General features: G+C 50.7%; 2 protein-coding genes across 9 annotated transcripts in view; one reads left to right on the forward strand and one right to left on the reverse strand.

The window, feature by feature from the left end:
* Positions 1-8,859: 8,859 nt before the first annotated feature.
* On the forward strand, positions 8,860-46,820 carry LOC116862815 (SPARC-related modular calcium-binding protein 1). Of its 4 annotated transcripts, none has more exons than XM_032850232.1 (8): positions 8,860-9,042; positions 11,016-11,096; positions 27,895-28,087; positions 28,623-28,705; positions 30,442-30,547; positions 39,981-40,225; positions 45,207-45,260; positions 45,740-46,820. In XM_032850232.1, exons 1-7 carry the CDS (start codon positions 8,946-8,948, stop codon positions 45,239-45,241), a joined length of 840 nt encoding a protein of 279 aa, XP_032706123.1. In that variant the 5' UTR covers positions 8,860-8,945; the 3' UTR covers positions 45,242-45,260; positions 45,740-46,820. The 4 variants fall into 4 exon arrangements, with proteins under 4 accessions (XP_032706123.1, XP_032706124.1, XP_032706126.1 ...); XM_032850233.1 differs by having other exon boundaries at positions 45,743-46,820; XM_032850235.1 differs by lacking the exon at positions 45,207-45,260 and having other exon boundaries at positions 45,743-46,820.
* A 17,793-nt stretch (positions 46,821-64,613) lies between these two features.
* Positions 64,614-70,181, reverse strand: part of LOC116862816 (sodium/calcium exchanger 3-like) — a 17,348-nt gene continuing 11,780 nt past the window's right edge. For 4 of the 5 annotated variants that reach the window (XM_032850236.1, XM_032850239.1, XM_032850237.1 and 1 more), the window contains 3 exons: positions 69,719-69,818; positions 67,784-68,059; positions 64,614-65,408 (listed from right to left, as the gene is read on the reverse strand). In XM_032850236.1, the coding sequence (XP_032706127.1) occupies positions 65,032-65,408; positions 67,784-68,059; positions 69,719-69,818 (753 nt within the window). In that variant the 3' untranslated portion in view covers positions 64,614-65,031. The remainder of the gene's footprint in view (positions 65,409-67,783; positions 68,060-69,718; positions 69,819-70,181) is intronic. The other variant, XM_032850238.1, reaches the window with a different exon arrangement.

The following is a 70,181-nucleotide window of genomic DNA, read 5'->3' on the forward strand; positions in this document are numbered from 1 at the left end:
ATCTGAGCCCCTGTCTCCAGCTCAGAGCACCACGCAGCTCCTGGGGGAGAGACTAACGAATCACCACTCTCGGGTCCTGCTGTACCAATTCTGTGCCAGCTGAAAGAAAACAGAGATCCAGAAGTTGCTTATTTGAAAGTCTACATGGAAAGGCAATTGAGATAGAAGAGCTAAAACATTTTTAAAATGAAAAATTAAGTGGGAGGTATCACTCTGATTTCTTTTAAAAACAAAGAGATCTTTCATGCTTTATTCCCCCATGACCCTTGATAAAGTTTCAATTCATGCTTCCCTGTATTCTTCTGAACAAATGCTGTGACCTCTCCCTTTTTAAAAATGTTTGTCTCATTTCCTTTTTCTTAAAAAAAAGACTTCTTTTTTTTTTTAAAGAGTAGTTTTAGCTTCACAGCAGAAAAGAGGAAAGTACACAGATTTCCCATACAGCCCCTGCCCCCACACAGGCAGAGGCGCCCCACTATCAACGTGTACGCCAGAGTGACACATTCGTTATAATCAGTGAATCTTCACTGACCCATTATTATCATCCAGGACCCATGGTTTACATTAGTGCCCACTCTCGGTGTTGTCATTTCTGTGGAAATGGACAGGTGTATAATGGCACGTGTCCACCATTTCAATATCACACAGAATATTTTCGCTGTCCTAAAAATCCTCCGTGCTCTCCAGTCCTGGCAACCCCTGCTCTTTTTACTGTCTCCATAATTTTGCCTTTTCCAGAATGTGATGAAGTTGAAATCATAATACCCTGGTGAAGACCTACAGTGCTCTAGTAATCAGTACAGTGTGGTGTCGACCAAGGGATAGACACATAGATCAGTGGAGCAGAGCAAGGAACACAGAGAAAGGCCTGCACAAGGCTGGCAAACTGATGGGACAGAGACAGAAAGCAGTTCTGAGGAGGATGGCGCTGTAGCTACTGGACATCTGTAGGCAGAAACAAAAATAAGAAACCCCAAGCCCTCAACCCAAACCCATTTTCTTACACAAAAATGAATTCAAAGTGGATCTTGGACTTAAATGTAAAATGTAAAACTATTAAAACTTTTAAAAGAAAACATAGGAGGAGATTCTCAGAAACCATAGGTAGATGAGTCTAGAGCTTTTTTGTCTTAGAACTATAATCACATGATCCCCCAAATTTAAAATTTGTGAAATCTGACCTCATCAAAATTAAGAACTTGCTCTGAAAGATCTTGTTAAGAGAACAAAAAAAGTACAGACTGGGAGGAAATACTTACCAACCACATATCCAGTGTAGGACTTCTATCTGGAACATGTAATGAGCTCTCAGAAACTCAACCTGTTGAAAAGCAGTTTCATTTAAAAATGGACAAAATCCATGAATAGACATTTTACCAGAGCTCAGATGCAGAAGGCAAATACACACATCAAAAAGATGTTCCACATCATTAGCCATAAAGAAATGCCAATTAAGATCATGAGAGGATATCACTACACACCTACTAGAATAGCTAAAATTAAGGAAAAAAAATAGTGACAATACCAAATGGTGGTAAGGCTGTGGAGAAACTGGATGTTTCACACATCGTTGGTAAAAATGTAAAATGATACACACTCTGGGAGATATACTTTGGAAGTTTGTTTACAGCGTGAACAACAAAACAAACTCTTATCCTATAATCTAGCAATGGCACTCCCGAGCCTTTATTCCAGACAAATGAAAACTTGTGCGTACTCAAGAACCCAAATGTGGATGATCATGGTAGCCTTATCTGTGGTAGCCAAAGAGGAAAACCACTCAGATGTCCTTCTGTGGGTGAAACTCAGCTCAGTGCCTCCACCCCGTGGAACATGATCTAGCGGTAAGAGGGCACAACCCGTCTGTGTGTGCAAACCACGACTTGGATAGACCTCAAAGGCATTATGCAGAGTGAGAGAAGCTGGTTTCAAAAGGTCACTTCCTGCATGATTCCATTTAAATAACATTCTAGAAAAGACAAGATTGTAAAGATGGGGAAAGGATCAGTGCTGGCCAGGGGTGAGAGATGGGGTGGAGGAGGGCACGTGTGATGATCAAGGGGCCGTAGAGGGAGATCTTCATGGTGATGGAATAGTTCTGTCTTTTAATTGTGGCACACGAATTAGCACGTGGATAAAATTGCATAGAAATACCCCCCTCCCCGACACACATACACACATGAGTACACGTAAAACTGGCGGAATGTGGATGAGGTCCATGGATGACCCCCCCGTCAATGTTCTGACTCTGATATTGTCCAATGAGGTCACCTACATATTTGTAGGTTGCCTATATATTTAGGTTCGCTATGACGATGTTACCATCGAGGGAGACTGGGCAAGACGTGCATGGAACTTCCCTGTATTATTTTTGCAGTTTCCTGGGAATCTATCATTTTTTTCAAAATAAAGAGTTAAAAAAAAACTAGCCCAGTTCTCTTTGTGAACCCAGCTCGGAACTGACTCTGCTGCTGGTGGTTCCTCCTCTCCCTTCCTCCCCCCTTGTCTCCCCTCCTCTCCCTCCTCCTCCTCTTTCTTCTCTTCTTCTTCCATGTCTGGTCTATTTTTTTTCACCAGCATCATGTTTTTGCTCTTATTCAGGGGAATGTGGAGCTTGAGGATGTAGGGAATTGTTTGCAAAAAAAACAGCTTTGAGCTTGTTTCTACTTCTTTTGGGAGGGAGTGTGTAGGTGGGTAGACAGAATGTAAAACACTGATCTCTTGCTCTGGAAAGGACCCAGGGTGCCCAGATAGCCCCTGTTCTCAAAGGTCAGGATTAGGAAATCTCATAGTACATTTCTGAGCCTCATTGTTCCTGGGACATGCATCTCAGGAAATGTTGACTAAAATTCCATCCTCCTCCTCACATGATTTGGGCCAGGGTCTTTTTTTTTTTTTTTTTTTTTTAGGTTTTTATTTATTTATCCGACAGACAGAGATCACAAGTAGGCAGAGAGGCAGGCAGAGAGAGGAGGAAGCAGGCTCCCTACTGAGCAGAGAGCCCGAAGCGGGGCTCGATCCCAGGACCCTGGGATCATGACCTGGGCCGAATGGGCCAGGGTCTTAAGGGACTTTTGCAAAAGGCACCGGTGTCTCCCTGTGATGCCCAGAATACATCATTCCGATTTCCACACTGGGTCCCTGAGTCACAAGCTGAGGCGGCTGGTGGCTCTGGCATAAATGTGGTCCCGTCAAAAGCAAGAACCTTCCAGTACTTCCGCCAGGCTGAAGTTTCTCTCCATGTCTTTGTAAAAGACGACCAATGGCGGTCTAAAAGAATTCACGAGGGAGGGTGGCCGGTGATGGACATGGCTTGGGCAGAGCCCAAGATTCGAAGGGGGCTTGGGATCGTGGAGAGACCTTCCGAATCTCGGAGGCGGGGGGCAATTTCTTTTTTCCTTATTCTCCAAGGCTCCTCAGTCTCAGAGACCCCAAGAGCTGCCATTAATACAGATTCCAACTCTGGCCCCTTTGACACATTTGCTTTTGAAGGACCTGGAAGAGAAAGCTCTTTGTATGTGGTCAGAATAAACTCATTGTACACCCGAACAATTAACTCCTCGGCGGACTCGCCAGCCCCTTGAAAGGCCGGGCCCTGCTTCCCTGGACCTCTTGGGCTCTATTCAGTCCCTTAAGCACACCAATGTTTTAGAGTTTTTGTTTTGTTTTGTTTGTTATTCTGAAAAGTCTTTCGCTGAGAATAGTCAGAGCAGATCAACATTTGTCCTCAGCCTGCATTTATCTCTACTTGCCAGAGAATGTCAATCAGGAATCAAAAAGCCAAACAGAGGAGGCTTTGAACGGTGTCATCGGGGGTCGAAGTGACTTCCAGCTGTCTGTGCGTGGGCCAGACCTTCTTGCAGGGCAAGGAATTGTGCTGTCACACAAACCCACTGTCCAGACAGGCTCGCGGAACCCGTGCGGGGGGTGCGGCTTTGTGGTGCTGCACCTTAAGGAAGAGACAGGGTTGGGGGTTGGAGAAACTGGAAGGCCAAACTCCAGGACCCTGAGCCTGGGCAGTTTCCAGAGCTGCTCCCTGCCTCTGGGCCCGGAACAAATCACTTTCTTCCTCTGTGACGCCATCTCTTTTTATCTGCCCAGTGACCTCCTCTGTGCTGGCCATTGGTGAGAATAGATGAGGAAAGCCACCTGCCAGAAATGGAGTGTTGCAAAACGTGGTCTCATTATTACAGATCTTGACATCATCCTTGAGAAATTCTGTCAGCTTTGCCTCATTCATTTAATCATAAATGTAAGCTTGCCTTTTTAAAAAAATTTTTTTTTGTTTTATTTTTTATTTTGCTTTTTATCACCCCCCCCCGCAACTGTTTCCGAATTTACATTTTTCTCCCTGTAAGAAAAATGATAATCTTCGAATTGGCATTTGCAGTGTCCTCTCCTCTTCTTGTTCTGGAAGAGTGTACTGGTGTTAAAGAGGACTAACGTCCTACTATGTGAGGTCCAAAAGCACCACCAACGATGAGCACAAGATATCACATCACCATGAACTTATGTGTCAACTGAGATTGAGATACATTTTTCTTTAAAATATGTGGGAGTCTCCCTGCCAATTAAGGATCACTGAAATAATTGAGCGGCTGCTGCCTGAGGTTGAATCTGAGATGACATTGGTACTCTAACAGCTTTACTGAAGCATGATTATATGCCATAAAATTCACCCATCATAAACATACAGTTCAATGAGTTCAGCACATTTAGAGCATCGTGTAGCCATTACCAGCAAACATTTCCATCACTCCAAAAGGAAACATTGGACCGGCTTCTGGTTACACCCACTGCCTCCTCCAGCGCTGAGCACCTGCAGATCTGGACTCTATAGACTTATCTTTACTAAGCTTTTCATCTAAGTGGAATCCTACAATATGAGCATTTGTACATGGCTTCTTTCATTTAGTCTAATGTTTTTGAAGTTTATCGATAGCGTCACTTGTATTCAGAATTCATTCTTTTTCATCACTGTGTAGTATTCCATGATAGGGCCCTATCACCATCTGTGGCCTGTTCACCAGTTGACAAACATTTGGGTTGTTTCCAGTTTGAGGCTCTCGTAAGTGGTGGTGCTATGGATCTCTGCACACATGTCTCTGGGTGGACATGTTTTTCTTTTTCTTGGGCAGATTCCCAAGAGCAGAATTTCTGGGTCGGCTGGTAAGTTTATGTTTCACATTTCAAACAAATTGCCAAACTGTTCTCCAGCATGGCTACTCCATTTTCTATTCCCACAGCAAGGAATGAGGGTTTTCGTCTCTCCACACCCTGGCCAACATTTGGTATTAACTACTTTTAAAATCTTAGCTATTCTAGTAGGTACATAGTGGTTTTAATCTGTATTTTCTTAATAACTAATCGTGTTGAGCATCTTTTCAGGCATCCTTCAGCTGTCCGTGCATCTTCTTTGGTGAAATGTCTACTGCAGTATTTTGTTCATTTTAAAATCAGGTTGTTCATTTTCTTACTGAGTTGGAAGGTTTACTTTTTTTTTTTTAATTTAAAAACTTTGATAGGATTTTAATTTTGTAAATCCAATTTGAAAAGTAAGCAGTTGGTTAAGATGGTTCATACTCATAGCATTCATACCTTTAAAGTCCTTGCTCCTGAGCCTTTAAATCTTTAGTCCTGCACATTGTCCGAAGACTGGGGAGGCAGGCACCCTTCATTTCAGAAGAAGCTATCACTACCCAGAGAAGAAAGGTGAGGGGCTCAGGTTACCCATTTTTTGGATGTAAAGCCAAGATATGGAGTGTGCCCCTTCTGGAGACGGGGAGACTAAGGGGAAGATTTCTCTCTCCCCAGGGCTCAGTGTGGGGCCTGGTATTGTCCCAAGGCCTGCCAGGAAGCCGAACTGATGTGGACCTTGGACCCAGGCCTTGGACCTGTGTTTGGTCGAAGGGTGTGCTTGTTTGCTGGGTTGGGAGCCAGGGGCCCAGGTGCCCGGAGATGATGGTCAGAGGGTCCTGTTGGCTTTGGCTTGGCTTCTCATCCTTTGGGCAGCTGAAATTCACAGGTGGTTCTCCTGGCAGCGGGGCACCTTGTCTTTTCTCACTTCATAAAGATTTCTGTCTAGGGCCTCCACTGTGGCGGTCCAGCTGTACCTCCTCACCCTTGGTGATCCCGCCCGGCAGGAAGATTCACTGCCCACACGTGCCTTCAGGCGCTTTGGGCTCTGGGCCTGCGTCTGGGCAATGGTGGAGGTCCTGGGCCTGCACAAGTGCCAAACTTTCCTGGGAGACTGGAAACACTCCTTCCTCCCCTGGAGCAATGGACCTTTGCTGATCGCTACACCAGATGGGCAGCCCCAGACTCTCATCGGATTGGTGGGAGGAAGCTGCAGGATGTTCTCTGTTACCCTGCTCCAGAGAGAGCTACGGCTCTTGGAATATGGGGGGATTTTTAGTTGAATATTAAAATCTCGCAGGAGCCATTTTTCCCTTGGGTTCTCACCATTGTCCCTCAGGGACTGTTTGATTTCTCCCTTTCCCTTTGTGGCCCTGGAGGCCCCTAAAGTGAAGCCACCCCGGGTGGAGGGCCTGAGCCCGTGGGGCAGGGCTCCTTAGACTGTGAACTCTGCATCCAGAGGAGCAACCAAATGTGCCTTGCAGCTGCCACAAGCCTTCATTCAGTGGCTCATTGAATTCAGTGGAAAGAGGTGTTAATAGAGTTAGGGGAAGTGATGCTATTAAAAAAAGCGACATTGTGTGATTCTGCTCTGTGTTTATTCTCCTTCAATGACTTCCAGATCAAACTTACACGGTTGTGCATCAAAAGATGCCTGTTCTGGACTCCGGTTGGAGGCAAACGAGCTATCCAGCAAGTTCACTCCTCTCCCCCTGCCCGTATCTTGTTCCTAGGGATGATTGCCAGCTGGTGCAGGGTCGCCTCAGCCCCGGTAGGAGCTGGGTCTTGGTGTCAGCAGAGGAGAATAATAGCAGGGTCATGTGTCACCCGACGGTGGGGCTGCCAGCCTCAGCCTCCGGCCATGATTAGGGTTTCTCTAGAGCTCCAGTCTGAAGATCCCAAGGGTGGGGAGTGAGTCTGATGCTCAAGAAAGGGATCAGAACTCTGTGTTTTTCCTCCCTCCCTGATAAGATGCAGGGAAGTCGGCCAAAGGTTTTGGGAGCTCCAAATGGCGGCGGGTGGTGGGGGGTTTGTTATTAAGGCTGATCTGACTGGCGTCGCAGAGACTCTCTGAGAACTTGCTTTCTCCATAGTTAATGAACTCGGTGGAGGGGATTAAGAGGTATAACCTTCCAGTTATAAAACAAATAAGACATGGGGATGTAGTGTGCAACACAGGGACTATATCCAGTAATACTGTGACACCTTGGTGCGGTGAGAGAGGGAACTAGACTTACTGGGGTGATCGTTTTGTAACGAACATGAACACCAACTCACTGTGTTGTACACCTGAAACCAATACAATGTATTAGTGTATGTTGATTATTCTTCCATTAAAATAAATAAATAACCGTTATTATACCAGCTATAATAACGGGTATTTATTCTTCTTAAAAATAAGAACTGTTGGCAAAACAAACAAATAAATATAAATAAATACATAGCAGTTAAATGAATAAAATGACCAAAAAATAGTTAGTGCTTGGAGTATGTAGTGTTCAGTTGTATAAGATCTCTGGGGGATGGTGTAATCATCCCACTGCCTGAGACCACCAGGGCTCTTCTTCCCCCACCCCACCCCACCCCACCCCCGCCCCTGTCCAGGGAGAACACAGAGAAATCTCTAAACTATGCATTCTCAATGGAGGCAGAGATATCAAGAAGGGGAAGTTGATTGGGGGTGGGGGGAGGCAGGGGGACAAAAGAACTCTTGTTCTTTTTTCATCTAAAGCATAGATACACATATAGTACAGAAGCAGATACACATGCAGTGTCTGTGTTATGAATATTTCATTAGGAAGGCGATTAGGAAGAAAAAGTCTAAAAATGCTCTTTAGCTGGGCAGTAATGAAAACAAGTTGAGAGACACTGACCTGCACTGAGGCTTTGGGGGATCTTGATGGAAGTAACCCAGAGTCCTGAAGGGCGGCAATGTCTACACTCACTCCTGCCCTGTAGACATTCTTGCTCTGCAGAGAGCGGCCGACTCTGCTGGGACCCGGTGCGTTAGGACTTTGTTCCCAGGAACTTTGTGCTCCCGTCATCTACTGTAGAAATTTCAAAGCCAGCCGAGGCTTCAGTTTCTCACATCCCCTTCTATCTTGCTTGCCCCCCTCCTCTCCCTGGGAATGGGCGGGCACGGTGTTTCATACTTAGAAGTATTCTAGGGATTCCTGATTCCAGTTCAGCATACTGGAGAGAGGATGGTCCTTCCTGCCTTTTCTTCCTTTTTAGGGGAGGATAGAGAAATAGCTAGGTGTTTGGGAGGGAATACAGCAGCTAGGTGTTTGGGAGGGAATACAGCACAGCCTCTTGTTTTCCTGAAGCTCTTCAATGAGGGCCACTAGGTAGTCGGCTGGTACCTTTCACAAAAGGGCAGGAAGGAACTGGGGACACCAGGATTTGAGGCCACAAAGTATGCCAGCCTTACCCTAACATGCCTGGCCCAAAGCTCAGGACTGCTGGGGAAGGTACACACCCACCCCCACACTCCAGCTTTCCTGCGGGGAGGACCATGGCTGATAGTCATCATGCTGGGTCATGCGGGTTGATGAGGAAGGGCCTTCCAAGACCATGACAGTTGAGTTCCCTTTTGTCCCACCCCTGGGATGGTGAACATACACCTGGATTTGTCTTACTGTTGGTGTCTCTCTGTGGTTCTTTTTTTTCTTCCTGTTCTTTCTTTCTTTCTTTCTTTCTTTCTTTCTTTCTTTCCTTTCTCTTTGGTCTCTTCACTGGGACTTGGCCGGGCCATGTGCAAACCCCAACCATTCAACAGTGCTGGAGAGTAGATAGTATTTACCTCAATAATGGTAGTCTCTTTTCGATTCTTTTTAACCCTCAATTCAGATGACGGGTCGAAGCCGACACCCACGGTGGAGACTCAGCCCGTGTTCGACGGAGATGGTAAGCTCTTGTGTCACTTCTGACTCGTATACTCCCACCCATTTTTAGATTTGAGGAACATCTTTTCTTTGGATGTTTGTATAAACTTTATTATTGGTTTTTTTTTCTTTTTTAATTTCAGTTTTTCCCAGGTTAGGCTGGGTTGTTTTAACCTTTAAAAAAAAATGCAGATCCTCCCAGGAACTGGTACACTCTCTACTTCTGGAAAGGCCCTCTGTTCTAGCCAGGCTTCCTGCCTGGCTGCTGATGTCCAACAATAACACAGCCTGGATGGACCCTTTGAGCTGCCAAGACCAAAGAGCCATGGCTAAGAAAGACAGGCCAACACTGTCCCTTCAGTAGATGAACCAACACTTACAAGTCCCTTCTCTGTGCCCATCATTGTGGAAGGCCTCTGGGGGACCAAGAAGGAGTAGTTGAGATGAAGTCTTTGCTCTCAAGACAATAGCAACTACTGGAGAGCTTTAGATGTTAAATTATGTGGTCTTAATTTTTATTGTAGTGGACGTTTTTGGGAGAAAGGAGATCACAGTGGTCTGGGGGAAGACTATGTGAAGAGATGGGACCCAGGCTGGATCGTGAAAGGGGAAGGGAAGAATCAGGGCAGTGGGGGAACTGGTATGGACAGAGCGGGGGAGTATGGTGAGGCTGGGGTATAGTAGGAAAGTAGGAGGAAAGAGATTGGTTAGTGGACCTGTAGTGACAAAGTTGGACCTTGAGAGCATTTGAGAGGGAATTCTAGGGCAAGAGACATAGTATTGCTGGTAGGAAGATAGAGGCTGAATGTCCCTGGGGGTATGAGGGCTAGATAGGAGGAGTGTGGGGTGCAGAAGGCTGGCCTCTATTTGAGTTTGAGCTGCTCATGGCCTACATTCTTCAGTGCACTTTGCCATATACTCCAGGCTCCCATGAGGGGAAGTAGGAAGCTTGGCAAAATGCAGTTTCTAGAAAGTCTGACACCGGGGTTCGGCTGTCAGTGCAATACACAGCAAACTTTGAGCAGCTTTCAGCTGAGTGTATCCAGACCTGGATCACGAGACTGGACTGGGAAACAGGAATAAAAAGAAATTATGCCACTGGTCAGTACTGTGCCTACGGATGTCCCGAGCAGAGGCCCACCTCTAGGTAGAAGGACTGACATGTGAGCTCTCCTTTACAACTGGTCATTTAGTGGAACATACATACGTGTGTTTATGCCTAGAAATTCACATGTTTCTGTGATCCACAAATCTCCTGGATTTTTGGCAAGTCGGGGATCTCGAGGGATCAGATGGGAAATGGAGACCATGTTACTTTGGGAGATCACCCCAGCAATCTCACTGAAGGACTCATCACTCTTGAGTTTGGGGTCCTCCCGATTCTCATACCACTTGTCCATCGTGTGACCAAAGCCCCAAAGGGCCTAGAGATCTCCCCCAAGCTCTCTGGATGGAGGAGTCAGTCTGTGTCCCTGAGAAACCATTAGGAAGGATATTGACGCACACATTGGACTCACCACTTTCCTTCCCATGTGGAACAGAGTCTCAGCAAGCTGAAATCTGCTGTGGCTCAGCCGTTTCCTCCAAAATGGTCTCTGTGGTTTGCTTGGCATTCATTTGTTGATTTATCCCCTTTAAATCTTCTTCCAGGGAAGCAGCTGAGAGAGACTTGGCTTGGCCCATGCTCCTCACCTCCTGGGATAATATTTTTATTCCTGGATGGAGCAGCTCAGCGCCTCTGGACTTAGACCACTCTACCTCTGAGCAGGGGAGGCCCTGGTTGGCTCCCATGAGCTGGCGGGGAGAGGAGCTTCCGTAGTGAGAAGGGAGAAGTGTTGGGACAAAGTGGATGTGAAATGAGGAAGAAAGCTCAAAGCCTTGATTACTCAGGCTTTAGAAAAAGTTCCTGAAGCCTGGGGGCTACCCTCCAAGTTAACCACTCCCTTTGCCCAGATTTTCTCACTTCTTCTTCTTCTTCTTTTTTTCCTGCCCCAGAAATTACAGCTCCTACTCTGTGGATTAAGCACCTGGTAATCAAGGACTCCAAACTGAACAACACCAATGTGAGGAATTCAGGTAAATAATCTGCCTGGGATTGTGTATGTGCCCGAATCACTTGCAGTTGCCCCATGGTTGCTCCGTGACTACCCGCGGTATGGGCTTGGGCAAGTCATCTAATGTGTCTTGTCTTCAGCTTCTATAGCTATAAAGTGAGATTAGATGAGTGAATCCCTTCCAACTTTAATTTTCTTCAATTAGTAGCTCAGGTATCATCTTTCATGAGGAGCTGATCTTTTAGCAAAAAATCTTTTAACTATATGTTTTTCTGTTTTAATTGACTCTCTACATGCCATGCAGAAGAATTTGAAAAAAAAAAAAAAAATGACCTGGCATGGAAATGTTGGACCTCAAGGCTTAGGAGACTTGGTTCTATGTATTTTTTTTTAAAGATTTTCTTTTTAAAGTTTTATTTATTTATTTGAGAGAGAGAGAGCATGAGAGGAGAGGTCAGTGGGAAGAGCAGACTCCCTGCTGAGCAGGGAACCTGATGTGGGACTCTATCCCAGGACTCCAGGATCATGACCTGAGCCGAAGGCAGTTGCTTAACCAACTGAGCCACCCAGGAGCCCCAGTTCTATGTATTTTTTAAGGCTCCAAATAATTGCTTACAATCATGTCGTTTCTGGTCTCATCCTTTGAGGGTCTTGTGAGTGGTCAGGTTTGGTACTGGCTGAGCTCCTTGTAGAAGGGTGATGAGTTTTGGAGGGTGACGAGTTTTGGAGGGTGATCAGATTCATAGGACTCTTTCATAGAGTTCGTTTATCATCAATGAAGACCAAAGACAATAAAGTTCATTTCACCATCAGTAAAGACCGGATGTCCACCGACAGGAAAGTGTGTTAACAAAGCCAATCTGTATCTCCATTGTGGGGAAATCACCCTTCTTTTCGCCTAGGACTTCATTGTGAGAAATGCCCCTCTGCATAATTTATGCCTGCATAAATTTGGTGAATTTCATTTCAGCCATATCATTTTTTCCCTATCGATATCAAGGTCTATAAATAAAAGATCCATCCCTTTGGACTGATGGGTAGTTTTAGAAGACCTTTAATTAGTGAGTGGGCTATCATTGAGCCCCTTTAGGTGTATCCGTCTGTCAGCTCTAGCCTAAAGGTGGGAGTGGGGGAACTCAAGTGTACGAAGGAAGTTACCCATTTTGGTGACCCCATACAGCATCGCTGGATTTTCTCTGTGATGTGGGCAGGTCAGTACCTCCGCATGTGTCTGGTTCCCTGATTGACAAAAGGTGGAAGTAGGGGATGATGGGGTGGGAAGAAGACCAGGTGAGTCCCGTGGGCCAGGGTCTTGGACAGAACAGTGCCGTGATTAAAGCACTGGTGTTGGAATCAGCAAACCTGCATTTGCTTTCAGGCTCCTGTATTTAGTGAGAGATCCAGGCAAGTGAAATAATCCTTCCAGCGCCTCAGTTCTCATCTGGGGTCATGATCTTTCCCTTGAAGGACTTTGGGTAAAGGTTAACTGAGATACTGTCTATCTGGTACTTAACCAGTGCCTGGCTAAGTGGTAAACAGTAAGGACAAGAGAAGCTGAAAGTACATTAGTTATTGCGATCATTATTGCAATAGGAAAAATGGGAATGTTAATGATACCACTTACAGTGAGAATTCTTTAATTCAAGCTTCTTTGTAGAACCTTCTTCCACCTCCCCTCTTGCTGTTAGACAAATGTGATAAGTCAAAGCGACATGGTTTTGGTGCCAATGGTCCCCCTATCCCTGGTCCCCACCTCCTCCCAGCAGGTCTGCAAAGCCTTTATTTAGAGGCGTTATTGTCACTCTGTGACCAGAGGCAGCTATGACAGTCAGCACTCTCTGAAATCCTGCAGCACCGTTTGCCTGGAACACTCACTCGACATTTAGCAGTTGCTTCCAGAAATTGCTTTCATCTACCAGTGGTTAATTTCTCTACCAAGGCTCTAAACTCTGTGAGGGCAAGGGCTTTGTTGCCTGCCTATTATATCTATTATAGAATCTAGCTCACTGTATTTGAATGCTCTGGGGGAGGACAGAAAAGACCATCATCACCATCATCATCATCATCATCAAAATCGGAATCATCTTTTCGGATCCTGCACACCTTACGTGTGTTATCTCCTTGAAGCTTCACCACAACCCAATGAGATAAGTGTTGTTATCACCTCCATCTGACAGGTGAAGAAATGGAGTCTGAGAGAGAGGAAGTAACTTATCCTGGGTCCCAGCTAGTAAGGGGTGGGGCTGGGGAAAGTGATTGATCTTTGGGAACAGAGTGCTTGTGTTCTTGGGCTCTTTTCTCGGAGTCAAGTAAAGTGGTGATGTGAAGCTATTTGATGTTTACTTCTGCTCGAGTTCTTCAGCTTTCCATTCCTACCTGCCCTGGATAGTTGCCAACTGGATGACTACTGGGTCTTCATGGAGTCATGGTATCCAGGCAGGTACAACCGCCTTCCTTTTATTGGTGTGACCCAGCCATCTTCATTTTTTCCTAGTTGGCTCCAGTTATGTCTGGAAGGTTAGTGTGTAGAACAGGAAAGTTCAGGGAGAGCTAAAGCTTCCCTGGGAGAAATTGAGGCCAGCAATAATTATCAGAGATCGAGACCTTAGGCATTTTCTGGTAAACTGAGGACTTTCCCCATCATGATCGAGTGGTAATAATGAGTACCTGTCGATCCTTTGGACAGAATTATGTATAAAAAAGCATGGTGTCACAAAGGCATTTAGGCAGGGACTGGCAAATGGCCAGCTGCCTTTTCATGCAAATAAAGTTTTATTGGAATACAGCCACACCCACTTGTTTACATATCACCTATGGCTGTTTGGGGGCTGCAACAGCAGAGCTAAATAGTTGTGACAGAGCCTGTCTGGCCTGCAAAACCTAAAATGCTTTCTATCTGACCCCTTCCAGAAAGCAGTTTGTTGGCCCCTGGTCTGTGGGTCGGAATTAGAAGCATCTGGACGGGAATGTGTGCATGGGGGTGTCTTTCTCCTGGTGCCTGGCCCCTCTCATAGACCAGGCAGAAGTAGGGGCCGTGCCTCGGGAGATGTTTCCCGACATGCCCAGGGAAGCCTGCATCGTCAGCTCAGGGACTTGGGGCAGCTCACGTGGCCCTGCCCCGTCCAACGTGAACCTTTGCTGAGCTTCAGCATTCTGTCCTGGTGCATTCTCTCACAAATGGGATGCCGGGGAGGCTTCCTGACGTTTGGCTTTTGTGGGCAGAGCTAGGGGTCATTTTTATACAGAAGTGGTAAACCTCGTAATGGCATCAGCATGGGCTTCGGTATCAGACAAACCAGCAGACCTGGCTTCCCGTGCTGGCTTCCCGTGAGAGGCTGAGTGACCTTAAGAAAGTTCATTAGCTGTGAAACAAGGTTCTGAGTGCATTGCAGGGTTCTTCTGAGGATTCAACGATATATGTGAAATGCCTGACACAGAGTTAGGTATATCATGAATGATTTAAAAAATAATGGCTACTCTTGACGGAATATCTTTAAATCTTGTGCCAAGCGCTCTTCATGTTATCTCGTTTGGGTTGATGAGAAGTCAGATAACACGTTAGTGATACTCATGTCTGGGCAGCTGGCTCTGGTACAGAGTGGAGCCTCTGGGTCAAGCCCCCGAGGCAGTTTCCCATTGGAGTTTGCCAGAAGATTCTGGGTTAGAAGGGCATCAGCCCCCACCCATGGAAAGGGTGAAGCAGGACTCAGAAGCCAGTCTAGGTGAGCGCTCTTCCCACTCTCTCTTAGAGGCAAGAAGGCCATCCTATTCCCTTCTACCACCCCAAACATCCTTCTTTCACACTCAGACCCTGTGACGCCAGGTTTGTTTTCTGGCCTGGGGACTGTTGATGTTGGAAAGGTTCCACTGGGCAGCTGAAGCTTTCCAATAACATGACACATATGCCTGCAGACTTATCCTGTCTCCTTCTCTCCTCCCGGGGGTGTCGATCCTTGTTTTAAGGCTTTGTCTTGTGTTCCCCATGGTCAGTATTGCCTTTTGAGGACTTAGCAGCCTCAGCGTCGATGGGTTTGCCCCTCTGGGCTCCTGTCTCTGATTCTGGTCTCTGTTGCACCAAGAGCTCTTGGGAAGACAGCATACCTGGCCAGCCAACACCCTAGAACTTGACACCAGCCATCCTCTCACATACGAGTGTTGGCCAGAGACTGTGTTCTGCTTTTAGGACCAAAGATGAACTCTTGCTGAGCTTTTGGTATCAGAAGCTGGCTACCAAAGCATTTCTTAATATAACTAGAGTATAATAATCTTTTTAATCATCTGCATTTTATAGAAGAGAGCAAAGAGATTAAAGAAATGATGAAAACTAGGCTTTGTCTCATTCTTCATCCCATATTTCATGTCCCACTGCTTCTAATTTTACTATGTGCAGACACTTTCCTACAGCTATGATTTATAAAAGTCTCTCTCTCTCTTTCTGTATGACAGAATTCTGTGCTTTCTTGTCTGGGAAATACTCTCAGGAAATATGGTCGTGTGAGCCTTACCTCTTCTCTTGGAGCAGCACAGTGATGCCCTCATGGCACACAGGCCCTTTCCCTCTGCTCCCTCGTGGCTGGCTACCTCTTGGAGCCACTGGTGGGGTCCTTCGACTTCTCTTCTTCCTTCCCCATCCCTTTCCTTTCCTTTCCTTTCCTGCCACCTTTCCTCATTAACTTCTTTCATGATCTGATCTGGGATTTTGAGAAGGCCCTAGAACTTGATCCTGGGGTGAAATCCAAAAGCACTTGCTTTTCCTCCCTTGCCTCTTTGCCCGGCAGAGCTTCCTTCCAGACATCCCTGAATGTGGGAGCGTGTGGGAACTCTGCTTCCCTGAGACAGAGCCATCAGCAGGGTTACAAGGTGAAAATCATTTCTTGTAAGTTTTGCCACGAACACAGCCCCGTCTCCTCACACGTGGGAGCGTTTGCCTACCTCACCGTCCGCATGGCCGGTCAGAGGTTCACAGCACCCCTGCTCCTTCCTACCTGCTGGTGTCCGAGCCCTGCTCCTCTCGGCCCGCTGTGGGCCCCTGGGCTGGATTTGGACCTCTCCTTCCTCACCAGGGAAGCTCCTGCCGGGACAGCTGCGATGAATGGGATGCGGGGTCACTGAGGCAACAACACCTCCTGGCCGGATCCCCCATCCCCCAAACCAGCACTCTTGGCCTGCCCAGAAACCACGGGGTGATGTAATGACCTGAGGCCTGGAAAAATAAACAGCTCTCAGGGAAACCAGCGGTAGCCGTTGTAAGCAAATACCCCGCAGCCACCTGGAACCTCACACATGACGTGATTGGAAGGAAGAATGAGTAATCCGCTAACGTTAGCAGCCGAGGACGGGTCTGGGCTTGTGAGCATTTAAAATATCTGTATAAAAACAAACCCTTGATGTTTATTTCTATAACTGGCCTTCTGGACGCCTGCCCATCTATCTGCTGCAGGTGTCTTGGTCTGTCATGGCCAGAGAATAGAGGTGGGGACAGGGAAGGGTGGTCATGCCTTTGTCCCTCTCCATAGCAGCAAAGGCCTTTCTCAAGTTCTCCCTCTGCAGACAGGACCCATACACACATTTGGAGGCCCCAGAGAGCCTAGCCCCACATCCATTTTTCCTCATTTTTTTTTTAAGATTTTACTTCTTTATTTGACAGAGAGAGATCACAGTAGACAGAGAGGCAGACAGAGAGAGAGAGAGAGAGAGAGAGCGAGGGAAGCAGGCTCCCCGCTGAGCAGAGAGCCCGATGCGGGACTCTTGATCCCAAGACCATGAGATCATGACCTGAGCCGAAGGCAGAGGCTTAACCCACTGAGCCACGCAGGCGCCCCTTCCTCGTTTTTTAAAATGAGTTTTCCCAGTTGTCTTGTCCTTCGCCGCTCTGCATCTGCTTTGGACACAGGGGTGCGGTGATGGGCCAAGGTGAGGTGAGAGTGTGATCGGCCTTTGGGCCTTGCTTGAACAGCAAAAGTTTTGTTTTGTTTTAGTAGGTGAGTTTGTGCGGTTTTTGGTGCTGATAGCAAAACCATGTGCCCTAGCATTTTCTTTTGGCCTCTGCTACTAAAAACCTGAAACTGCAGATCCCTCTAAGGTATTGTAATTGGCTCCTTCCCATTTGCTAGAAGTCAACTATGGTCTCCGCTCTGAGGATCCTCATTCTGTGTTTATTTGTAAAATGGCTTTGCGAGAAGGCGGAGTATATGTCCTATAAACACACTCCCATGTAGGTGTTTTTGGGAGATGAAGAGTGAAGTTAGACACTTTTTATGACAAATTAAAAACTCTCTCTTCCTCCCACAGACCCCTGCCCCAGCATGTGCCCCCTCCTTCCTTCTGGCCTAAATGTGTATTTGCTAGCTCTTGTCCTTAAAGGACAGAGCTTGTCAGATCAAGGTCAATGAAGTTACTGAGCAAAACTAGAAAGAAGACTGCTTGCCACTTCTCAGTACTTGTCATTGCAAAACCACTGGGAAACATTTCACATGCTTGTTGGTGGAAGGGTCACATGAGCTCACTTAATAGCATGAGGCAGGAGAGATGGAGCCTTTTCTAAAATTTGAGAGGATGTGAGTCAGTGATGCTTTGGGGGAAAAGTTAAAAAAAAGTGCCTATATTCTATATTGGGATGATCCATCCTCCAAGAACTATCTGCTGTAGAATTTATATCTTGTTTTCCTCCACTCCTCAGTTTCTTCTGTGTGGGAAGGCAGAGGTCGGTGTGTCCAACAATGGTGAACCATGCCTGGTCATTTTAGGTTCCACAGAGAGAAATCATTTAGACAGGCTGGTTGGTTTGTAATTTTCCCTTCCACGTCCTCACCCACGACGTTTTGTCCCAGCAGCATGCCCTATTTACAGAGCCGACTGCAAACACTCCTGTGAGTAGGTGCCCTGAGCCAGCATCAGGGATGTGGGGTGGGCATGGTGACTTTTGTTCTGGGGATGTGGCCTCTGAGCCACAGGATGCCTCTGAAGGGGTTGAGAGGATCAAGGGAGAACCCGGAACCAATGCAATAGCCTTGCTTAACCCCTTCCTAGTGCTTGGGTTCCGAGGGGGACGTGGGAGGCGGAGTTTGGGTCGTGGAGGCGGAGTTTGGGCCGTGGAGGCGGTGTTTGGGGCGTGGAGGCGGAGTTTGGGTCCGGCCCCAGAGCGGTGGGGAAGCGCTCCCAAAGCTCCCTAATTGTAAGGCTGTGGGCCTTGAGAGCGCCTCTTACCGTACCACCACTTCATTTTCAGTGACAGAATAGAGCCCAGGCTAGTCAAGGGCCTTGTCCAGGGTCACAGGCCCATCCACCTGGTGCAAAAGGGAAGAAACGCAAGGCATGTCTAAGCAAGGAGCCGGCTGTTGGGCCGGGGCATGCCAAAGGGAGGGGGCAGTGGTGCCGTCCACTCCAGTGCAGAGAGATGTTCTATCACTGATCTTGTTTGGTGTTGCCTGCACGGCGGTCATAAAGATCTTAGTTCCATTATTATCTGTTTAGTTGGCCTACTTCCAGCGTGCCCCTGTATCACCTGAACCTGCGTGGACTGTGGCCACTGCCCACCTGTGGTCCATCCCTGCAGTCCAACCGAGGAGACTAGTTATTCACAGGGATGGGTCAGGAAGCCCAGGTTCTTTCCACATTTGCTGAGAACACTGCCACCTTAGACTGGCTAAGACTCTGGGGCCAGGGGAAATGTTTGGCCTCTACTTCTTCATTTAATCCCCCAGGGACCCTAAAGTGTGTGTGCTGTCATTACCCTGCTTTCACAGGTAAGGAGCCTGGGACTTAGAGAGCTAAAGGAGACTGCCAAAGGTCACAGAGCTAACACATGGTGGAGGAGGATCCATCTGACCCCATGTTCTTGGCCACCACCCTGTGTGGCCTCCAGCTGTTGTTGACTTCCATGAAACAGCCACAGAGCCTTCCCTGTGCTAGGCCCGGGGGTGGAGTGTGCAAACTGGGAGTGCTAGGATCTTACTCTTGCTTTCAGCCTTGCCGAGGAAGCCCAGGTGTCCCCATGCCACACCCACTCCTGCTCCTCTGACTGCCCTAAGTTCCCTCTGGTGTTTGGGACCAGCCAGGGACCTGTTCTGGGCTGGAGGGAAGAGCATCTTTTGGCCAGTTCGCCCATCAGAATGGGTCACCTCCTCCAGAGACCAACCTCCTCCAATGGCCCAAAGTCCATCTGTAGGTTAAGATTGGGTGATGGTACCATTTTCACTTCATTTGGCTGCCCAAATGAATGAAATGCCCTTTAGATTAAAGAGACGGGAGAACCCATCCCAGTGGAAGGGCGACCGTTTTAAAGGTGTGCATTTTCTGTCTCTGTTCGCCCTCCCTCCCCCCCACCTCCCCACTACCTGCTGCACCCCTGAGCACATTTTCAGGGCTTGACTCTGTTCTCTTTGTCGGTGAGGCTGCTTCTCCTCTGACCCGGAAGGGCCTCTCCTCTGGGCCTTTCCTTTTCTAGGCCTGTTGTCTGTCCTCAGATCTGAAGGGAGGCCTGAGCAATGGTTCTGTGCATTCCCCTCTTCTCTCAGGGGCTCTTGAAGCCCTAGAAGTGTATGCCTCGGGAGTCGGCACTGGCCTAGGGGCTGCTCAGTGCTGGATATGACAGAGGGCCCACGGTGGCGGGGCAGAGCCAGCCCAGCACATGGTGCTTGGAACCATCCTCCGGGGGCCACTTGGTCCATCCTGTGAAAAAGTGCAAAGTCCACAAGTGAGAAAAATAATCTCTTCACACAGTTGGCTTGAAACCATAGGTGCTAAAACCCTGTGTGGCCAAGTAAACAAAAAGGGCCTGCTTGGCAACGTTCTGTTAATCATTCCTGAAGACGGTGGGTTCCAGCAGCTTGTTCTACCCTGGAGACTGCACCTCCCGCCCTTCAAAACCCGGAAAGTCACTGCCTTCCGACTTGGTCCTACCTGTCCCTCCTCCTGCCTCTGCTGTGCCTCTGCGGCTGGATTCTCCACCCCGAGCCTGCGGCCCGCAGTGTAGGTGACTGCCACCCTCGCTCGCTGACTCAGGGAACCCGGAGGCAGGGGCCGCGGGAGTTCTTCCGCCTCTGGAATTTCAAGTTGTGATTTAGGAAAGGTTGTTTTTAACACACGGTTTGTTATTTTGGGTTATTGGGCAGCATTGCATTCATTTTTGATAAGAGGCAAGGTGGGCGTGTGGTATTGGAAGAGGTTTCGGGCGAATTGTGGGCCATACAACACTAGTGTTTTCCTTAATGTTCTTGGCCTGCTGGACAATTCCATTCACAGCGAAACATAAATAAGCTCCTCTCGCTTTCCAGGCGGGTCACCTTTTATGGGCTTTTTCCCCCTAAGAAAATCCAGTGGTTGATAGTCTGAGGGTGGAGTATAGCATTTTCCAGGATGAGTCAAGGGGATAGATATTCTTATCTTGGTCTCTGCAGTCTCAGCCCCCCGTTGGGCATTTACTCCACAGTGCGGAGCCCCATGTATGAAATGCCAGGCTAGAACAGAATTCTGCCGTGGGAGATGGCACATAGCAGGGGTTCAAGCAATAGAGGGGTTCTTGGGCTAAACACTCTTTCTATATCCTTTAAATAGAGACTCCATGGTTGTGTTATGAATAAGGAGCTGGGGGCTAGGGGTGGGGGTGGGGAGGATAAGGAAGGGAGCCATAGAGTCTTCGCTCTCGGGAACCTCCAGTCCAGACAAGTCATGGTCCCCAGTCTCCTCGAGGGGAGCAGATCCTCAGTCCTAGACTCAGGAGAGGGAGGCTCACTAAGATTGCGGCCCTCAGGGAAAGCTTCAAGGACGGAGGAAGGCCTGACGTGAGGATAGGTTAAGACCTCAGGGCTAGTTCTTTCATCTTACTATGTCTCCCAGAACTTCCGTGACCTCTCCAGAGGCCGACTCGGTGCCAACCCATGCCCAGTACCAGACCGTGTGATAACATGTGTCCACCAAGGCCCCTGACCTCCTCTGCATCCTGTGAGCCCTAATCTCGTGGGTCACTTAGGATCCATGTCAGGTCCAACGCTCTGGGAACACCCTCCTCTCTTGGCCCACTGTCCTCCATTCCATCATCTTCCCACTTCCTTTCCTCTCATGGAAGCAACTCTTGGTCAGGATGGCCTGGGCAGCTGCCCTTCGTTACCAACCGTGCCTCCACTGGGAGGCGAGCCTCTGGTTCTTTCTCCAGGAATATTGCCTCAGTCATCAAGACACCTTCCCAGTGAACATTTCTATGGCCCGTGACTCTTCTTGCTTCTTCTGAGTATGGTTTTCTGTAAGACTGGGGTTTTTTTTTTTTTTGCTCTCATTTTTCATATAGACCTTGTGACGGTTCATTTGGTGTGTGAACTTGGCTAGGGTACAGTGCCCAGTTTCTAGACCAATAGACTGTTTCTGCACTAGTCTAGACATTACTGCAAAGGTTTTTTTTTTTTTTTTTTTTTTTTAGAAAAGATCAACATTTGTAATCAGTTGACTTTAAGTAAAGCAGATGACCCTCCATAACGTGGGAAGGCGTCATCCAATCCATTGAAAGTCTTCAAAGCAAAATCTGAGATTTCCTGAAGAAGGAATTCTGCCTCCAGCCTGCAGCATAGAAATCCTGCCTGAGTTTCCAGCCTGCTGGCCTGACATATTGATTTTGGACTCAGGATTGCAGGATCATTCCTACTTGAATTTCTAGCCTGCTGGCCTACCCGGCAAACTTCCCACTTGCCAGCCCCATGATCATGTGAGCCAATTCCTTAAAATAAATACCTCTCTCTCTCTCCCTCTCTCTGTCTCTCTCTCTCTCTATATATATAGATTGATAGATAATATATTCATATATATATATTATCTCTATATATAAATCCATATATATGTGAACTTGGCTAGGCTATAGTGCCTATATACATACACACACACATATGCATATATGTATGTATATGGATCTATATAGAAAGATAATACATATATGAATATATATATATAGAGAGAGAGGAATCTAGATACAGACAGATCTAGATATCTGGGTATAGATGTAGATGTAGGTCTTTTATTGGTTCTCTTACTCTGGAGAACCCTGATTGCTACTGCCCTGCCCCGACTAACTGCCTTCTTCCCCCCTGCCTCCATCTCTATGAGGCTCCCCTGCTCTTTCTCCAAAGAGTTCACGACGTGACTGGCTCTCGAATACCTGCAGGCCTGGGTTACGCAGTGTCTCAGCTTTTCTCTCTGCTCCTTCCTTTACCAGCTCCTCTTCTGGAAGGCAGCAGCCAGAAAGAAAGAGCAGCCCAAGGACCTGAAACTCGAATCCTCTAATGTTTATGTTTGTTGGCTATTTTTGTTTAAAAAAGAAAGTAAAGAAGAAAAAAAAGGAAAAAAATGATAAAGGAGAAAAAGTTCCCAGGACAAAAGGATAAACTCTGGGCTAAAATCAGGATTGGGGATTAACTGAGGATTTAGGTTGTCCACGCTCTCCTTTGCTCCTAATTACCACAAGTAATTGAGAGGCGCGGAGGCAGGGGCTAGCCACAGCAGACAGAGCTGTTCTCCATGCTTATCCTGTCTTGGCGGGACACGCGAGAACCCATGCCCTGGGCCTGCAGACGGGGTTTAGGTTTGTCTGGTTCAGCCTCGTCTTTCCCTCCCCGTCCCCCTCCCTGCCCCTCCCGCCCCGCTTCAGGCCTGCTTTGCCCTGGTGCTAGAGTAAGTGATGGCAGAGAAGGCCGTGTTTTCTGGGGACCAGGGCTGGGCCGTGTCCTCATTTCTTCCACGGGACAGTGTTCTGTCATATTTCTTCTCTCAGGCAGACAGATGTGTGTTGATGGAACTCAAAGACCCCACTGCCGGGTGAGGAGTGACGTGGCTCTCGTCTCTCTTCCGTACCATCCTGGCACTGGATCGTGGGGCGGGGGGGGGGGGGGGCGGTGCGTGAGTATGTGAGAATGTGTCTTCCTGTCTCCGCTCGCCCCCTGGCCGGCCCCGACTGCTCCCCTCTCTGTCAAGCGTTTGCAGATGGGCCTGGCCCTTCTCCTCACCATCAGGCCAAACCTTCTGATGTTGTCATCCTTCCCTGAAGTTTCTGAAGCAGGGACAGAATGTTATAAAGCAGGGACATCCCCTTCTGGGCAACTCCCTCTCTGAACCAGAGGTCAGGAAGAGACCCGTGAAGGAGACCACTTGTCTCGCGTGACTGCAAGGTGACTTCTTGGTACTTGGGAAAATGGATAGTTGTGAATTTTAAGGTTCCTTTGGGAGGTGACCCAGAAGGGCAGAGGGTGACAGCAGCCCTGCGGAGGGGACTGGCTTCTGTCTCCTCAGATACAGAATGAGTTTTGCCCCTTGGTACATTCTGATTTATATTTGCATGACCTCTGAGGAAGCACTGGAGGAATAACCCATTGATTGAGCTACTATTGATCAATTGAAAAGGGTGTGAGAGGCTCTAAAAGTCCTTGTATAAGGAGTAAATTGATCAATGTGGAGTTGAGCAAGTCAAGTTGTTTCACATGCTACTGCTGTGTAACAATCCACCCTAAAACTTAAATGGCAGACGGCAAAAATAATTTATCCTTTAATTTATCATGTTTCTGTGGATTGGCTGCGTGTTTCCCTGACTGGCTCTGTCTGAACTCACTCCTGGACTCATCCAGCTGGAGGGTCCATGGGATTGGGTGGCCAAGATGGCCAAGGGCACGCCTCTGGCGGTTGGGCTGGCTGCAGACCGAGTGACTCCTGTTTTCTTCTGTGCCTTTCATCTTCCGGTGGGCTGGCCTGGCTTCCTTCTGTGCTGTTCTCAGGGCAGCTTCTAAGAAGGTGGAAGGTGAGGCTGCAAGGCCCCTAAAGGCCTAGGCCTGGAAGGGACACGCTATACCCCCCGCCTCCCCTTTCTCTTGGTCCAGGCCAGTCAGCGTCTGGTTGAAGGGGTCTGAGGTGCGATTCCCCGGAGCCCCTTTCTAACTATTTGCCACACCAAGGAAAAGAAGAATTGGGAATCGAATGAAGATCAGGCTAGCATCTGGCAGTGAGAGATGGTGTTGAAGAGGGGTGGTAGGGAGCAAAGCCAGGGAGCAGACTCCGGTGGGGCGGGGGCCGCTCTGCTACTCCCTAGTTGTATGACCTTGAGGAAACCCTGCAGCCAGCTTGCGTTCCTGGGTCCTTCTCTGCTCCCTGAGGGTAATAATAGCACCTATCTTGAGGCTTGTGGTAAGCTTGAAGTGAGTTCATACAAACCAAGTGCCTAGTTCCAAGCTTGGCCCACGGTAAACCCTGAAACAGGTGTGAGCTCTTCGTCTTCGTTTTGTGTTCTCTGATGGCAGGTGAGTGACAAATGTGGCTTTAGGTTTTCAGTTCCACAGCCAAGAGGCAAAAATACTCGGGTACAAGATGTGTGGTGTGTTCAGGCTGAGAAAAATCATTGGTTCAGAAGAAGCTGTGCCGTGTTAATGGGCAAACACGTGCGTTTACACACTTGGTTTGGAATGTGGCAGATTTGGGGAGTCTGCAGAGTGACTGACCCAAGAGAACATCACGCCAAAGATAAATTCATTTTTCTCCCAGAGCAAATGATTAGAAGCAGCAACCTGTGTCTAAAATTTAGCAAGACAGGCTCAACTGTCAGAAGCCCTTGACTGGGGTCCCAGCTCTCTCCTCAATCCTCTCTGGCTGAGTGCACTTGGGAAAATTCATGAATCCCCCCAAAGCTCAGCTCAGTCTACAAAATGGACATAGTCCTAGTGCCCCCCTCAGATGGACAAAGAGAGTAAGCAAGCAAAGCCCTTTGTCTATCACCAGGCACGTACTACTCAACGAATATTTGCTTTGACTGTTATTCATATAAAGATGGTCTTGGGGCACCTGGGTGGCTCAGTGGGTTAAAGCCTCTGCCTTCAGCTCAGGTCATGATCCCAGGGTCCTGGAATCGAGCCCCGCATCGGGCTCTCTGTGTGGTGGGGAGCCTGCTTGCCCCACCCCCTGCCTGCCTCTCTGCGTACTTGTGATCTCTGTCTGTCAAATAAATAAATAAAATCTTTAAAAAAAAAAAAAAGATGGTCTTAAAGGAGATCTCTTTTGGAAGATAAATTTTCTGGGTACTCTTCAGAAATGGTTAGGTGATTATTATTATAAACTTCTCCTATCTCTTTCTTAGAGAGGCATCTGGAATTTTCAGGGCCTGTCCTAAAGTAGCAAGCGAATGTGCCAACAGGCCATCACCCCTAGACATAGCCTTCTCTCTAATTCCACGCCAGGCCCATGTTTCCAAATTAGCAAGATGTGTCCCTTGTGTGGTTTTTAATTCTCTATCGAACTCCATGCAGCTTCTGTGGAGGCTGGCAGCACACAGTTCAGGGCAGCCTTCAAGGACTTCCAGAAGTCTGTCGACAGCCCCCAAATCATGGGATGCTGCCTCCTCTTAGATGGCTTCTCTCCTCATTTCTGCAGTTTCGGGATCCCTAATGTTGTGAAGTCAGGTGATCGTTCTCCCTGCCTCTCGGGAAGCTTCCCCCCCAACCCCCACTCTCTCTGCCTCTCGCTTTTGGGCTGATTTATGGCTTTAGAATGTTGGCCCAGAGGATCTTAATTTAAAGCCTCTGTCGGGGTTGTTGCATGAACATGGTGCCAGTAAAAAGCTGTTTTCCTTTGGTTTTGCTCCTCCGTCGCCTTTCTCAGGGCATGAAATATGAGGTCGGGAAGTAAGGTAACCAAACTGGGATTGTGGGAGCTCTTGAAAAACTCTTGCATCATCCAAGGCAGGGGCCCAAGGCAGGATTCTGGGCCGTTAAGCCAACTTTATGTCTCCAGTAAACCCATCAATTTCTGTCTCTTACTCATCAATTTCTGTCTCTTATTTGAGCTGCCTCTAGAGTCAAATAAATAAATAAAATCTTTTTTTTTTAGGTTTTCCGCTGGTAGTTCTAATTAGGTTCAGGATCCCTCCTCTGGAGTCTGTCCACTCTTGCAGAATCCTGTTCCTCTAGCCATGGGAGTTCTGTTTAGTTGTGCTGTATTTACTTTATAAGAACAGTAGTAGTTTTTTTTTTTTCATTTTCCAAATTCAAAATTATATTTTAATTGTGAATGTGTTCTGCTCACCTGCTTCCTCACCCTGAGATGTCTTTATGGCACTAAGCAGACATTCCCTCCCCCACCCCCACAACAACGAGAATCATGGGGCTGTCGCTTTTCCATGTTTTTTCTGGGAGCGGAATCTTTTGCCCATTGTGTGACTTTTCCCGGAGACCGCGTGGGACTGCTTCGCGGTGCCGCGTGCACCTGCTTTGTTGAAACACCTGCGCCGCTCATCCATGGGTTACTGATGGAGCTGCGGTTCAAAGGTTGGGCTCCTGTTGAGTTCAGCGGCTGTGACTTGGACGGTTTGGGTTCTTCATGAGTTCCGTGAGCCTCCAGGCTGCTGATACCGGCTTCCTGGCTCGAAGAACTGTATTTTTTTTATTTTTATTTTTATTAACACACTGTTAACATTTCATGGGATGCCCAAGACTATTCCTGTCATCTTCAAGAGGAAAGCTGTGGCATCACGTTCGTGAAAGAAAGAAAGATATAATAAAGAAATAGACAAAAGAGAGTAATAGTTCAGGTTTATGATGTGACCCCTTTTATAATTTTAAAAAAACCAAGTGGATGTGGGCATATGTATTTTTTCATGTCGTAGGTGCATGACAGAGGTCTAGGGCAGGCAGTGTTTAATTTCCGTGGGATTCTGGGGTTTTCACAATTTTTTTTTATACCAAGAAAAGAAACCCAATGCTATTTATTTTTTAATAACAACAAGACAAATGAAAATACAAGAACCACCCAACAGGAAAAGGACATCAGGCAGGTCATAGACTGGTGGGTGGGGTTTTCAGGCCAGGGACCTGGCTCGAGGCACCACACACAGCCTGGGCCGGGCTCGGGGAATCCGGGTTTGGCTGTACAGACGTGTTCACGGGCTGCCTGCAGCCGCTGAGCACAGACACTTCCTGTGGGCGGCTTTCTTTCCCACTGGATAGAGCAGCACCGTGTCATGGCCTCGGGCCTGTGGAGCCTACTTTGCCCAGCCCTGTTGGAACCTGGGAAGGAGTGGGCTTGGGCTATACTTCTTTTTTATAAAGATTTTTTTTTTTTTTTTAAGATTTTATTTATTTATTTGACAGAGAGAGATCGCAAGCAGGCAGAGAGGCAGGCAGAGAGAGAGGAGGAAGCAGGCTCCCTGCTGAGCAGAGAGCCCGATGCGGGGCTCGATCCCAGGACCCTGAGATCATGACCTGAGCCGAAGACAGTGGCTTAACCCACTGAGCCACCCAGGCGTCCCTTGGGCTATACTTCTAATCCTGTTGGGCGCTGAGCGTCGCTCCCCTGAGGCTGGCGGCCGTGGCTCAGTCCTGCTGGGTCTGGGCTTGGGAGAGTGTCCGCACACACAGGCATTCCTGCGTCCGCTCCTCAGCTCTCAGGGGTTAGGCTTCTGCACCTCCGCCTCTCCCAGAGCCAGGGGAGGAGCCTCCGCGGGAACCACTCTGAAAACAGTCAGGAATTCCACCCCCAGGGCAAACTGCTGTTCAGATAAGGAGTGGCCTTACAGCCCCCAGCGGGCTTGTGGCCCTGCTGGAAGCAGCTTCTCCAACTTCGTGTGAGCGCTGACGAACCCTGGCAGTGGAGAGGCTTTGGGGAGGTTCTGGGCCTCCAAAGCCCCACTCCCATCCCCACCCCCACCGTGGGGGCCGGTGCAAGGCCCACGCGGGAGCCACAGCTCTCTGCCGGGTGATTCCCCAGCCATTTGTTGCTTGGGGCCAGGCCGGATACTTGCTGGGAAAGCAGCGATGATAAGCTCCAAGAGTGCGAGTCACCACAGGCTGCCTCTTCTCTTGCAGAGAGAGTCCATTCATGTGACCAGGAGAGGCAGAGCGCCCTGGAAGAGGCCAGGCAGAATCCCCGGGAGGGCATTGTCATCCCCGAGTGCGCCCCCGGGGGGCTCTACAAGCCTGTGCAATGCCACCAGTCCACTGGCTACTGCTGGTGTGTGTTGGTGGACACGGGGCGCCCGCTGCCCGGGACCTCCACGCGGTAAGCCCTCCCCACCCCACACACCCGGAGCCTGTCCAGTCCCTGAGATGGACCCCGGGGGGAGGAGCAGCAGCTTGCTGTTAGGCTAGCTTCACATTTCCCTGCTTGCCTGACCCGGTGGGAATCAAGGCACTAGGAGAATGTTTCTGCACTGTGTCCTGGGTTCTGGTCACAGTTCTATTCCTTCCTAGCTGGGTGACCTTGGAAAAGCAGGTTGGAACCTCAGGGCACTGGGGAGGAGGTTAAGGACCTGCCTAAGTCCCCAGGTTCTGCAGATCCCAAAAGTCCTGCATGCAGACACAAGGTGACATCGCTCTGCTTGAGTGACAACTGGGGACAGGCCCCAACATGTCTCTGTGGGAACATGGCTACCGGGATTGGGCAGCTGCTGGACAGCACAGGAGATAATCCGCAGCCTGCCCTGGGAGTTTTAGGCTTAGTGGCAGCAGGATGGTTGCGGCTAGCGGTGGCTCCAGCGGGCTCCGTTCGGGGCCCCTCCTCACCCCTCCCCCCACTCCCGTGTCTCTCTTCCCAGCTACGTGATGCCCAGTTGTGAGAGCGATGCCAGGGCCAAGAGTGCGGAGGTGGACGATCCCTTCAAGGACAGGGAGCTGCCAGGTGGGAGACACGGCTGCCCCTTGCTGATGCCCTCCCCTCTTCCTATTCCTCCACCTCCCATCATGCCCAAGCATCTCCTTCCTCTGCTCTGGCTCTGTCTCCCCTTTTGTAGGATGGCATGGGGAGAGGGGTGTGGGGCAAAGCCTCCCAGGAGCCCTGGGACCTGCATCCAGGCTGGGATTTGTCGCTAAGGACACCGGTGCCCTTGAGCAATTTGCTCCTCCTCCTTGCTCTTAGCTTTTATCTTCATAACGTAGCCATTGGGTTAAAATCGTGTCCTTGCGATCCTGTAATTCTTTGTCCATCCGGGGGTGATTGGGACAGTGTTCCAGGGGCTGAGAGGAGAACTTTCAGGGAGGGGCTGTCCTGAGGGGCATGGGCAGTGTCCGTGGCCAGCCCAGTACTGTGCTTTCACAATCATCCCAGTGGCACAGGACTGTCACTGGCATGTGACACAAGACGCGCGGGAAGGGGGCCCAGAGCCTCCAGCTGGCTGCTGTGAGGGGTTTTTCATATTTAACAGTGTGCTCTGCCAGCGGGTGACAGGAAGGTCACTAAATATTGGTGGCTTGGAACAGGGTAGTCTTTAGCAAGCACAGACTCGGACCTGCGCTGAGGGGAGCTGGGCCCCCTCCCCGTGAGGACTCCACCTTGAAAACTGAAAGCAGAAGCTCCTGAAAGTCCTGTTGTGAAAACCAGCCTGTCCCGAGAGATTGGAGTCATAGAGGCCAGAGTACCCGCTTCGGGTACCCCCTCAACAGTGTGAACTGAGATTCCACCATGTGCCGGGCATGAGGGTGAGATCAAGGGCTCTGAACAGCACGGGGCTCCCACAGCCGAGGAAACAGATACAAATAAATGAATACAAGCTGGTATAAAGAGCCGTGGCAGGTGCTCTGAAGGGGAAGAGCAGCGAGCCGTGAGACATGAAGGGAGACTGTGGTTCTGGGCCCGGGGCTTCTTGGTAGAGGTTCACCAGAGACCGGGTGGGTTGCTGGAGGGAAGACAGAGCTGTCACCGCAGAGAGGAGGGTTGTGGGAATGATCGTAGGGCCCAGTGGGGGCCAGCAGTCGTGAATATACAAGGACGCCCACCTATCTGGTTGTTCACACCAGCGGAGCTAATGCATGGGGGAGAGACTGGGGTTTTGCTGAAACCAAGCAATGGAACAAACAAGAAACAAAGGAAGGGAGGTTTTATCATCATCTAAGCTGGATGAGACAGAAGTGAAGAAAGGAGATGGTTCTTGGACAGATAAACTGATAGGGCTACTTGAGTCACCTCCGACCACTGGGGGATGTCTCCGTCCCTTGTGTCCCCTCAGCACCTGCTCGTTCTCGGGAGAGCAGTGTTTCTGACGCTCTCGCGTGACCACCTGGTCAGACTCTCCCCGAGCTAGCTGGCGTTCCCAGCAGACTCTGAACTTGGGCGGATAGGGACCTTGTGTACCCAATCCCTAACATTTGACATAGCGCCTCAGCTGATACTCAGCAAAAATTTGTGGAATGGAAGAAAAGTGAAAGCATGGTTTTCCATTTGTTCTGCCGGTCCCTTGTGGGTGGTGGGTGGAGGAACTCTGGGGGTTTATGAGACTCATCTGAGCCTTAAATAGCTCCCAGAGTGGATTTGGCCGGGCAAGAAGACCTGGAGAGGTTTGGGAAATGGTGGCAGTTGAAGAAACTGTTTGCTTGATTACTCACCTGGCAGCTGCCTTCACATCTCACTCAATCTTTCAGGCTGTCCAGAAGGGAAGAAGATGGAATTTATCACCAGCCTCCTGGATGCTCTCACCACTGACATGGTGCAGGCCATTAACTCAGCAGCGCCTACTGGAGGTGGGAGGTGAGAATGTGAGCAGGACTCAGGCCCCGCCGGGGAGGTGTGTCCCTGACTTTTCAGAAGCGGGGAGGGGCTAGGCAGGGCAGGGGCCTGTCCCACCTTCTGCCAAAGATCTTGGGATCCTCTCTCCTCCCGGTTCTTTGGGACTTGCTTGCTTCTGCCTTTTAGTTACCTGATGACAGGCAAGCTCAGGGTGTCTGGAGACTTCCAGCACCTTAGTCTCAGGAGTGGATGCATTGGGGTGAGAGTGCTCAGTCGCAGGAAGGAGGAGGGTATGTAACGGGAGCAGAAAGGACGGACAGAGCACTTAGTGAGTTTCTTCTCTTCCGAGAAGGCAGGAATCATGAGGTTTTTTGACTTCCTGAAAATCCCAAGGGCTCCAGCTGGGAGGTTGGACATTGCATACCCAAATCCATCCTAGTTCAGAAGACGATATGTAGGCGGAGGCAGTCCTAAATGAGGCTGAAATGCACACATGCACCGTGACCAGCATCCCAGCACTCACTCATTAGCCCATTAGGCCAGTGGTTGGAGTACACATCCATCCATCCATCCATCCATCCTTCCATCCAACCACCCATCCATCCACACACCGACCCACCCTCCCACCCATCATCCATCCATATCCACCCATCCATCCACCCATGCATCCACCCACCCATCCATCCATCCATCCATCATCCCCCCACCCACCCATCCATCCACCCATCCATCCATCCACCCATCTATCACCCATCCATCCATCCACCTATCCATCCATCCATCCACCCATCCATCCATCCATCCATCCATCCATCTATTTTTCCATCATCCACCCACCCACCCATCCATCCACCCATCCATCCACTCACCCATCCATCCACCTATCCATCCATCCATCCATCTATCCACCCACCCATCTATCCATCTATCCACCCATCCACCTATCCATCCATCCATCCACCCATCTATCCATCCATCCATCCATCCACCTATCCATCCATCCATCCATCCATCCACCCACCCATCCATCCATCCACCCACCCACCCATCCATCCATCCATCCACCCACCCATCCATCCATCCACCCACCCATCTGTCCATTCAGCACCTGGTGAACGTACACAGCATGCCAAGCACTGGTCTAAGGCCTGAGAATGCAGGATGTGAGGCATGTTTCTGTCTTTAAAGTTTGCAGCTTGGTGGGCACCCTAGGCTATAGATAGATATTTGCAAATTGCATCCTAAGTATGAGAAATGAGGTGGAAGAACAGAGAAGGATTTGCCAACTCAGTCTGGAAGAATCAGAAAGGCTTCCTGGAGGTGATAGCTGGGCTGAATCTTGATGGACAAGTAGGACTGAGCCAGCAAAAGAAGGAGAGTCATCCCAGGAAAAAGGAAAGAATAATGGGGCTCCAAGAAAGAGAGTATCCATAGTCCAGGAGGCCTGGGCCAGGGAGGACAGGGTGAGGAGGAGAGGAGAGTGGCAACAGATGAGACAGAAGGGACAGTCAGGAGCTAGGAAGCCAGAGAGGAGGCACAACAGGGGATGAATGTGGAGGGGGTTCAGCAGTGGAAGAAGTAGCCAGACTCGGCAGGGATGGGCAGCCTGCCTCTGGGCTCCGAGGCTCACCGAGGGAGGGCGGGGCAAGTCCCTCCACATCTGCCCAGAGGCAGAGCTGTCGTCAGCAAGGCAAGGAGTGCCCGCATGGTGACAGGCCCAGGCCCATAAGAGGCCCTGGCATGGCTGCCTGGCCAGCGAGCCACAGAACCACAGGGCATGTGTCCGGCGCAGGGGAACAGGGCTGTCCGTGATGCTGCCATCTGAGGCAGGTGTGGACAGCTGACCAGGAAGCGCAAGGTTAGGTCATGTCCAAATGAATGCAGAGCTTGCCGCCTCCTGGGTGCCTCTCTGAAGCTGCCAGCCCAGCACACTCACTCTCAGCAGCCGCACGGGCCTGTGAGCTCTCGGGTTGGTTTCTGGTTTAACACACCCTGTGGATGGGATCAGCCTCCCCAGGAGGCCCAGCCCTATGTCTGAGACGATGGAGAGGGGCTGACAGGCTGGCGGATGGGGGCTTCTTGGGGGCAGCTGCAGGCGCTCGACCATTGAGCAGCTATGGTGGAGAGAACTGTATAGCCAGACTTCCGAGAAGGGTCGGTGGGAGGAGATGGTGAAAGCTTATTTAGTAGTCCATGCCGTGGTGATTTATGCTTGGAATACCTGTTGTTTCAGGCAAGAATGGGGATGAGATACTTGTGTTTATTAGAAGAGAGTGGAAAAAGTACCCAGGAGGGGGCATGGGCTTCAGAAGTCCAGGTCTAGGTGCTTTGCCCCCACAGCCCCCTGGAGCTGGCGATCCTGACCGGCCACTTGGGGAGCCTGCCTGTGTTTCCACAGCGCTCCTGAGGAGGCAAGATTTCTTCAAGTGCATCCCACTTGCTTCTTGGGAGCCCGCCCCTTGAGCATGGTCTGGCCTGGGCTCCAGGCGGACTGAGGGCACTAGGGAAGTGCCAGAACTGAATGGGTCCTGGGCCAGCGGGTAAGGGACCCACAAGGGGCTGAGGCCACAGGCAGGGGCCCCTGGCCAGGGGACATCAGGACTTGATGCCTTGCCCTCAAATTGCAGGCCAAAGGGATCTTTGCAGAAAATAAAAACTAAGAAGTGTATGATGTTTTTAATCACAGTTTTTAATATCCATGTGTCTTTAGGGAAGAGATTTTCTTTTTTCTTTGGAAAAACCCTCTCTTTAAGGTGTAATACAGATACAGACTTGGGAAAAGATTAAAAAACATTCTTTCCTAAACATGTTTTCCATTTTAAGCTCCTATTACGCCAGACCGTGTTTGGTTTTGATGGGTTTTGAAAAGTTTGAACCACATGGGGAATTGTGTTACTTAGAGGCTGTATTCATAATCAAAATACGGGCAAGGGGAACCAAGAAATCGTCTAGAAATCTAGGCGGGGGCAGGGGGACGCAGGATGAAGGAGAGAGAAGCACTTGTACAGGAGGCCACTTCCTGGGTTTCAAGTCCTCCATGGTCTCTCACTATATTTTGGGCAAGTTTGAGCTCTGACCTGAACTGGCCCTGCAGGAGGGTCTCACTGGCCATGTCCTCCCTCCCTTCATTGTGCTCCAGCCGCTGTCCTTCTCAGTACCTCCAATAGACCTTGAACCTGAACCCTCCGGGTTCCTGCCTGCCCCCCGGGCCGCCATGCCAACTACTGCTTCAGCCTGGAGTATCAGGCCCCATCTTTCTGTGACCAGCCCCGACTATCCATTTAAATGTCACCCTCTTAGCAAACAGCCAGTCTAAAGGGGCTGTCGGTCACCTTCTATCTCCACACCCATTTAATTTCTCAGCCGAGCACGTACACTAGCTGACATTTTGCTGGTTTATTTATTGTCTGTCTCACCCCTACTGAATGAAAATCTAAGTTCTGTGGAGAAGGAACATGGGCTGCATTCTTCCCTGCTGTGTTCCTAGCACTTGGAATAGTCCTTGGCACATAGTAGATGCCCAATAAAATATCTGTTGAACGAATAAGCAGCTGAAGGTACCCTTTTTATCCTACATATCAGAGGGTTCACCACCTGCTGCAAGACTCATCATGAGGCCAACCGTAGCCATCATTCACCATGGCCCTCCTTTGTCACCAGGGCCCTATGGCACCCTGCGCAGGCCCCAGAGACTTGGGGCACTGTGTGGATGGACCCTAGATAGGCACCCTTGTATGAAGAAAGCACCAAGGCACAGAGCAGCTGAAGGTTGGGCAGCACATCTGGAATAGGACTATGGAAGAGAAGCTGGGAATCCAGGCTGCCTGGGTTCTGGCCTTGGCCCTGGGTTTGGGCAACATTGGGACTATAGGCATAGGAGACTGAAGTCAAGGAAGACACATCTGATCCCTCCTCCCTCCTCTCAGGGTCTGGTAATTAAGGCTGGACATTTGCTGGGGCCAGTGGAAAGAGGGGACAGAGAAGTCCTATCTTCTCCCCAACCTACCACCTGTTGGGTCTAGAGATTCGGGCTTTGTACGAACCATTACATCTCTGCCCTTCCCTGGTGTAAGCTCTGTGTGGGATTCTATGGGCAAACAGGGACAGAGGCAAAGTCCGTGGCCTGAGGAGCTTCGGTCTTGTTGAGAGAAGAGGTATGCAATCCCGTCACTGCACTATGAACTCAGCGGGGCAACAGAGGACGGGAAAGTGCCTCAGGGACTTGGGGGTGGGAGGGCCTGTGAGGGGAGGCTTCAGAGAGATGACATTTGAGCCACATCCTCAGTGTGAAGGGGAAATGCCCAACCTAGAGGGACTGGGGCAGAGGGGCCCTAAGAGCCGTGAGGTGGGGCCTGTGCAGGGAGCCGTGAGAAGTATGGCTTACATCTGGGAGGCAGGCAAAAGGTGAGGCTGTAGATTTGGGCAGAGGCCAGATCATGCCGGGCCTTGGGATTCATGCCAAGGGCAGCACGACGCCCATGATTTAGGTGAGCATGTTGGAAGAATCATCCTGAAGGCTCTGGGGATGCTGGATGGGAAGGGAGCAAGATGGAGTGGGGAAGGTTACAGCCGTCATCGGGAGGGACAGGTGAGGAGAGGCCGCACTACAGCTCTGGGGGAGGGGATGGTTCGCTGAAGCTTTAGCAGCGAAATTAATCCGATTTCAAGATGATTTGTTAGTTATAGGACACGGCAGGGAGGGGAGATAGCTGCTTCCTTTTCTGGCCTTCCAGACCGACTTTGGGTGGGGGAGTGGTACTGCCCAAATCTGAGAATAAGCAGAGTGGAATGGGGTGTCCACGGAACCATCTGCGGTCAGTGCCGGGAGGGGTGGCCGGCAAGTGTCATTGAAGGCTGGCAGTTCTCAGTGAAGGTTTGGGGATGATTGAATTATCCTCGTGGTCCTTCCCACTGGGGCTCCAGAGGGAGAGCTGCCCCTTAGATCTGCCCTCCCCGTGGTGCCCATTAACATTTACCAGACCCCAAGGAAGAGTTCTGAGATCCCAGCTGGCAGACTCTTCTCGAGCAGGGAAACCCTCCCCTTTCTCCATCACGCCCTAGAGAAAGTCAACTTTGAGGGGAGGTGGGATGGGCTGTGTGAGCCTTCTGGTGGTCCCCTAAGGTGAGACCCTGCGCACAGTGGCTCCCTCCTTCCTGCCCAGCGCAGCTACTTGTCAATGGCCTTGCAAGGAAGAGGCTGGAATGTGGCTGACTTGGCATTTCCCAGCCCCACCCGCCCACACAGCTGGCAGGGTCCAGACCCCTCTCCAGATGGGGCTCAGTTGGTCTGCTTGGCTTGGCTAGTGCTTCCAAGCCGTCCCGCCTCACCTTCTTTAAAACTGCTTGGGACAGCAGAGCAAGGCCTGAGATGTTGGCCAAAGCAAGTTTTCTTGGGGCGAATGGGTCTGGCTCTCCAGCTGTGCGTTGCTGCCAAGGCAGGCCTGGCAGGGTGAGGCTGCAGAAGCAAAACTGAAAGCATTGCAGGACAAGGGCAGCACCTGTCCCCTCTCCATTCGGGAGACAACTCAATGGGGCCAGACCAGGGAGGCGCCTGGCTCGAGTGGGTTCCCTCATCCATGGAGGTGGGAGTCAACAGGACAGCCACCCAAACAGCTCAGAGACAGAGCTGCCACCAGTCTTAGGATTTGTTTTTCCAAAATCTGGAATTTGGTATCCTGTGGGTGTGACTTTCCATACCATATCCAAGGAAGCTTGGATAACTCTACACACGCAATGAACCCTTTCAGTAAAGTAGAGCCTCCCCTGCAGGGAGGCCGGTGGCACGGACCACCAACGTGGAGTGATGTAAGGAACCGTCTCGGCCTCTGGTGCAGGGTCCCCAGCCGTCACCTGATGAGCAGATTTGAAATCCAGCAACTCTGATCTCTAGGGGCAGCTGTGTGCACATATGGGAGAGAACGGTTGGAGGTTTGGTGCCAGTGTAAGTCAGCCTGGAGCTAGGAGTGCAAGCTGCCAGTGTTTTCAGAGGATATTTCTGGAAGGCTGCAAGAGCTGGAGGGATCAGTGGGGTATGGCTTTGAGGTCAACGATAAGTTTGGGGGAATCTTAACTGTGATGGAAGGGACTCTAATAAGACTGAGACGTTTCTGGAAACTCTAGGGGAGGCCCTTTTGCCCCACCCAGCCACAACTCCCCTGGGAAATTCTCAGCTTCTCCTTAGCTAACTGAGGCCTCTCTTTGGCTCTTTTGCACATGCATGCCCACTGCCGGTTTGACCAAACCCGGACTCCTGACCCATCTCAGTCTTGACTTGATTTTGTATGATGCATGGTATGGACTTAAAGCTGTTGTAAACCCAGGAACCTGGTTTTCAGAGTTTTAGACTAAATACCTTCAGTAGTTTTCCATTATGTTTTGTTGGAAATATTTGTTGGAAACAGCTTCCAAGCCCGTCCAGCCACTGTCCTTTGTCTCGCCCCCTCTTCTTCCAGAAGACTTATGGTTAAACATTCTTCCAGGGCCATGGCTGCAGTCTCCTTCCCTCTAGATCAAGGGTTCTTCAGCTGAGTCCATGAGCTTGGATGAGGTTTAGGGAGTCCAGTCAGCAGAGTGCTACGTGCATATTCATTTTTCCAGAGAAGACCATAGCTTTGTTTAGGTTCTCAAAAGGGTCCGTGATCCCTCAAAGCTAAGAAATTCTTGTTTTAAATACACTTAGAGTTTGGCCAGGGTAAAGCACTGGGTTCCAAAGTAGGACCCTAGAGCTGTCAGTGTCACACGTAGAGCTGGGCTCTGTGATCAGCAGTGGGGATGGGATGTGGGTTTCTGGAAGTCAGAGGAGTTCAGAAGCAGGGAGCCCTAGGCAAGCTGGAATGAGGAATGAGGAAGAGGGGTGCCCCTCAGGGCCCACAGGACAGGCTGAGGGTGTGACAGGGTCAAGGGACCCAGAGGCACTGCTTGAAGGGGCCTCAAAGGACTTCCTCCTGGGAAGCGAGCATCCTCAGAGCCTCCAGGGCCAGGTCAAGCCAGGGGTCATGGCTACAAGATGCTGGGGGAGTGAGGAGGGCAGGACCAAGCCGACAAGGGTGACAGGGCAGGGAGAGAGAGTCAGAAGAAAAGGAAAGAAGGGGGAGCAGGAGCCCAAGGATTATCACTCCGTGTGGGAGGAAACTCCCAGAGGTTGTAAAGTGGGGCAAAGAGCTGCTTCTTGCGTGGACCGGCCCAAAGGAAGGTGGGGGAGCTCCCTCGGTGCAGTCCTTGAGAAGCAGACAGGCGGGAGCCCCAGCAGCATGTGTTGGAGGCAGCGGGCCTCTCCTGGCAGGGCGGCTGGGCGGGATGACCTCATCCCTTCCCGGCTCAGCGACTGAGGCTTTATTATTCCAGCCTCTAGGTAGACATGACGCTATGTGCTATGCGGAGCCTAAAGGTTAAAGAAAGAGCTGCCTTTGCCGCCACAGGGCTCCCATGATCCCTGGCTGGAGGGGCCCACAGAGAGCGCTCCGTGGGAATGCAGGAGTGCCTCCCTTAGGGTTCGTCCTGGCTCTCCTCCGCAGCCCGGGTGCCTCCCTCACATTTCGGGGAACACAGGCAGGCAGGGTGCTCAAGATGGAGCTAGCCACCCTCCTTCCTGTGCCTTGAACATCTTGAGAGAGAATTTTCCGCTGCTCACCTGGTCTGCCCTGCAGGCTTGAGAGTGAATATGGTGGGTAAAGTAAAGGAAGTTTTAAAACGCCAAAATACCACGTGCCAACAGAAACAAAAATCTGAGTTCCACAACGAGTAACTCCATGTCTGTTTTGAAGACCTTCTGAGCCATGACAGACCAGGTAGATCCCCAAAGAGCCAGGGGAGGATAGTGCCTTGCACCTTGCCAGGTACTCCCTGCATTAAACCCATGGGGCTGACATTCCTCTGGCAGATGCGATAATTGTGCTGTCTGGGAATCAGCCCAGGATGCCCAGGGGTGCCGGCCTGGGACTGCAATCCAGTTAATTAGCAACGGGCATTTAGCAGGAATGCCTGGCTTTTTGTGGTAATGAAACTTTTTTTCCCCTAAATGTTGAGGTCACCTGGGGGTGGGAAAGGGAAAGAGTTTGCTGGCTTGTCTGTAAGGGTGGGGTCAGAGATGGTCTCCTCCCTTCTGGAAAACTCAGGAAACCCCAGGGAAGAACCCCAAGGTATTGGCAAGTGCCTAGGATATTTTTCTTGCCAGATACGGTTTCAGAATGTGCTGGCAGCCCAGAGCCCCTGGTCTGGGATCCCTGTGTGACATTGACCCCCGCCGCCTCCATTTCTGATCCACGGCAGAGCTGTAGTTCCGCTCAGGGCTCTGCAGACAACTTGAAGGTATTGGCCTCCCAACCTGATCCTTCCTCCCTGCTACAAAGGGAAAGGTGCCCAGGATTTTGAACACAAGGGCCTGAGCCATATTTACTCAGTGCCAAGCCCTGGGAGCAGAAGCTACAGTCATCCCCTCTGGAACAGGCTTGTCATTGGCTCTAAAAGTTTTAAATATTAGCTAGCATCCTGAATGGCATAAGTAAATCAAATGGATGGGTAGGGCGTGTGAACTGTTACACATAAAAACACTGATCTTTCCACTTTATGTGCTGTGTAGACAGGACGGTGTTAGATGTGTGGTCATTACTGTGCACCTTGACCTCAGGAAGCCTTCTTGGTTCCTATAGTCTAGTACTCCTAAGCAAAATCTCCAGGGGTTCTAGTATACCTTTGGTTTCCCAGGTCCATCCCAGACCTCCAGTCTTAAAACCTCTGCGTGGAGAGACACACCCCTAGCAGGTCTGGGACTTGCCATGTTCAGAACCTCTGTCTGTGTCCATCACAACTGCCTTCTCTCCAGTTCCTACCGTACTTGGTGCCTGACAGGATCGGGCCCTGGGAGCTTTACACCGAGTCGTCACTGCCTGGTGTCAGCATATTGGGTTCTGTCCCAACAAGATGCTGAGGAGTTTGAGGCCAGGGTCGTTTGTCCCAGAACCTGGCCTGGTGTTGGGTATGTGCACGTGCTCAATCATAGTCCCGATTACTGAGTGTTCATGTTCCTATGGGAACAGCAGCTTGTCCTGCAGAGAACCCCAGGCCAGGAGGACATCTTGGATGCCAAATGCATTTTACTTGGGTGAATTAAATCTAACCAGTGTATCCGGAGCCCCCATCTTGTACAGGAACACTCCTGGCTATGGTAGAGGGTGAGACAGGCTGATGTAATAAGAGGGACGTGCTTGGGTACCCTGGAAAAATAAAGTGTCCAGTCTTGAGAGTCAAGCAGGAGAGGACAGCTCCATCCTGCTGCTGGCTGAGTGGGGCTGGGGGGTCTTTGGCTCGGGGGAGCCATTTCTCCCTGGCCACAGGCAGTGCAGCACAAGGACCCTGGCATCTGACCTTGTGGGAGACACCTGCGGCAGGGCGGGTGGCTCCAGCAGGATGCTGAGCGGGGATCTCGGGGTGGGGCGGGGGTCTGCCTGTGGCCCAGGTTTGCAGAACCGGACCCCAGCCACACCCTGGAGGAGCGAGTGGTGCACTGGTACTTCAGCCGACTGGACAGCAACAGCAGCAACGACATCAACAAGCGCGAGATGAAGCCCTTCAAGCGCTACGTGAAGAAGAAAGCCAAGCCCAAGAAGTGCGCCCGGCGCTTCACTGACTACTGCGACCTGAACAAGGACAAGGTCATCTCGCTGCCCGAGCTGAAGGGCTGCCTGGGTGTTAGCAAAGAAGGTGAGTGCTCGCTCCCAGGCTTCTGGCCTTCCAGAACTTGGCCCATGGGGGCAAAGGGACCGGGGGCTCCCCCCATAGAGGGGGCTCTGGGGAGATGCCTGGGGCAGTGAGGGAGTCCACAGGCAAAATCCTTGTCCTCCCACGGTCTACCAAGGAGATAGATAGGAACGTATTTACAGACATTGTGCTGAGTGCCGGGAGAGTGCGTTCGATTAAGCCAGGCTGCGTAACAAGCAGACCCACGCATGTAATGGTTCAACACAGGAGAAACTTGTTCATCTTGCCCATGCGATAGTTCAGCATGTGATTCTGGGTCATGGGGTGTGTGTGTGTGTGTGTTTCCAGGAGGACAGATAGGAATGGAGACTGTTCTGTGCACTCGCTCTGAGATCTTGGCCGAGAATGATTCGTCATTTTTATTATGGGCTTCCAGGTCACCGTGGGGGGTCATTTCCATTCCCAGTTGGTCAGAGGGAGTCAAGCACAGAGCAGCGCACGTGCCCGTGGGGGAGTTTTATGGGCCAGTCCTGAAGTGACACATCCCCTCTCCTATCCCCGGGGTTGGAACGGCTACCAGGCCACACCCCACAGTAAGGAAGGCTGGGAGCCCAGGAAGAGGAGGAGAACACGGATTTGGGTGGAAACCTAATCATCTCTGTCATGATAGAACAAGTGTGGAGTATTGTAGGAACACGTGTAGGAGCACTTAAATTAGCTCAGGGGCGGACAGCCTTGGAAAACCTGGTGCAGGAAGTGATGTCCAAACCAGCCATGGCCCTGGGGCCCCATCTAGTCCGTGGCCTATTTTTATATGGCCTGCGAGCTAAGGGTGGTTTTTATATTTTTAAAGGGATGTAATTTTCAACAAAGTAGAACAAATGACAGCCTCCACTTGGCCCACAAAGCCTAAAATATCTACTACCTAGTCCTTGACAGATAAGTTTGCTGAGCCCTGGTCTAGACCGATACCCGAGCCACGGGTACAAGATGGCCGAGCCAGCGCATCAGTGGGGGGCAGGGGTTCTCAGCTATGGCAATTGAAGGGTGCAGGCGTGGAGGCAAGGACTGGTTGTAGAGGAAGATGTTAGTGGGGCTGAAATGAGTATTTGAACGTGGCAGCAGCCAAGGGCTGAAAGGAGGCAAGCGGGGAGTCTCAACTTCATAACGCGGAGAGCTGTCACAGGGGCTCGGGCAGAGAAATGACTGGATGGGTTTTGCTTTAAAAAATTATTCAGGGGGCACCTGGGTGGCTCAGTGGGTTAAAGCCTCTGCCTTCGGCTCAGATCATGATCTCAGGGTCCTAGGATCAAGCCCCGAATCGGGCTCTCTGCTCTGCAGGGAGCCCGCTTCCTCTTCCTCTCTCTTTCTGCCTACATCTCTGCCTACTTGTGATTTCTGCTGTCAAGTAAATAAATAAAATATTAAAAAAAATAAAAAGAAAATAAAAAATCATTCAGGCTGCAGTGCAGGAAATGGGTTTGCAGATGAGCAAGGCACCCACCGGAGGCTGTGGCGGGAGATGACAGAGGCACAGCAGGGGTGAAGCGAGTGGATTCGAGATAGCTCGAGCTGTGGTTCTGGTGACCAAGTGGATAGAGGGATGGAGGTGGGCTCGGGCAATTGGAGGGGGGTGTCTGTTCACGGAGTTGGGTGACTTGGAAGGAGGAGCAGAGCACGTGGGGCAGTGGGGAGATAACCAGTATGGTCTGGACATGTCAAGTTGGATGCACCTGAAGGATGGGTGGTTCTCTAGTGCAGGTGAGGGGTCTGGGCGGGTCATACCAATTTATTTGAAGTGGAAGCTTTGATAAAGCTGAGCTTGCCCAGGGAGAAAACATAAGGGCTTTCCCTGGCACTAATCCTCAGTTGACATTGAACCCAATGGGTAGCCCAGGAAGTGGATGAATGACCACTAGGGACCCTGTCTTGGGACCCCCCACTCCACAGCTGGTTCTGGCCCTGCCTCTGGGGCCTATGACCCTGGAGGAATGAGCTCGTTGCTCCGGCCCCTCCTGTGTGATCGAGGAGGCTCTGTGTGTTCCCCCAGGACGCAGGGCAATGCCATGCCTCAAACCCTGCCTCAGCTACAGACTCGCTCCTTCACCGTATACGAACCACACAACTGTTCTGGCTTTGAGTTTCTTCATCTGTACAATGGGCATAACCAGGGTATTTACCCCATAGGATTATTGTGCTGATTCAGTGGGACAGTGAGTGGAAGCATTTATCCAGCCCCTGGGACAGTGAAGGAACGGGATACAAGTTCAACATTCCTGTTCTTACCATTATTGCCTGGGGAAGCCGCATCCCCACCCTGTAGCGCGGTCTTCCCAGTGTCCCCGCTAGCACCAGGCGTGGCATCCTTCCGTTCCTATCTGCCCAATGACCTCATGGGTGAGGGGGCCACCTGCTCTAGCAAAGCTTGGAGTCTGCGCTCATCTCCCAGAGCACGGGCAGGGGTCAGTACTGGAGGATCCCACCCAGTGTTAGTGTGGAGCCCAGCCCCAGGAGCATGGAGGGACCGAGGGGGTACGGACTCACAGGAGTCTGTAATGACTCTGCCCTCAGTACCCTCTAGTCTACGCACCACACAGAAGCCAAGGAGAGGCCGAGGGAGGGGACCTCTTGTCTGCAGAGCAGAGCGGGGCTTCCGGGCCTTTCTCGGAAGCCTTGCCAGATGCCAGGGTCTGCCAACGCTGGCTGCTGCCTAGGACCTGAGGGGAGCACCCAGGAGAACTGTCCCCTGGGATGTGATACTTAGGGAGCCCTGCTCCTCCTCACCCAGACTCGGCCGAGGCTTTCGTGTGAGGTTGCCCAGGGAGGCCCCCAGAGTGCTTTCTCCTGCCAGAGAAAGGGCCATTAATGGGAGGCATAGGGGAGGCCGGGGCTGGGGCTGTGGATGAAAAACAGAAACTCTGGAGTCGGACAGACCTGGCTTTTAAATCCCGGCTCTGCCACTCGCTAGCCCTATAATTTCTGGCAAGTCATCTAAACTCTCTGGCCTCCTTGTCTGTAGAATGGAGGTGATAGCATCTACCTCATAGATTTGGTGTGAAGATTTAACAAGATGGTGCCTGTGAGGCACTTAGCCCAGTAACCCAGTCTGTGGTGAACGCACAGAAGAAACCGGTAGTAGTAGAGGAGCGCGCCACGGGCCGAAGGCAGCTTCCCTGGGGCCCTCTGCTCTGGGGAGTGGCAGAAAATCCGCTTGAGTAGAAGGTTTTGTGGGGCCTGAGCCCAGCATTGGCCATCTGGTGACACGCGGTGCCCTCTGGTGGGCTGAGAGGGGCTTGCAGGCCCGGTGGGGGGCTCCAGGGGGCTGGGGGAGCACAGGCAGTTTAGGAACGGAGTGTCGCTTTGGGTCTCAGAGACCACATTTTCTGGAAATGCCTCGTGAACACTGGTAGTTTTACTCAGCAGACTGTGCACTGGGGGCCGAGCTGTCGGCACGGCATGAGGGGTCAAACGTTCTGAGGGCCGGGCCTTCTTTCTTGGCTTGTCCTCCCCAGCGAATAAACCGTCTTCGTCAGGGTGATGGGCACCATCACATGAGGCAGGCAGACTGGAGACTAGTTCCTGCATTTGTGAAACATCCCAGCCCTCCTTTGGCATTGCCCAAGGATGCCCCGGGTTCCGGCCTTTCCTCCCCCACACCCCCGTGCCCCTAAGAGCGTGGTGCTGGGAGGGCAGAGCCAGGCCTGAGTTCACTTCACACATAAAAGCTACGCCATCTCCCCTCAGTGCCCCCATCATAACATGGGGATGATTGGATCATTTTGTAACTATCATATAAAGTTGCCCCGCAGGGTAAATGACTAGGTAAAGGATTCGTGCCTTAAGCCTCTCCAAGCGAGGGCTGGGTCCTCCCCAGCGGGTGTTTCCTTTCCCCAAGTCTCTGCTTGGCCCCGTGGCTCAACTAAGACACCTCCCCCTACCTCTCTCTTTCTGTGAATCTTCTGTGAAGATTTCTGTGAATCTTCCTGCTGTCAACTGACAGAAGCTGCCACTGTACAGAGCAGATGAATGATGGGATTCTGAGTCAGGTGGGATTCTGTCACTGCCCACCTGCTGGTCCCCCAGCCCATCACTCTCTTCCCAGGCTCATTTCCTCATCTGTAAAATCGGACATCTCAGTTTCTGCCCCCGGCCCACCCTCCAACTGGGGTTCTGTTGCTCTCAGGTCTTAGGAATGTTAGCGTAACAGGGAGAGGGGAGCGTTGAGCTGTGGGTCCGCATGGCCCATGGGTGGGTGTGGGTTCCCGCAGTACCTCACGCTCTTCAAAGCCCTTTCTCCACTTTATGAATTTAGTCCGTCCTCAAGGAAGCCCTGCGGCACAGCTGTGGCCCCAATTCCCATTCTGTAGACCGGCCCAGTGGGGTTATGGTACGTGCGCAATGTCACGCAGCCTCCTGGGGTCACGCGGAGCTGGCCCAGCTCCCACTCCTCCTCAAGGAGCCCTGGGCCCTACAGGAGCCCTCAAGACCCATCAGCACCCTATGGGGCAGAGTGGGTGTTAGCAGAGTGAGGCTTGGGCCTTGGTTAACTCATGCAATTGCTCCAAGCCTCAGTTTCCAGATTTGCTGGGTGAAGGGGCGGGACCAGATGGTCACTAAGATTCCCTCCATCCCTGATGTTCTGTGACATGGAGAACCGGGACCCAGGAAGGTTATGCAAATGTCCATTGGCATCAAAGCCCTTCTTAGCTAATAGCTGGGGGATTTCAGAGAGGCGCTCCCGTGAGGGCCTGGCCTTATGGAAAAGGGACTTTGTTTAAAGGTGCTGGTCAGTGGTGGCTTCACCCAGGCAGAAGAGGGACAACACCCACAGAACACGAAGCACGGCCACACAATCTCTCTCTCCTAAGTCCATTCTTCATTCCAGGGGCTGGAGCAGACAGCCACCCAGGCACAGAGGAAGCCCCGCCCCACCAGTTCTCTGGGTCAAGGTCCCCTGAGTGTCATATGTTCCTGTTTGTTGCAGGTGGTAATCTCAGCAGCGTCCCCCAGGGAAAATGAGCCGGTCCAAACCCATTCAGTAAGTTGCCTTCTTTCTGGGGTCCCCTCCGTGGGCCCCCTAAATGCAGCACTGGTAGTCTGGCCCGAGTGGAGGAGCTGGCCAAGTTATCTAGGCTCCCATTTTCCATTTTTGTTTGCTGGGGACACAGGGAAAGATTGGTTCGTTCTACAAGGATCCGCCATCCCTGAGTATAAAGCCACACCTGCCCTCTCCCAGGTTGAACAGCTAGTGTCTGGGAGTCAGATGGCCCATGGGGGCTGCATTCCCCCAGCCGTGCTTCCTGGGCAAGGCCCCATTCTCTGGAATGCCAGACTTGCTTCAGGGGTCACAGTGGTGCTCCATGGGGGCAAAGGTTGGGTTGGTAAAACGCGGGCTTACCTGTAAGTCTAGGCTCCCTGCGTCCTGCCCAGCCTGTCTCTAACAGGCTGCTCTTGTGAGGAAATGAATGTGTGTGGTTAGCCCGCCTCTGACCTCTTGCTTCTGTTTCCCTTTCCCAGTAGGACGCCTCATCTAAGGAGCAGAAAACCAAAGGGCAGGTGGAGAGACCAGGGAGGCAGGACGGACCACCCTACACCAAAACTTCCCCAGCTCCCCTGGCCCGCCGCATCCCGTGTGACATAAGTGGTGCCCACCGTGTTTGCACTTTCAATAACTCTGATTTGCGTGTTTTCTTTTGGGTTTCATTTTTAAACACCAGTATCTAATACCAGTGGGAAAAGGAAAGGGAAAAAGACTGTTTATTCTCTCTCTTATTGTAAGTTTTTGGATTTGCTACTGACAACTTTGAGGGGTTTTGTTGTGGGGAGGGTGGGCGGGTGGGTGTTTGTTGTTGGGACTGAGAAGAAAGAGATTTATATACTGTACATAAATATATATGTAAATTGTATAGTTCTTTTGTACAGGCGTTGGCATTGCTGTTTGTTCATTCCCCTCCCTCTTCCTGCCCTCCTTGTGCGGGCTGTGGACACATGGCCCCGATTTCTAGACCCCAGGACTATATCCCCAGCCCACCTGGATTCCATTTGGAGGCCAACCCCTGTGTGCATAAAGACGGGAGCCCTACGATGATATTGTAGACTCTGTTGGTTCTTTTCTCGGGGGAGGAGGGTCCTGCCCTTGCTTTAGCTGTCAGATCTGGCAGGTCACTGGGCACTTGGCCTTCTTAAGGGAGGTTGGGTTGGGGGACAGATGGAGATGCCCCCTGGAGGGAGGGCATTAGCCAGCCCAGGCACCCGTTCTCACATCCCCACATGGTCCTGCTCTCCAGACCCTCAGGAGGCCCAGAACAGAATCCATCCGTGGGTATGCCAGGATCCTCGTGACCCACTGAGCAAATGATCCCCAGATGATTTGCATTAGGTCCTTTGAAACATTTTTGCCCGTGTTAATGTCTACTCTGTAAAGCACGAGAAGGGAGGCAAAGAAGAAAAAGAGACAGTGGGGCCTTCTATTTGGTAGATGTTTGATGTTTAAGCCATGGAGGAAAGAGGACAGAGGTCATCACTGATGAGTGCGCTGCCAGCCCCCTGCAAATGCACAAGCAAGGTTTCCCAAGACTGGCCCTCTCAGCAGTGGGGTCAGACGGGGTCTTCATCTCCACTCTGTATCTCCCAGGCCATTCTGTCCTCAATGGTGATGACAAGCCTAAGGGAGGAGCTCAACTGGTCATCTTGTTGTTGACTCAGTGGTTTATTTGTTTTTTAACCCAATACTGAGATTTTTTCCTTCTCCCTCAAATGCTCCTAAGGGCTTCTAGGCTCAAGGCCAATTCCAGAGCAAAACTGATCCTGGGCCTTCAACTTCTGTCCCCCTTGGAAGTGTAGGGCTGATAACCCAGCTAGGGGGATATCCAGGCCTCACCTTCCACAGACATGTTTCTGGGATTCCACGGCAGCCTGACCAGCCTTCCTCTGCCCGGTGGCCGTGCCCATTCAGACAGCCATTAGACAGCAACAAGTGACACTGAGTGTCTCTTCCCATGAGCAGCCGTGGCAGCATCGAAGGAGGACAGGTGGCCCAGGACCAGTGCCCCTAGCAGATTGGTCCTGGAACTCTGGCCTCATCTTGTATCCCACCCAGCATTCCCATAAGTGCACCCACCTCAGCAGACAATGTATCCATTTCCGGTCTGGAAGGCATTGGCACCAGAAGCACGGGCCCACTCAAGGCCCTCCTCAGGGAGTGCCCAGGGTGGAGTTGGGGGTCAGCACAGCCTCCTCAGGACATGCTCTGGTGGGGGCCTCATGCTAGAGAAGGTTCTTGAGCAAGTCCGAGAGGTTGTCTCAGGGGTGGCTGGAGGCCCCATCCCAACGTGGTAAGGAGGAAAGGGAACGCCTCCCCCAACCCTCGCCCCCAGCATTGGCCTGGACAGATGACACAGTGCGCTAGAGCAGGATGGACCTTCCAGAGGCCCCAGCCCCTTTCTCGGGGCCTGGAGGAAGAATGAAAACACAGAGAGGGCGCCCCCCTGTGGAAATTCAGAACTCCTCCTCCCCAACCCTGGATCTTCTCTCTCACACGTGTGGGCTGTGTTGTGTGGCTTGCCTTTGTGAGGACAGAGGGAGGTATTTGTAGCTTGTTTTATAAAAAATAAAAATGAGTAAACCTTGGTAGCTCTTGCCTCTTTCTTTGGGCGGCTTCCCCTCATGGAAGGGTTTCTTTTTCTTAAAAGATTGGTGGCTTTCCCTGGTGTGCTCTGATTCTAAGAAGTGTGAGTTGTCAGATGAGAAGGGAAGTCTGAAGTGGCTGAGAGGTGTCGGCCTGCTTTGCTATGAGGACATTGATCCCTTTGGCCTTCATCTCCCATGTTTGTACATCTTTGTACAGCTGCCCACCCTCCCCAAAACCATCACCGGAAGGTCGGCAGTGTTGTAGGCCGTGCTGTGGGGGCAGGGGTGGGGGTGGAAGCCCAATCCATGGCTTCAGGCTGGAGGGGTTGGGGACATCAGCCATACTTCCGGTCTCAGGACCCCAGGTAGGAAGCAGCTGTAGACAGGGTGCAGAGGCCCAAAGGGGTTCATTCCATCTCTGGGGAACCTACTCAGGTTGAGTCTGCTTGCCTGGTCCCCATTGCTAGGGGGCTTCGACTGGCAGCCAAGGGGAGGCTCTAGATGTTCTGGCACCTCTTCCTTTCCTCCCCTCCCCACACAAAGGGGCAGGCTTGTCCCTCAAAATGGCTTCTCCACCACCCTCCAAGAACCTTCTCCAGAATTTCCTCTGCCACACTCTGCCCTTCGGTTCTTTGCCAGCAAACAGAAAGAAGGTAATTCCTCTTAAAAACCCTCCCCTACCCTTTTATGCAGCTAAGTGCTCCTGGGAAAGAGGGTCACCCGTGCATGTCATCATGTGGGTTTAGTGCTGACACCAGGCTCACCCCCGGCTCCAGCGCGCTGTTTACGTGCCCTATCCTGTTTATCCCGACAGCCCAGCGAGAAGCGTCTTTCTCTCCATTTCACACTCGGGAGTTCAGTGACTTGCTGGTGGCATCACCCGCAGCTTTCCTGCCCACTCCTGGCTGCCCTCCTTGAGGCGCTAGAACAGCAGCCTCTCCCCTCTCCCCCAATTCTCCCCCCACCCCCTGGGGGCCCACGTGGTTGCATTCAGCTCTGAGTGTGTTTTACTCTGAGGTGTTTAGAGTCTCAGTAAAAGCCCCCTGGTTTGCTGAAGCCTCCCATAGGCTTCAGGGATTTGGGGGAGAGAAAAAGGGGAGTCATCTGCCCATGTGGGACGTCAGTGGGAGACTTAGGGCAGACCAAGCCTCCGGCAGAGACGCCCAACCTGGTATAGGAGAGGACGAGTCTGAGCTCATGCATGAGTGCGGGGCCCACCTGCCGCCCTGTTCAGCCTTTCTCTGCTTTCCGCAAAGACAGGAGGACCATTATCAGTAGCAGTCAAGGAAAAGATAGACCCATCCTGTTTCTTCCTTCGCCAAGACGTTCCTGAGCCACACCTAACCTCTGAGGGGAGGGAAAGAGTGAGGACATTTTTAGTTAGGATGTGAGGAGAGGGGTGTCGCTGGGCCTGTGCTGCCATCTGGAGAGGGACCTATAGGCTGGTATACACCCCTGGTTCTCTAGGGGACTCAGGGAAGAGGGGAAGCGGGCAGTACCCATGCCTTATAGGAAAAAAACCAGAGAGAGCCAGGCTGGTCACCTGGCCGTTTGCTCCCAAGTTCCTGAATGACCCCCAAGGCCACAAGCGTGGTTGCAGACCTTCTCAGCACGCCCATCTTCTGCTCTGTGGCACTGGCCTTCTGTTCCATTGTGCAGGTGGGGACTGGGGAAACCTGACCTTTTCTGTGCAGTGCCATGAACTCCAGCCCTCCTCCCTGCAGCCTGGACCACTCCCCCCCCTTGCGTGACTTCCATGAATCCACACAGAGAACGCTCACGGCCTTACTTGCATGCCTGCCCTCTGAATGGGGTGCAAAATCCGTGACACAGGTTTCTCCTGTTATTTCTTAGCAAATCTGGGTGAGAGCTCTGGCCAATTCCTTCTACTCTTCCACGTCATCCCCAGCCAGTACCTCACCAGGGCGGCCTCAGTCCTTCCCCCACCTGCACCGCCCCTTTCCCTTAAACAAGGGACACACCAGGAAGGTCCCCTTGCAGGGGGGTCTGGTTGTGGCATACCCCACCGGGCCAACCCTGATCGTCCACACACTTGATGGTGGAGAGGCTGCATACTTACATGTGGTCTCTTCACTGGGTGACGGGCACACTGTTCGCCTACTCACAGGAATCAGGAGAGACCACCATCAACGGCAGTACCAGACACCCACAGCCCCCAAGGCTTCAATCCCAAAGGAGTTCTTCTCATTCCTGCAACCTATCCATAAGACGTCAGCAGGGGGCGCTCCTCCTTCTTGTCTTCACTCAGGGACCCAAGCTAAGGGAGGCTCCATCCTCCACCATGGTGGTGGCAGAAAACGGGGAGGTGGGGGACACGTGGTAAATTGTACTCTGGTTCCTAAAGCTTCCATCTGGAAGTGGCATGTCACTCGGCCCACATGTCATTGACTAAAAGCAAACCACATGGTTCCCACCTAACTCCAAGACAGCTGGTAAGTACCCAGAGTAGAATTAGAAATACTTAGTGAACTCCAGTGACTATCACAACATAAATTATCTCTGTGTTTTCTTCTCCATATGGATTAAAAATTTGCAATTTCTACATTGTCCCATGGCTTCTGGTAGACCACGTTTGTGATGCAGCAAGAATATATCTTCCCTCCCGTGAGCACTCAACGCTCCCTCCCCCACCAACTGGAAGCTGCATCTCTGGTGACTGAGGCTTCCAGGTGCTTGAGAGCTCAGCGAGGGTAGTCAGCCCCCCCCTGTGAGGAACCTCAGGGCCCTGGGGACAAAGGTAAAATGTGTCCTCTGGGCTCACTATTTTTTGCACCTTCTTTCCACAGTGCTCTGGATCCCTTATGACAACTTCCTGGCCACTTCCCTTCTTTACAAGCTCGGTTCTGCCCATTACCAAACCTCAATCTCCAGCTCGATTTAGATCCTGCTCCCCAACCCTCCCTGCTGCCCCAACACCCCCTTGAGCGGGCATGTGACTGCTGGCTGGAGAGCAGGGTCCCAGCAGGCTCTGAGACCACGTCCCCTGGGTTTTCATGGGACTCAGCTCTTCCAAGGGATGGGTAGTGGAGGAGGGAGAGGAAACTGGTAAGAGCTCCTTAGCAGAAAATAGGTCTTCCTCTGTTCCCAGTGGAGGCAGGTGCCCCAGTGCTGGCTCTTGGAGTGGGGCCCATGTCAGGTCCTAGAGTGGGGGCCTCCCCAATGCACAGGGCCTTTCCATGGGACAGTCAGCCCTGGCTTGACCTCTTCCACACCTCCCCACACCGCCCTACCCCATGTCCGCTTCCTTCTCAGGAGGCTGCCTGTGGTTTTGAGGGTTCAGGCCTCGTTTGCCTCTGTGGTGCCCATTCACCCCTGGGGAACTCACATCTCATTTCCCTGGAGGAGGTTGACCCTCAGTGCCTCCTGTCTTGGCTCTGCCTCTCCCCACCTCTCCCTGCCTCACTGGGGAGACGCTGGTCAGCAAGCCTGCTACCTCACAGACTTCTGAAGGCCAAATGAGGTGTCCGGCCAGCAGCTGGCCTAGATCTCCAGGGGCAGTTCTCCAGGAGTTTCCCAGCTTCTCCAGCTGCAAGGAGGAGGAGAGGAAGCAATGCAGGGATTCCCACTCTCCCTCTCTCTTCCCTCACCCTTTGTGGACTGGAACAGGGAAGGGTGGCTGGTCGCAGGGTTGCTTCAAGTGTCATGCTGTCCTCGGGGAGGGCACTGAGCTCCAACTGTGGCTCTTCAGGACATGGGATACTTAGCATCTTTTTTTCTAAGTTACGCGTCCTAATCACGAATTCTGGAAATAGAAATGCGTATCCCCCCTCCCATAAACTACTGTTAATGGTGGGTTTAGTGATAGATGCAAAGGGAAGTTGATCCCAGGGAGAATTCCCCAGTTGCTCCAAGCCCAGGACCAGGGCTCCGAGGTTCCCACCCTCTGAGAACCCTAATGGGCATGTGACCCCAGATGGGTCTGTCCTTGGGGCATCTGCCTCAGGGCAGGGTCGGCCCCCTGGACACCCACTTATCCTCACTCCTCACACGGCCCACTGTGCTGTATAAAAACATGGTCTAAATTCCCACCAGTAAGCCCCAGCAACACTGGCGCAGTGGAAGGAGGAGGATCTCTTCAAAGGGAGTCCTTTCAGAGACGTGACCCAACACCACACGTGGAAACCCCCGTCTTTGCAGTGTTCCCATCCTCCCCACTGCCCGGAGTTAGCAGTTCTTTCCCACAGGCTCCCTCCTCCCTGTTAAAGACGGGAACTCTGCTTTTGGAGATCCCGAGCGATGCTGGGCTGAGCTGAGCTGATTCCAGGATGCTGAGCTGACCTCCCTGAACACAAGTCCCTTCAAAAACCCTTGACTGGGTGTGGAAGGGGCCTGGTGGGGACCAGGACGGTGCACAGCCAGATAGCAGGGCAGGACCACGGGCTGGGGGCTGGAGGGCGGGAAAGCTTGGCGGCCTGATCCTCAGGGTGGTGGGGCACGGGCAGGACATGGTGAGGAGGGCCCCAGGACAGCCCAGCTGAGGTGAGAGAGTGGGGGTCTGTGTGGCCCTAGACGCCTGTGGTGTCGGTTCCCAGGTGTCTCAGGACAAGTCCTGGACTGAGAGATCAGCTTCTGTGGTTTAGCCACTGAGCCACCACCCTTGGCTCTGAGTGGCTCCCTTTGCCCCCACGGACCTAGATTCTTTCTGACCAGACTGTGCCGTGCCGTGCCCAGGGAAGTTGTCCTTGCTTGAAAGGCTCCTGTGTTTCAGAGAAGGGAGAGATGCACGCGGAGAGGGAGGGGTCTAGTCCCGAGGGAAGAGGGGCTAGTCCCGACCAGGAGACGTGGCAAATACACCTTCAGCAAGTACGGCGGGTGTGGGAAGGCCCCTTGGAGGGGCTCCACATGGTGAGGACCATTAGCAGGAAAGAAAGAAGAAAATCAAGTGCAGAGATGTGAGTGCGGAGGGGGAGGTCGGATGCAGACCGAGGAAGAGGTAGAGGTACGCAGGGGAGGGAGGAGAAAGGCAGGAAGTGATGAGAAGCATGTTGGAGAGAGGCTGATGGGCTCGCCCCAGGGGAAAAGCATGGGGGGGCGGTGGGGGTGGAGGAAGAGGCGTGGGAGGAAGGGGGCACCTCAAACTGGAAAAACAAACTAGAGCTAGGCTAACGGGCTTCTGCACTAGGCTGTTGGTGGTTGAGGTTTTCACAGTTGTGACTAGAAGGTTTTGCAGGGTGGCGTGTGGGCTCTTTTCCGCCTGGAATAGATGTTCAGGAGACTTGTGATTGCACTCAGCATCTGCTACTGAGATTGTCCCTGTCTCAGACCCCAGCCTGAGTGTCTGCGGAGTCCGGGCTCCTGGATGCTTCCCCTTGGGTGCCCACCAGCCCGACAACTCAGCATGCCTAGAACTGGACCCATCAGCCCCACCCACCTCTCCCTGTCCCTCCTGGCAGTCACATTTCCTGTGAGTCCCCCTTCTAATTCTCTGTGCCCTCCTTTCCACCCGCATGGCCGCCATTCCATCTGCCTCCTGCTAGTCCACAGCTTGAACGGCGCTGGTCTCCACTCCCCACCTCCACCACCCACCACGTGGATGGCTAGGACAGACTTAAGGAAAAGGCAAACAGGATCATGGTACTCTTGTCCTTAAAGTCCCACCGTGGGACAGCACGGAATCATGTCCCCCAACATTCATGTATTGAAGCCCTAAGTTCCACTCTGACTGTATTTGGAGATGGTCCCTTAAATGAGGTAATTAAGGGTAAATGAGGTCATAAAGGTGGGGCCCTGATCCAATAGGACTGATGTCCTTAGAAGAAAAAGAGGAGATGGTGTGCCTGGGTGGCTCAGTGGGCTGTGTCTGCCTTTGGCTCAGGTCATGATCTCAGGATCCCGGGATCTAGCCCTGTGTTGGGCTCCCTGCTCAGTGGGGAGTCTGTCTCTCCTTCTCCTGCTCCCCCTGCTTGTGTTCTCTCTTTTTCTCTGTAAATAAATAAAATCTTAAAAGAAGAAGAAGAGGAGGAGGAGACACCAGAGAATGTGTCTGAGCAGAGAAAAGGCCACTTAGACCCAATGAAGAAGTGGCCATTTGCAAACCAGGAAGAGAGGCCAAACCAGAAACCAACCCTGATGGCACCTTGACCGTGAACGTCTAGCTTATAGAACTGGGAGAAAATAAACTTCTGTTGTTTAACCCACTTGCCTGTGGTATTTTTTTAATTGTGGCAGATTAGAGCAGAGTAACACAGTAGCTTCTGGGGTAAATCCAGTTGCCTCCATTAAGTCCGAGAAACTCAGCTTCTTGGTCTAGCCATGATCTTCAGTCCCTCCTCCCACGCACACTTTCCTGCAAAAACAGACAATTCCATTGTTGTGCTATTGCCATGCTGCCCTGGTGTGCATCTGGTTAACCCTGCTTGCTGCCCTGGTGGGCATCTCGTTAACCCTGCTATCTCCACATCCCACAAACTCCACAAGTCGTAGGTGGCCATGCTCTGTCCCACCTGCTACTTAAGGCCTTCAAATTTATGTCTTCTCCTGGAACAGCAGCAATGTTAGTAACAACATAAATAATCACAGAATAATGCATAAATTACAGCAGTTATGTATTTTAACCGCCGCCCCCCCCCCCGCTAAACTCTAAAGTAGAGAACAGTATCTTAAGTGTGTAACTGAGTGAAAAATACAACATTTGAGCTCCTTGGGTGACATAGTCAAGGTCAATCTGCTAGTCAAATGAGAGCAGGACTTGAACCCAGTTCTTCACAAATGAACCACTCCCTGCTCTCAATTGCTTCTCCCTATAGCATTGCTAAACTACCTGAAATGGGTGCCCTCATCCATCTTTATTGATGCCTCACCCTTCGAAACTTGGTTCACCCCATCTGATTCTCAATGCTTCCTCCTGAATGCTCCCCAACCCCCCATTCTTACCTCAGCCACCTCCCTGAGCTTTCAGAGGGGAGTTGGTTAAAACTGGAGTCTCTATTTTAAGGTCTTTTCTTAATTTATCATGGCGGGGGAGGGGGGATTAGCGAAAATCTCTGACTTGGTGAAAAGATTTTCTTTCTGTTCGATTTTTTTTTTTTTCAAAAAAAGAACTAAGATTCAAACAAAAATATCCCCACAATAACAATAATTATTCTTCTTGTTCATGTTGGAAACTCTACCCAAGCATTGCTTCTGTATGGAAAAAATCCCCACCTTCTTTGTTCATTTCGCTCTGCTTCAGAATTGAATGCCGCTGCTTCCTACATCCCTCCAAGCACATATCCCTGCTGGGTGTAATCATTCATGTCTGCTCCTTCTGCAAGACGGGAACTACCACCTTAAGGCTTAGAATAGCTTGCAAACCTGAGTGAGGGCAGTTACAGTAAAGCATTTAAAGGGTGTATGAGAGGGGCGCCTGGGTAGCTCACTCATTTAGGGTCTGTCTTCGAGTCCTGGTCCTGGGGTCCTGTCGGGTCATGGTCCTGGGGTGCTGGGATCGAGCCCTGCATTGGGGCTCTCTGCTCAGCAGGAGGCCTGTTTCTCCCTCTCCCACTCCCCCTGCTTGGGTTCCCTCTCTCCCTGTGTACCTCTCTGTCAAATAAATAAATAAATGAAATCTTGAAAAAAAATAAATAAAGGGTGTATGAGAGATACTGAGATGTTTCCATGGGAAGAATTATGCAATCAGCACATTTGAAGGTAGAATTGGAGACACAAATAGAAAGACACTGAGGCTGTGTTTACAGAGCTGTATTGCTATCTGCATATTTGAGCATGTAATGAGATGTATATGATGAAAGAATCGGGAAGGGAAACAGTAGAGCATAACAGTTTGCAACATTGGACTTCACCTTTGAACAGGTGTCACATTCACTTGGAGGGCTTGTTAACCACGGTTTGCTGGGACCTATCCCCAGTGGTCGGGAGTCAGGGTGGAGCCTGAGAATTTAAATTTATAATAAATTCCTAGGTAATGCTGTTGGTGCTGGAACTATCCTTTGAGAATCATTGGTTTAGAGTTTGGTTTCCAGTATCATCTGATTCCAGTATATGTTCTGATGCTGCTAAAAAGTACTTGGGTGACTCTGGGCAAATCGCTTCTCTGCTCTCAGTTCCTTCATCTGTAAAATGGGCTAATAATCCGTTCTCACAGGGTGGCCCTGGTGGTTCAGTGAGCTCATGAGGGTAAAGTACAGGGCACAGTGCCTGGTACAAACACTTCTGCATGGAAAAATATTCTTTTCTTACACATTCTCCTCCTCCCCCTCTTCCTCTGCACCATCAGTGAACTTTGATGTTAGGAGGAGCCTGGAAAATCACCTGCTCTAATGTTTATGCATGAAAAATGTAAGACCACGTATGTGAAGGGGCCTTCTCCAGAGCAGACAGCTTATGGAAGAGCCGGAATTAGAATCCACTTTTTTGTGGCCCTTAATTTAGTATTCTTATAGCACTTAATATGGTAATCTAAAGAGGGGTATGATGTACATTAATGGGGAAGTCCATTATCCATGTAAAAAGGAGTGTGTCTACTGCGATGTTGAGTACTACATAATGTCCGTATCTAAAATGTAAGATGTTTAGGGAGGGGGTTAATGAGATATATTTGCTGAGGCAGGGGAATAAGGCAGAAGTACCATGAGGAGATGTGTATTCTGTTGCAAAAAGGTGTGGTGAGGGGCTGTATTGTAGGGAGTTAACTCCTTGAGGAGAAGCTAAGAGTGAAGGGACGACTTAATGTCAGTAGCAAAGCCACGTGGAATATCAGGGCAAGGAGGGGCAGTGGAGAGAGCTTCAAGTATGGGAGTCCCCAGCTGGCTTTGCTAGGAACTGGCTGTGTGTCCTTGAGCAGTTAGCATCACCTCCCTGGGCTTCATCAGTGTCTTCACCTGTGAATGCTTACTATCTGTCAGGTACTTTGCTAGGTTCGTTCTCTCATAAAATCATTGCAACAGCTCTATATGGCATGCCAGAAATTGCCTGCCTGACTCTCTAGTGGTACTCTTTCCCCTTCTCCACCCACTGTCTGCTCTACCATGGGAGGCAGCTTGTATGAACTGCATCTTTGGAATTCCTCTCTCCTCTGGATAACCAGGAGTCCAGCAGGAAACAGGGATGGGGAGTTGGGAAGGAAGGAGGACAAGACACTTACTCTCCTGGTTCTTCCCGTGAGGTTGACTTGGGCTGGTTGTGTTTTTCCACTTAAACTGCTCCCCTCAAGGAGGCTTATCTACATGACTCTCCTTCTCACTCCAAAAACCTCTTCTCTCCTGAAACATGTGCCAACAGGTGGTTACAGCTCCAGTCTCTGCTGGTCCTGGATTTCCAACACTGTCCACACCTTTGGACTATCGCAATTTCAATGTTCCATTTGCTTCTATGGGGATTCTAGCTGATACAGAATGGATGGTGGAAGTGGACCCAGGAGACAAACTCATACAGTGGGACTCTGGGTTTGGGTTGGTCATGTGCTCAGGGATAGCTTCCTCGATGAGGGCAAAGGGGACAATGATAGCTTATGGTGGATGGTAGCATCATATTAATCCAAATTATCACTGAAGTTAGCATGATAAAAGGTGGAGGGAAAGGTATTGGGAGAGCAAGTGGTTCTAGAACCTAGGCACCAGGACTATAACAATGATTATAAAAACTGTTGATTCACCTGAGTCTCCTATGACCTTAGACATAATACATAGGAGAAAAAGACAAATGAAAAGCTATGAATATGCACATGGACAAGTGGATGTTCCCCCAGGAAACTCTAAAGCAGTCCCTCCTCTCCTGTAGGCACTGGGAGGACAGGAATATGGACCAAGCCCAAGTCTCTCTGTTAAGTAAATGCTCAATATTATTAGTTCTCTTGAGGACACAGGTGGGGAAGAAACCAAGTGACATGTGACTTAAATTACCCATGGACAACTGGTGCCTTACCCCAAAAAAACACAAAATCAAGGCTTATAAGGCAGCATTCCATTATAAAACGGAAGGTACAGATATTGAGTCCAAAGCCATTCAGGTCAAGAGGGTGCCAGTAAGCTGCAAAAACAGGTGACTTACACTCCTGTATCTGCAGCTTTGTAGCCTATCCATCAACCACACTATGGTTTCACAGAGAATTCCCTGAAATCAGTTTATGAATAAGGACAAAGCACAAACCCAGTTCAGGATTGGATCTGCACAGCACGACAGCACCAGCCAGAAGTGGACAGCACCATGCTGCAGCCCCACTTGGATGGTCCTCAAAGACTGGTGAATGGAAATCCTCCCAGGGGACAGAACATCAGGCAGTGTATGTGATTGTCCACTTTGGCCTGAACTATGGATCTACACTGACTCATGCAGTGGATAATGGGTGTCTGGATCACTGAAGCGTTGGAAGATACTAGTGTTCTACATGAATGCCATCCTAAAACCAATCATGGCTGTGGAGGCTCTCAGTAATCAAAAGGACAAGTTGACTCATCCTGTGGATCTTAGCTGGCCTTTTCCCTAGTCACTCTGATGCTTGCTCTGTGGACCATGTATAAAATGGTCGTGGCAACAGAGATAGAGACTATGGTTGAGCTCAAGTACATGGGCCCCATCAACAAGGTTCATCTGACTCATGCATGGATGAATGGCCAACGTGCTAATAGTAACTGATAAGCCCTTCATACAATACTATATACCACAATGATCAGATAGTTATTTGGTATGAGGTTGATTACATTGTATCATTCCCATCATGGAGGAGGTAGCAGTTCGTCTTCACGGGAAGGGACACAAATTCTGGGTGTGGATTTACCCATAGAATTTCTGCTAACATCTCCATTCATGGACTTCAGCATGCCTTATCCATTGCCATGATATCTTTCACAATATTGCCTCTGATCACAGGCATTAGTTTTAGCACATTTCCCATTATGCAAAGGTAGCTGGCTTTACATAATACTGGAATGACCTGATGTAGACTCAAATACAGCACCTGCTAGGAGATAATAATGTCTTAAGTTGGGATGCTATCTTACTGAGTGCACTTAAGCTTTAAACTGGAGATCAACGGATAGTGCTGACTGCCCCTAAACCAGATACATAGGCCTGGAGACCAAGAGGTAGAGATGGGGGAGGGAGGTTATCCTTCTCATTATCATGCCTAATAAATCCCTTGAAGAGTTTTGCTTTGTGTCCCTACAACCTTGGGCTCAGTAGGTTGGAAGGCCCTAATGCCCAAGGGAGAAGTGCTTCCACCAGAAAACACAGTTATGTCTCTGATGGATTGGAAGCTGAGCCTGCCCCATACTCATTTAGGGCACTTTATGCCAATAAACCAATAAGCAGAGAAGATCACTGCAGTGGTGGGGCGATTGTCCCAATTACTTGGGGGAAATTGGTTTGTTGCTATACAACGAGATAAAGAAGAACTATGTTTGGACTCTGGGGATTCATGGGGAGTGCTTCTTCATAGTCCCTTGCCTGAAAGAACTGGTCATTAAAAACTAGAGCAATGCATCAAGAATTCAAATTTTATGGGAATGAAGTTTTGAGTTATCCCACCAAGCAAAGAACCTCACCCAGATGAGATTCCGGCTGAGAGTCTACCATCAAAAGGGTAGAAATGGTAGCACCAATATGTGAAAAGCCAAAATGCAAGTACCTGAAGCCTTGACCCCATAGCAGGTGTCACCGCACAGATGGTTCCAGGGGCCAGGTGAGTCATGTGAATGAGAGAGGTGAACTGGGTAGGGGCTCTAGTGAACTGAGAACATAAACCCTCTCTATACGGGGTAGCCAGTTATCAGCTCCATTGGATTGTTGCCACATGAGAATGCCCATAGAGTATGGCCAAAGAAACCCAAGTCCACATTTTTACACAATATATTTTTGTTTCAAAACATTAACAATTATTCCACTTAAAAAAAACCCTTCATTGATCAAACACATCAAGCTTCATGGCCACCAGGTTTTAACTGCTGCCCTACAGTCATGGAAAGAGAAACTGATTGAACGAGGATCCAAGCCAGAGGCATTTACCATAGCAGAAGAGTGAATGGTTACCACACAAGGTAGAAGAAACCCCATTCATGTAATCCATGGTTCTAATAAGAGGGATGGCATAGAAATGGAGTGACAACCAGCTATGCTGATGTGGTCAGAAGAATGTGAGACACAGCAAAAGGACTAAGACTGGACATCAGAGTTTAAGCACTTTGAGGCACCAGAAGAGTTTCCCTTGGGTGACCTCCTTTCTAGATATTTAAGAAAGAATGATGAATTCCTTTGAGTATGAGTCAAGGCTAATCTCTTTTCTTATAAAGTTTGATAGCCTGTTCTCTTCTGCAAGTGTCATAAATGTCACAGGATTTACCTACTAGGGCAGTTTTCCAGGAATCTTTTTTGGATACTCTTTCCCAAGAAGATGTCTTTTGAATCACCCCCTTCCTGGGGCCAGGTAATTCTCCATTATGAATGGTAGTTTGACACCTCAATCCAGCTCACTTTACCATTGTGTAATTTTCTACCCTTTGGAAATTTCTACCAGTTTGGCTCTTACTGGAACATCCGTCCATTCAGCTGCCTCTTGAGGAAGCTCCTTGCTCAGCAAGGATGGAGACAGAGGAGAAGGGAACTGAAGGAGAATGAGAGGGCCAGTTGCTGGCTGGTTTCTTCTGCCTTCCCTCCTGGCCCCTGGCTGCTTTCAAGGAGCTCCTTCACTGGCTAGATCTGCCTCCTGGAGGCCTCAAACTCTTTTCTGGTGTTTGTCATCAGAGGTTGTAATATGCTGGGAAGAGCTTAGATCTGGAATTAGAAGACCTGTGTTTGTGTCCTGCCTCTAATAACTAGGTGCTCCTGGCAATCATTTATCCACTCAGGATTTTAGTGATAAAATGAGAATAATATCTATTTCTGTGGTTTTTATCCAGCTCAAACACATGTATATAAAAGGCTTTTTATAACCTCTAAAGCCTCACATAGATATAGGTCAGATGGCTCTTGCCATTGATATTAAAAATATCTATGTTTAAGCACAGAGGGGTTGTGGTGAAGGCATACGTTCATAAAGGTTCATTTTCTTGTAAAACAGAGTGGACCCTGGGAAGTGTCTGCCCAGCCAGGTCTGTATTTCCCAGTCTCCTTTGCCTTTGGGTGGGATAAAGCCATGAGCGCTTCCTAATGGAATACAAGCAAAAGTAATGCACGTCACTTCAGAGCCAAGGGAGTCCGAAGTGTGTGTGCCTTCTAGAATTTTCTTCCTTTCTGGCACTGGAAGAGGAGCATGCCAAGGCCTCAGTGAGGGGCAGAAATGCAAAATGGAGGGAAGTGGATTTCCTGGATCATCATGTGGAAGACAACTACCTGCTACCTGGGCACATCCTCATCGGATTATCGCAAGAATGAGGAGCAAACTTTCATCCTGCTACGCCTCTGTGATCCTGGGGTTTACTTATTATAGCAGCAATATCAGCCTGGTAACAAATAAATCTGGGAGTGGGAACGTGTGGCTCAGTCAGTAAAAAGTGCTGAAAATGAACATGTGTGCAAAGGCTGGAAATGTCTTTTTTCACTCTAATACACAGGCCACGGGGCCGGGGAATTCCAAAAGGACCTCTGCAACACTCTGTCAGGTAAGGTTGTTGTTATACATACACACACATGCACACGTGCACGCCTATAAACACACAGGTGCACACATCACTTTTGTATATGTTTTCCAGAAGGCCAGAGTGAAAGGTAGAAGTAATAGCCTCTGAGGCCATTGAAGAGCTTATCTGTAGCTCAGGAAACTAGTCCAGAGCAGAGATGGAGCGGTGCAGGTCCACAGAACCAAGGAATGACAGCCTCCAGGCCAGCACCTGGGGCTTCAGGTTCCCAGGCTCTTCTTCTCAACCCTCTTTCCCATTCCCTCTGGTTTATCCCAGCCTCTCCCTTGATAAAAGCCTGAAATCTAGATAACCCAGAAATGGCTCAAAAAGGGGGAATGGTAGGTACAAATGGATCTCATGACTTAGCATCTACCATGTAATCAGCTAAAGGACATTTTTCATTTGCATCTTAGCGTCTGGCAAAGAACTGAAAGAGCCTGTTGGCCAAACCTTTCTCCTTGTCTACTTTTCTGGGTTGTTTCGTGTCCTCCCCTTGAACCCTACATTCTAGCCAAGCCTGCCAGCGTTATCCCTGGATGACACTATAACCTGCTTATTACCCCTCTTACCAAGCCCCCTCACCAAAAGATTCTTCCTTCAAGATCCTACTTAAATGTCACGTGCTCTGTTTTTCCCAATGCTTCCAGGCTGAGTTAGTGTTTCTGGTGGTACCTATTTATGGCATTCTCAGAGCACTCATGACAGAAATGGAATTTTTATTTGTACCTTGGTGGTTCATATGCTTCATAGGCCCCTTCCCAACACTTGGCTTTTTGGAAAGGGCAATAGTACCTGTGATGTCACCCCTCTCCTTTCCTGAGCCGTTCAGACTGGGAGTTCAGACCAAACTCCCAATCCACAGGCACCGCACCCCCCAGCCTCCAACAGAGGGTTCTGCCTTTCAGGAATAGCCCTTTGGGGATAGGAGATTGGTCTCATTCTCTCCATTAAGAATTCATTCTCAAGAGAAAAGGGATGTTCCCGTCAATTGTGGGAATGGAGCTATAGAGTTATGCCATAGTGTCAGGGCGGGTGGCCACACTCGGCCATGGGTCAGACAAGCAGAGCACCTTGAGAGGGAGAGGAAGGGGCCAGATCTGAAGGGGAGACAAGAGCAAGGAGTGGGGGGACTATGCCATCTGGGGGTGGGGAAGAGCAGACTTGGTTCCTGAGGGCTTTCAGCCTCCTATTGCCAGCTGTGCCTTCTGTCTTGGGTTCCATGACAGCAGTCCCTTCACCAGGCCTTTGCAGCATTGCCTCCCCTCCCCACACTTCTTGGACGAGGTTAATGGGTTTCTGTTTCTTAGAACCAAAAGGGCCCTGGTTAAGAAAGCATTACCTGTGCCTCTGGACCGTGAGTTGCTTGAAGTCTTCCGTCTATCACCAGAATGTAGCTCAAGGCTGAGACGGTGTTCACAATCCACTTGTTGCACAGATGATGAGTCAATGAATGAACGAATGTGCCTACTGGTAATAAACACAGGGCCCTGTTTGCCTGGCTGGACTCCTGCCCCACCGTGCCTTTCGGATACAAAAGCCTCCTTCCCTTAATCACCACAGCTCTGCTGCTTCTGTCCCCCAGCATCCCATCGTCCAGCTTTTGACAGGTGGCATTTCCCTGACGTTATTTTTTTGCTTTAAAAACACTGGGTCTGGAACACTGGCCTCTGAGGGAACGCAGAGGCAGACAGGAGATACAAATAGGAGATGACACTTTCACCTCAACCACATCTGCTCCAGAAGAAAACCCCCAGCTGGCCCCCTGGACCTCTTCCTGAAGAAACATGGAAGGAGCAAGCTGTATTTAGAGAGATATAAGTATAGCTTTTATTTTTTTTTTTAAACCAACCCAACATTTCCACTGGCAACTGTCAACATAGCTTATGACATGAGCACTGTTTCTTTTTTAGTTATTTTTTTCTTAAAAAAATGTGTTTAAAATTAAACAGGTGTTTTTTTAATTTCTCTTTTTTCCCTTAAAAAAATGTATTTATGTCAATGCAGAAAGCCTAAAGATCTGTGGGCAGTTTTGTGATGAGTTCCTATGTGTATCCGTGTGTGTGTGTGTGTGTGTGTGTGTGTGTGTGTGTGTGTGTGTGTGCACGCATGCGCACACACAAGCGTGTGGGTTTTAAAGCCAGGTCCTTTTCAAATTTGTTGGGAAAAGGTCTGTAGGCCACGGCAATCTCTTTTTTCTATAAACCCAGGCTCCGTGGGATGATAGCAACTAAAGTTCCTCTTAGTGGGGCAAGAAATAGCCCACAGGCTGGAAAAAGAGCTTCGTGAGGTTTAAAAACAAGCAGGAATGTGGGACAGATGAGAAATTCCAGTTCCTCTCTTGTGAAAATGCTTTCAAACGTGACCTGAGGGTCCAGGAGAGGTGGAAGGAGCCCCTGGTTTTCTTATCAACCTCAAGGTTGATTAAAAAAAAAAAATCTCAAAAAATAAAGTCAGGCCTCTCAGTGTGGCACATTAGAAAGTGAGGGGCTGGTGAGGCTGACATTCGTCGGACACACTGACGCTTTTAAACACAATCTTTCCCCTTAAAGATCTCACGAGGTGGACAGTTCTTCTGCTCCGCCTCAGATCCGAAGCCAAAGATGACTCAAGAAGCCATCTATGCCTTTTGTCTCCCCAGCCGCCCTCTGTCATCAGATCCCGTTCCTATTCCTGTCCCCCGTCTCGCAAGTGGTGGGTCTTCCTCCCGCACAAGGATGAACGTATAGACCCGGCCCCAGGGAGATGGGCAGAGTAAACTGGAAAGGGGAGGGAAGGAACCATGACTTTTTGCTTTAAACTGGATTTTGACAGAAGCATATAAAGGTCTTCCTGCCCCTGCCACAGCCCTGGCTCTTCAGTCCACCGCATGGGTGTGCAAACACACTACCACCCAAACGCCAGCCCTCGTCCACTGAGAAAGAAAGCAGATGTGGGGGGGGGGGCAGTGCAGGACTCCCCTGGAGCCAAAAGACAGCGGTTACCGGGGGACGGGGGGGAGAGGGTGCCACTGAGCGTCCTGTCTCTGCCTGTCCCTCCCAGGGAGTTCCTCCACAGCACCTTTGTTAACTGACTTCAGAAAGAGAAGACATATGAGCAAACAATGAGCGACACCTGATGGCAAAGTGAGCACAGTAATGGCTACGATGAAGAGAGAACCGGAAAGTGGCCTGGGGGGGGGGCGCGGAGGGGGCTGGGCAATAGGACTCACTTCCACCCCCGCCAGCTGGGGGACAGTGTGGGGATGCGACCAACAGGACAGACGTGGAAGCCCTGCCCCAGGGAAGGAGAAGCAGCAAAGGGATAATCGGAGGGCGGTGGAAGGTTTGACCTCTGCTGTGGGTCAGGACACGGATGGGAAGATGGGGAGGAGGTGGATTTGTTGCTGTTGTTGGTTTGTATTGAATTAAATACTTTGTAAAGAGGGTGTTTCCTCCACTCGTTTGACTGGTTAAGACTCTGCCCTTTCAGTCCCACTGCCCGGGGGGCCTAGGTCGGGTGAGGTTCCTGGGGCCTCTGTGGGCTGCTCCCCCCGGGCGAGGTCATGGTGGCCAAGTGCCCTTCTCTCAGGAGAAGTCCGAGGTGTGTGCAGCGGAGGCCCCGCGCCCAGGCTCAGAAGCCCTTGATGTAGCAGTAGGCCTCCAGCGTGGCAAAGAGTATGTACAGGAGCCACAGGCCCACGAAGAGCCACGTTGTGGCCAGCTTGCAGCCGCGTGGGCCCCCCAGCTCCCCGCCCAGGTGGGGCCGCCGGCGGTACAGGAGCACACTGATGCACACGAACGCGAAGATGGTGAAGAGGGTGACCGAGAAGGCCAGCGTGCCGGCCGACACGTAGAACTCCTGTCCCTGCAGGGCCCAGTAGATGGCGGCCACGGACCAGGCCAGGCCGATGCCCAGGAAGACGTTGATGGCGTTGCTGCCCGTGACATTGCCGATGGAGGCATCAGAGTACAGATCCTGGATGGCCGCGGCTTTGCTGGCAAACATGTCTGGAAGAGGGAGAGAGGATGGGAGCTGGAGGGAGCCTGAGATGCGGAGGGCCCCCCACTGCCGCCCCGGCCCCACCATATGTCCGGAAGGCAGCTGGGGCCCCAGACCAAGCTCAGGAAGGAGAGGCAGGCTGTGTGGCCTTGGACAGGTCACCTCACTTCTCTGGGCTTTAGGTTCCTCATCCGCTGGGGTCTGAAAGATCCCTAAGGGCCTAGGTCCTGATGTTTACTGAGTGGGTTTGCTGTTCCCTTTGGATTTTTCTTTTTCTTTTTCTTCTTCTTCTTCTCCCCCCCCCCCCCCCGCCGGTAAGGGGAGTTTGCTATTTCTCCATCTGCCCAGGGAAACTTGGCCGCCTGGGAAGCTGCTGAGGGTAGATGCTGATTGTAACCATCTTGCACAATATCAGCTCACATAACAGAGTCATGGCCCCCGGGCTTGGCACTGCGTTAGGGGCTGGATTTATGCGGACAGAGACATGCCAGGGAACCATGAGGTACAGACTCAAGGAAGATGGGACTCAGTCTCTGTAGTTAGTATATGGGGCACGGGGCCCTGTGTGCTGCTTGACTTTAGATGTTGGCCTGGACTGTAGGCGTTGGGAGGACTTTCAGGGACATCTAGCTACCCTTTGGTTTCACAGGTAAGGATAATAAGGGTCAAGCAATCTACCCAAGGTTACACGGGCAGTTAACAAGACATTTGGTCCTAAAACTCTCATGGATGGGCCCTTTGCATATGATCATCCCAAAGAATTTCGGGCAAAGCCATGAAATCAGCTGAATGCACCACTGTGTAACCTTTCTCAGGCCCCTGATGCTGCCAGCTGCTCCCTGACCAAGTGCAAGGACTTGGAAGTATCCCAAGCTTGTCCTGGCTTGCCTCCTTCTTGCCAATTTTCTCGGATCTCCAAGAGAAAATCTCTTGCCTTTTCTTACCTATGACCTTGCTTTTCCCTCTCTGATCCTCTGCAATTTCTTTCCACGTGTGTCCCTTTTCCCACTGTGATAGTTCTGCTCCTTTCCCTCTGTTAGTTCCGTCCCTCAAGGCCTGGAGAACGGAGATCACAGGGCATCTCCTCCACAAAGCTTTCCATGCACCATCCGTCTAATTTCCTACCACCTGACGCATTTCCAGGAGAGCCAAGGCTCTTGCATCACTAATGTGCAAATCATCCCACTGCTCTGTGCTGGGGTTTGGGGACGAGGTTTCTCTGGAGTGTCATGTCAATTCAGTTACCCTCCAGGGAGATTTATTCTCTTAGTCCAGGAACGGTTTCCCTGGGTCCAGCCAGCAGAGTTCCGTCTGATGGGATTCGACATAACCCTCTTGGCACTTGACACTCTCTCTTCCTTGCTGTGGCAGCAGGGAGGCTCCCTGGCAGGAGTTCAGGTGCAGATGTCCTGGACGCCCAGCTGAACTCAGTCAGGAGCCTGAGCTAACATAGCCCTCTGCTCCTTGTCGTTCCAGCCCAGCTTATATAAGCCTCTCTTGGAAGCCGTCCACGAACCAGCCCAGCCCTGTCCCTCCGTCTATGCTGACACAGCACCTCTACTCTCTTGTCATTTAACTTGAACGGAAATGATTTCAATAATGGGAGTTGGGTCGTTTCTGCCGCTAGCTGCTGAACTCCACTCAGAGCGGGGAGCGCGCCTGCCCACCTTCCACGACAGCCTAGCACGAGACTGTATCGGGCTCCGTGAATATTTGCCTAATGAATGAATAAATTCAGGCTTGCTCTTGTTCATCTCTGGGTGTTTATGCGAAAAGAAAAGAACATGTAATTCATCATATGAAACGACACAAGCTCACTAAGCTTCCTCTCCTGTCCTGTCAGGAGAAGATTTGTACTCACAGGTGTCCTTCTAAGTGAGGGAGCCAAGAATTCTCGTGAAGATTTCCAGGGCAACACCTTCCAGTGGGCTAATCTTTGGTCTCAGAGGCTGCCAGAGACACGTGGGAGGAAAACTGTATCTATGGTCTTTGAATTGTGTTGTTTGTGGCCTTCATATCACGTGGAGGTTGAGAAAGTGGGCTGCTCACACGGGCAGCCGATTTAGCTCTGTGGGCCTCAGTTTCCTCATTTGTCACGTGGGGATAATAATGATCCCGATTACGTAGGGATCTGGTAAGCATTACAGAGAGAAAACATGTCAACTGTGTGGCATACACAGAGCCCGACACATCAAAAGGGTTCAAGGAATGTCTGCTCTCACTAGTACTGTTGTCAGGAATCCCTTTGACTTCCGCACACCTTCGGGGCAGAGGCTCTGTTAGCTCAGATCGGTGGTACTAAGAAGATCTTGAGGCAAAGTGGAGGGGGTCACTTGGACCCAGGAGTAACCTCTTTGCAAACCCAGGCTCCCCTCACTCTTACCTGGCACAGAGGTGCCAAATGCCACAAAGACAACAGCTGTGACTGAGTCCTTGAGGCCAATGGTGCAGCCAAAGTGGGAGGCCAGGTCCCCAATGACGGCCGTGAGCATGCCGATGATGAGAATGGACACGACGAAGCAGGCCCAGCCGTGACAGTACTCTGTGGGGGGCACGCAGGCAAACAGCACCTTCCAGAAGACGGTCAGAAAGTGCATGACGTAGTCAAAGCAGGATGGCAGCCTCTCCTCACCTGACTCATCCTCATCCTCGTCCCCTGCTGCAGACAAGATAAAACAGGCCCCCAGGAAGGGCAGCGAGGTCAGGTCCCTGTTCAGGAAAACTCAGGTCAACCCAACATGGCAAGCATTATCAGCGGGCAGGACACTCCCGCTCTCTCCTGAGCCGCCGGGGGGCCAGGTTGCGGGTGCCTGAAAACACTGGAGAAAGGGGAGCCAGGTGGGGGTGGCCCACTGGTCAAGGTGAGTGCAGGGCAGCAGGGAGGGTGGGAGGGAGAGGACAGGGGAATAGGGAGAGAAGGGAGGAGAGAGGACAAAGGGTCGGGATGAGGGGAGATCACAGGAGGGACAAGGTGATGAGGCAGAGAGGAGGGTGGAGGAGGCTTCCTCAGTTGCCTGGGCCAAGAAAAGCAAAAGCAGCTGTATGTCCGAGCTCCTCCCTAACTTTCCTGACCCGCCTGCTGAAGTAACCTCATGGTTCCAGTTGTCATCCGTCCCCAGAGGCGCGGCTGTCATTCCAGATCATGTGGGCATACCAGAGAACCAGCGCCATCCTCCCGATATCCCCTGGGACAGAGCAGGGCTGGGCCCCATTGTCCTCGCCAGGAAACAGGGGCCAAGTGGCCCGTTTAGCGGTCCGGGAGGAGAGGATGTGCTGAGGCCCGCTGGCACCCGTTCCGGGGCAGCCTCGGTTAGATTTAACACGATCAGAGGAAGTGAGGGTTTTAACAAGCAGGAGTTAGGACACGTGAGGTCCGGTTGCAGCTTTGCCAGGAAGAGGATCTGTAAGCTGGGGAAAATCACCTCTTATTTCTAACCCTCAGTTCCTTTGTTCGAGAAAGGAGGGGGTTTGATGATATGGCCTATATTCTGTTTATTGTCCCCTTAGGGGCAAAGTAAGGTCATCAGAGGGTGTCCTGGGGAGATCTGAGGAGGGCCACGTGAGATGTGGGGGAGCAGCGGCTGAAGACACCCTCTCTTCCTGGCGGTCCTTCTGCTCTGGCTCCTGGGCCTCAGGGATGTGACCCTGTGGGTTGCTATGACAACGAAGCCTCATGAAAGCAGACAAGGCCAGTGGAACTGGGCAGAACGAGGAGGGTGCCGTGGTGCCAAGAGGCACTGTGGGTGGTGATGGAGACATCTTGTCTGGGGCCCTGGCTGTGCTCTGGGCCACCACTGAGGGAGCCTGACAGTGAATGGCCAAGGAGAGGTCTGGAATCATCCAGAGTGGAGGTTTGCCAGTGTCAATGCAGGGAATTTACAAACTCTGGACCCCCACATCTCTAATCAGAGTAGTCCTCCAGTTAACAGAAAAGGAGGACCAAAATAATGAGAGGAAGGAATGATGGAAACCAGAATTTAATGAGTTCTGTTTGGCACCGGACTCTCTCATTCAGCTTTGCTGAAAAAGGTCGAAATGATTCCCTTTTTGAATGAGGAAATTGAGGTGGAGGGAAGGTAACTTGTCCCACGTCACACAGCAGAGCCAGGATCTAAAACCAGCAGGTAGCCAGGCTCTCCCAGCTACCCCATGATTCTTCTCCGAAGTGACCTGGTAAAACAAGCCAACAGCAAGGACTAGATCTGGGATGCAGGGGCCTTCCCAGAAATCGGTAGCTGCGGATGGGGCTGTGTTCGCCCTTCTCTGGAGTTGCCTGTTCCTCTCAGCAAGGCTGGTGCCCATCTTGAGACCCTCTTACCTGCACTGACAGTGATGGCCTCCATGAACTGGTCCCTCCAGGAATGGGTCCCCACAACCATGGCCAGGTTTGTCTTCTTGATCAGTTTGTCCACCGTATTCTGTCGGGGAGATAAAAACTCAAAATCATGAAGTTAGAATGCTCAGAACTGTGGAGGAGTCTGATGCTTCAAGGGGATGAAAGATGTCTTGCATTCTGGGCATATATCCACATGGGTTCTGGGAGTAATGGCCTTGCATGGTATCTTCTGGGTCAGTCTTTCTATTTCTCTTTTCTTTGGTTGTGATGGCAGATATTGGATACTTAGAGCTATACAATAAAGCATAATGGTATTGATACCAATAAATGTTGCCCCAAGTAGTAAATTTTAGAATTTTTGTTTTTAAAATTCAGTTGAACAATAGAAATAATACATACAGGGGCTTTATAGCCCTTTTATTCCATTTGTTGTGTTTCCTCCCAA

The sequence above is a fragment of the Lontra canadensis genome, unplaced genomic scaffold, assembly GCF_010015895.1.
Source record: "Lontra canadensis isolate GAN:19392208 unplaced genomic scaffold, GSC_riverotter_1.0 scaffold343, whole genome shotgun sequence".
NCBI lineage: Eukaryota > Metazoa > Chordata > Mammalia > Carnivora > Mustelidae > Lontra > Lontra canadensis.

Excerpts from the sequence above, each read along its gene's own strand:
- LOC116862815 (XM_032850232.1), top strand. The coding sequence starts at position 8,946 with ATGGTAGTCTCTTTTCGATTCTTTTTAACCCTCAATTCAGATGACGGG. Across the intron at positions 28,706-30,441 it reads CAAGGACAGGGAGCTGCCAG|GCTGTCCAGAAGGGAAGAAG; the intron begins GTGGGAGACACG and ends TCAATCTTTCAG. Across the intron at positions 30,548-39,980 it reads GCGCCTACTGGAGGTGGGAG|GTTTGCAGAACCGGACCCCA; the intron begins GTGAGAATGTGA and ends CCTGTGGCCCAG.